General features: G+C 31.6%; 1 protein-coding gene across 1 annotated transcript; it reads left to right on the top strand.

Annotated features, from left to right (window-relative positions):
• Positions 1–14,451: 14,451 nt before the first annotated feature.
• LOC127732816 (uncharacterized) lies at positions 14,452–36,092 on the top strand. Its single transcript, XM_052241990.1, has 3 exons — positions 14,452–15,067; positions 25,759–25,923; positions 35,560–36,092. Exons 1-3 carry the CDS (start codon positions 14,493–14,495, stop codon positions 35,591–35,593), a joined length of 774 nt encoding a protein of 257 aa, XP_052097950.1. The 5' UTR covers positions 14,452–14,492; the 3' UTR covers positions 35,594–36,092.
• The last annotated feature ends 35,997 nt before the right edge of the window (positions 36,093–72,089 follow it).

Here is a 72,089-nt window from a genome sequence, read left to right as displayed (position 1 = left end):
GGTAGAATCAATATATATAAAATCACTATCATCTTAATATTTCTAAAATATATCAAACATAAGTCTCAAGACATGTGACAAAATTGTTCAGTCACAACTAGAGATTTAAAATTTTTAGCTGGAGTTCGGGCCTCATAACTGGATATTTTTTATTGACTTTTTTATCTGTATTTCCGGGATCCAGTGTAAATAATAAAACTGCTTATGTTCCATTTTTACAATAAATATATTAACTAATATTATACCTTACATATATATTATAAACAACTTTATTGGGTAACCTTGTTATCAAGTGACATGGAATAATTCAGTTAATTTTCATTCAAATGCAAGGAATGTCGAATAACCCTAAAAGTTCAAACCCAGCAGTGAATAACCCAGGTTTACCCTATTATTATTCTTTGGCGAATAACCTTTTGGGTTTCTTGATTGGTACACAAGTTATCTCCCATAGTAATAACGTTAATAAACAAAATGGCAACGTTCATGCTACAGGAAGGTAGTCCATCGAGTGACGAGGAAACAAGGCTTGGAAATTAGTCTAGTGCTGTGGGTACATGTATCTCTTATAAACGGCCCTTTTCAGGGCCATCAATATTTTACAAAAAGATTCTACCTTTGTTGTACATACGAGAAATTCTAAGACACACATTTATTTTCAAACGTTAGCTTGTGTTTGTTGCTGCAGTAAGGTAAGATCTTCTTGACTTCAATGGTTCAAATGGCGCATCCACTGTTCGCTCGGTATGATAAAACAATTGTGGCTCCTTAGAAGCGATGAACATCCAAAATTTTCAACCCTAAAAAATTATTTCACTTCGGGCTGTGTCCTCAGTGCAATAATCTTTTCGGGTTGACAATTTTGGATATTCACCTTTTCTACAGGTCATAATTGTATATTAATGTATATTCTTAACAAGATAATTAAAGAACTTAATTTTACTTTTTTCATGTTAAAATTACTTTTAATATAAGATAAGGAGATGTGGTATACAAGATTTTGAACCCTTTTTGTTTTAAAAGTATCAAGAAAATTGCGGTTTAAAACATCTATTCATGAATCATTATAAATCAGAAGTTTTAAAAATTGAGTAAATCAAAACAAAATATTTTATATGTATTTACTTCATCATAAGTCACATTTTAGTGAAGTACATTTGTATAATTAAATTAAGTTCTTGCATGGTCAGAGTTTTTTGTACATGGTTATATGGAAAAAAAAATCAATTTAAGCATTTGAGAGTTCAGTATAGATTTTCTATTCTTTATGCTCATTATCTAATGCATCTTGGGTAAAATTTTACTGACTAACACTTAGAATTTGAACTTTTGTGGTTCTCACAATTGAGCTTTTAGAAGTTTAGACCGATAAAGAAATGAGTATAGTAGTTTCAATCTGCCGGCAACAATTTGGATTTTCGCTAATTCTCTGGATTGAGTAGTTCAACTGATTCCCATAAAATATTGTTTGATCTTGTAATGAAGTCCAATTATATATTAGTCCCCTACTGACAAAGTCTTAGAGGACATTAGGTTTGCACTCTGTCTGTCTGTCTGTCTGTCTGGCAAATCAGTTCTCCACACTTTTTTCTTCATGTTCTTCGTGCTTAAAGATATCGATTTGATATTTGGTGTATTATTTAATCATGACAAGTTACAGATCAAATTTGAATTTTGTTCCAGTCTGACAATTTTCTGCAGAGTCATGGTCCTTGAACTTAGAAAATTCACTCAAATAATCAGTTTTCCGCACTTTTTTTTGTCATACTTGAAGATACTGATTTGATGATTGGTAAATAGTTTTATCATGACAAGTTACAGATCAAGTTTGAATTTTGTTCAGGTCTGATGATTTTGTGCAGAGTTATGGTCCTTGGACTTAGAAAATTCACTCAAAATCAAATAATCAATTTTAGAAAATTCACTCAAATAATCAAATTTCCCCATTATGCCCCCGCCGTAGTGGAGGGGGCATTAAGTTTTACCCTTGTCCGTCTGTACGTACGTACGTCCCAAAATTGGTTTCCGTTCTCTAACTTGAGTTTGTCTCAACCAAATGTTATGAAACTTATACACAATGCTAATTACCACAAAACACAGATCAAGTTTGAATTTTGGTGGCGTCACTTTAACCGTTCTAGAGTTATGCCCCTTTATAAATGGAAAAATGGCAAAATTTTTAGTTTCCGTTCTCTAACTTAAGTTTGCCTCAACCAAATGTTATGAAACTTTTACACAATGCTTATTACCACCAAATACAGATCAAGTTTGAATTTTGGTAGGGTCACTTTAACCATTCTAGAGTTATGCCCTTTATAAATGGAAAAAAAGGCAAAATTTTTAGTTTCCGTTCTCTAACTTAAGTTGCCTCAACCAAATGTTATGAAACTTATACACAATGCTTTTTACCACAAAACACAGATCAAGTTGAATTTTGGTAGCGTCTCTTTAATCATTATTGAGTTATACCCCTTTATAAATTGAAAAATTGCAAAATTTTTAGTTTCCATTCTGTAACTTAAGTTTGCCCCAACCAAACATTATGAAACCTATACACAATACTTATTACCTTAAAACTCAGATCAAGTACAAATTTGGGTAGCGTCACTTTTATCGTTCTTGAGTTATGTCCCTTTATAATGTTGTATGCTAGAGGGGGCATCATCTGTGTCCATGGGGACACATTCTCCATTAATTTTTTTTTGTCATGCTTGAAGATATTGATTTGAAATTTGTTATATAGTTTAGACCATGACAAGTTACAGAGCAAGTTAGCATTTTGTTCCAGTACAATGAATTTTTAACTGATAGGGGACTATTCATGCTATTTATCATGTTTATTGCCAGGCAATATTCACAGAATGCTTGTTTATATTGCATTAAATTGACAAAATCTTTTAAAAAAGTGCATTGTATTTTATAATTTGTTTCATTTAAAATTTTAATGCTCTCATTGAAGCTGAAGGCAATTTTTTATGCCAGCTCCGTAGACGACGGGGGAATTTAGTTTTACCCTTGACTGTCTGTCCTTCCACATGTTCCTTCTCTCTGTCTGTCCATCCGTCCCATTTTCATTTGTTTGAAGCTTGAGCGACATTCTTCTCTTTTTTTTTAGGAAATTGATACTTGAACATGTTGAATGTGAATTGAAATCAAAATTTAAGGTTTTTAAAACTAAACATTAAATTTATCACTTTCAAGAAGCTTATTATAAAAAATGGAAAAAAGATAAAACAGAGAATGTGTCCATATCATGGGGACACAGATGATGCCCTGTTTGCATATAACGTTATACAGGGACATAACTAGAGAACTAAAAGTGATGCCACCAAAATTCAAACTTGATCTGTGTTTTATAATAATTAGCATTGTGTATAAGTCATGTAAGTTTTATAACATTTGGTTGAGGCAAACATGGCAAACTAGAGAACGGAAAATAATTTTGGGACGTACGTACATACAGAAAAGAGTAACACTTGATGCCCCCTCCGCTATGGTGGTGGCTTAAAAATTAAATTATCATGATTATAGACAAAGTTAAACTTGAAAGAACATGAAGAATTAAAACATATTTCTATTTTAGTGCCAGCAATTGTATAAATGTATGGTTTTTTTTTGTTATTTCCAAAAAGGACAATTTAGATTCATAAGATTCTCATCTTTTACATTTATACTGTTTTGAGAAATGCTTTAAACTTTTCTACCGAAAATTATTACTAACACTAGTTCAAATGTTTGAAATAGTTAATCTATATATATATGTGTTATATATACATGTATATATCTACTATGAAAATGTTATTGTATGAATATATATTGCACTTGCAAGCTCATACAGTATAAAAATTTACTCAGATTTAGACAGAATATTCACCAAAATTTATGCAATAACCATACATGTATATATTATAAAATTGAGAATGGAAACGGAGAATGTGTCAAATAGACAACAACCCTACCTGCCTACCAAAGAGCAGAAATCAGCCCACATCTGTTTATAGCTTATAACTTACTCTGTTTATTGCTTATAACATGTATAATCCAAACTCTGCTTATTATAATCATGTTAATAGAGAGACGAAAGGGATATATTCAAACTCTGAATTGGAAAACAAACTGACATTCCATGCAATGGCAATAAAGGACGAAAAGAAAATAGCTATACACAAAACACAACACGGAAAACTAAAGACTGAGTAACATGAACCCCACCAGAAACCAGGGATGATCTCAGGTGCTCCATCAAGGGTCAGTAGATCCTGTTTCACTTGTTGAAAAATATTCTGTTTATGACTTATAATCTAAACTTTGATTATTACATGTACCTTATCAATGTTAATATCCTGAGAATTACTCATTCTAATATATCATATTTGCATGTCCATATTCATTGCATATACATACTGACTGTATTAAGACAATCTTTTTTAGAATTAAACCTAATTTCATACCTTAATACTAATAGAACTCACTCATGTACAAAATGTATATTTATTTACTTCGTTTATTGTGATTTGTCATCCTTGTTTAATACGAGAAGGTAACATCTCTCAATACGAAAGCTGATGTTAGAGAAGAGGATAAGGCATCTGCACAATACTAGGTGGTGTTGCAGTAGAAGTGAAAAGTGAAAAGTACAGATTCCAGCCCCGGTTGGGGAGGAAGCAAAGAATCAGATCTACTCTAACATTGTTCGGTTGATTTTCTAGGCACTGTATTTATTATATATATTTATATATACATGTATGCCTTAAAAGTGTACAATATACAATGATATAACTTGTGTTGTTTGAACACTTATTAGGCGTATATATATGATTTATGTACTGTGTATAATATCGTTACTCGTAATGATCCAGCACCCTTGTTAGATAGATCGTTGACTAATATCTAGGCGTTTTTTATATATATTACATGTATATATATTGTATAAAAATTAAATTCTTAGCAAAAGCTTAAATCAGTTCAATTCCCAGAAAATGTATTTGGGAACTGTATATTAAGGGAGTAAGACTTGCACAAATACACATATACATGTTTATCAATTGATTACAAATTTTGCCTGATATTTTTTTCTTTCAGAAAGACATGAGGATTGTCTATCAAGATACTTGCAGAAGGAGAGATCATTAACTGAAACAAAAGTGGCAGGTGTTTTGACTCAGCATTTGTTATCACAGTTGCTACCGCATCCAACAAATTTTATTTTGGATAAAAATTCAAAAGGAAAAAGTGCAGAGTGTCCTTGTGGATGTGGAGCACCCATGTTGTATGGTACAACTATAGTCGGTAAGAATAAATTACCAAAGGAATCTCCACTGATAAAAATTTAAAGACAAAGCCTTCTTTTTAAATCTACCAATAATATCTTCTTTAAATTTTTGATTTTCACTTAAGGCTAGGTAAAAGTTTTAAAGTTATCCCCCAAAAAAATAAGTATCGACCTAGTTTTTGATTTAGAATGCTACCTTTTCATGGAATTTGGAGATGAAATTAAAATGGATAAATATGTTTATTAGGTCAAGATCTACCTGCCATTGAATTTTTAAATGGATCTTTATTAGGTTTTTGTCTCGCCTTGACGGAGTCAAAAAGCGAGACATAGGTATGCTGTTTCCGGTGTCGTCGGCTGCGGCGGCGTCAACAATGTATTAGTTTGTGATTAGGTCTAGTTCATGGTGAACCACTAGTGGTAGGTCAATGATATTTGGTATGCAGTAGTAATAGCATTGGCACATCTCATTACCATGGAGATTATTTGGCCGAGTCCCCTCAGTCAAGGTCTATTGACTTTGAAACTTTTCATAGTTTACATGTATTAGTTTGTGATTAGGTCAATTTATGGGGAACCAATAGTGGTAGGTCAATGATATTTGGTATGCAGTTGTATAAGCATTGGCATATCTCATTTCCATGGAGATTATTTGGCTCCGCCCCCTTAGTCATGGTCTATAGACTTTGAAAATTTTGCTAAGTTAACATGTATTAGTTTGTGATTAGGTCAGTTCAAGGGGAACCATTAGTGGTAGGCCAATGTTAATTGGTGTTCAGTTGTATAAGCATTAGCACATCTCATTTCTATGGAGAATATTTGGCCCCGCCCCCTCAGTCATGGTCTATTTACTTTGAAACTTTTGCTTAGTTTACATGTATTAGTTTGTGATTAGATCAGTTTAAGATGAACTGCTAATGTTAAGTTAATGATATTTGGTATGCAAATTTATTGGCATTTGTAAGTATCGTTTCCATGGAGATTATATATAGCCCCACCCATGATCATGGTTCATTGACTGAAACTTTTACATAGTTTACAAGTTAATGTTTGTGTTTAGGTTTGTTTAAAGGGAAAGACTTATGATAAGTCAATGGTATTTGGTATGCAGTTGTATTACCATTGGCACATCTCATTCCATGGAGATTGTTTAGCCATGTACCTTCAGTCATAGTTCATCGACTTTGAATATTTGCATAACTTACATGTTAAAGTATTGCTATTTTAATTTCAACATTTGCATTATCAAAATTACAAAAAGGCAAGACATATCTCTGTGATAACAGTTTATTATTTATCATATTTAAAAATAAAATACAATTTGACAGATTAAGCTGACGATTCTGAAAGTTGAGTATAATTATGAGCTTTTCTCTAAAGAATTAAGATATATACTGCATGGTAGTGGTACTTAACTAAAGGTATACATGTATAGTATTTTCAGAGATAAAGAAGTACCTATAGCTGTGAAATAGACATAAACATAAGATATTAGTAGCTTACAATCTGTAATGAATAACAAACTTGAAACAGTTTAGAACCATGAAGAAATGTCAATTACATCTTAATGTCAAGCACAACTTTAACAATTAGAGATACAACCTTTTTTGATGTGTATAATGGGTACAGACGGAAGCCAAAGGGAGATGATCTATATAATACAGCTTTTTACAAGCAATTAAATTTTCGATAAATGTATTTTGACATTCTTTGTTTCAAGTATAATATTTTATATTCTTGGAAGTTTTAAATTGCACTTGCAAGTACACAAAGACGATGAAATATATTTATAGCACAAGCCAGGGATGGGCACGATTACTGACAAATGTTATCGATTAATAATTTATTACATGAAGGATTGTTGTTCAATCGATTAATAATCGATTACTCTGATTTTTGTACGTAATCAGGAACATATATATTGACGGGACTTGACACTACCTGATTGTAGTCGATTTTATCGTCGTGCCATAGTTAATAAAGATACGATACAGAAACGGACATGTGTTAAAAACGGACTCGCTATTATACTAATAATTTCTGATATTATCAATAAAATGTCATTCAAACTAGTTTTATAGTGATGCTAGTGTATCAAACTTGTATTCTGTCACTTCAAATTTGTTAAAATCGCAAGCATTTCATCACAGAATTGTGCAGAATGCAAACCAGGTAATAAAAAAATGGCGGCCATTGCCGCGATGATTTACAAATTCCCAAACTATTATAAAACACTTCACATCAAATAAATCAAACTTATTTTGGTAATTTTATATGACAAAATATATCTACTAAATGATAAAACTTGTATTTATTAACAATTAGAGTTATGTGGTTTATTTGTTGAGCAGTTCTGATAGTTTTTCAGTCAGACGCTACCAAAATCCGTAAATCTTGGGAAGTCTCGGGGAGTCCGAGATTTTATCAATTTTATACTGAAAAGCGTATCAGATTCATTTCCCGTTAGATATACTGTTCCCAGACGTAATCGATTGCAATCGATTACTTTATCAAAAGTAATTACTTTACTTTTTCGATTACTGTCAATTACATGCTACAAAATAACCAAAAAATATCAAAGTAAGTTAAACACAATTATGTTGCTCAACATTTGTATAGTGGAAATTTTTTACCAAAAACAGCATTTAAGACATTGTTTCAAAATTTTAAGTTGACAGATGTTTTTTAGATGGAATCTCTTACTGAGGATAAGAAATATTCAAAAGTTCTTGAAATTTTGGCTTTCAACATGAATGAGAGATGACATATTCGCATTGCATCAATCATTTATTTATATTGTAGTTTTGTTCAAAAATTTTGCTGTCAAACTGACTAAGGGTAGCTTTTTTGTTTTTACTCAATAAAAACAGGTATATTTTATCTAGCTAATTACAATTATGGAAGTTTCCTCTGAAAAAAATAAATAGAATAATTAATTAGTTCAGGTTATTTTTATAAAGATCAAAATATGACATGCATGAATTAATCCTTTTGTTTGGATAACCAGCCTTATTGCAGGTTAGAATATAGCAAAGTGCTCTCGACCAATGAAAGTGTAGAATTTGGTGTTCCTTAATTGTGAAGAATGAATGTAAATCATGTTCTTAGTAAGGGATTATCCTTTTGTTTAGGCCTATTTACAGTTCAAAACAAAGAATTTGTATAAATGAGTTACAACTGCCTGAAGCACATTTATTAGAATTATTGATTTAAAGTTGAATTTTGAAACAAACAAAAATGATCAAAATAAGTTTGAAGTTTACTTGTGCAGTACAATTGATACTGTTTGTGTTATCATGTGAATACTTAGAACTTTCAAATTACAAAAAAATAAGCAATATCAAGAAGAAAAAGAAAAAAACTTTTAAAATCAAATATAACCTTAATCTTTAGCTACATGTGTTACGCTTATCAAAAGTCAGATAACTGTATTCGCAGTTAGTAAGAATAGTCATTTCCAAAATACCGGTACATACAGGAAATTGAATTTACTTTTGAAATTCCTATAAAAAGCAATTCCTTTCAAAATTTAAAATTTAGTTAAGTAGTATTTAATGTAAAGAGCTGGAATAAAATTGGCCGTGGAATACACTTTAGTTGTAACTCTGATTTTGAATTATCTAATTGAACTGTAGATAAACAAAAAGATAATTCCTCACTAAAATATTACATAATTTACACTCATACTCACAATTAGGAAACTTATACAATTTCTACAATTTCTACAATTTCTACAATTTCATTGTAACGTTGTGTCATCTAATGTCTAAAACACAATTTATTAAAATTTCCCAAATTAAAAGTAAGTCCACACATCACTAAGACCAATACATAAATGAAATACCTAAAAAGGAAGTCTTCCATTAATTATAAACATTTCAAGGACAATGAAACAAATTCTTGAATAAAACCAATCAAGAGATCATTTGAGCCTTGAGCACTTACAATATTCAAAGTTTGTAAGAGAATGATAATCCCTTTCATCATGATAAGTACTCGCTAACGCTCGTACTTAATCATGAAGAAAGGGATTATCATTCTCTTACATATACATATAAAACTGTCAATGGAGTACAATTTATAACCTGGGGCAAAATAATGTAAATCTCCCTCGTAATTAGACATAATTGAAATGAAAGCAGTCTCCATCTTATTGATTAGAAGTCTTTGATCATCTGATTAGTAAAGACAAGAAGTTTTTTTTTATTCTCTAATCAAATTACAAACAATATATATTTACAGTGTCAAAATGGGATACATGCATCTATTTCTGAAAAAAAAGAATTTAAATTCATAGCCATTGAATCATTGTCAAAAGGATTTTGTGTACTTTCTTAATTTTAATAATGGCATAACATTATACATTGTTATAAGGAATCAACTGATTATCTATTCTAAGCTAAAATTCCAACTCTTATTGAAAATTAGGATTTAAGGAATTTTAATACAAATAAGCTTACCACTTTAACTTTAACTTAAGACTCATTTCTTATTCTAAATATATTTTCTTATTTCAAATCTATTTTCTTATTTTAATATAAAAGGTCTTGAATTATTGACAAGCACATAAATCCATTTGTTTCAAAACCTAGATATAAAGTAACATTTGGTAGGGGATCTGCTTGATGATAATGCAGCTAGAGACAATAAATAGAAATAAGGAAGTACACCACTAATTCATGGCCCCATTGCTTTCTATGTTAAATTCCTCAATTTCAAGCAGGCATAGCTCTTTTGTTTTAAGTTCAAATAAAGTGACAATCATTGCATGTCAAAGCAACACTTTATGGTGTCTTGTACTGAAAAAATCAACATACCTTTAGCATGTTTAGTGGCATATAAGAAAGAACTGGTTCCCGGAACTTTGGATGTACCAAAACAGGTACTTCAGATCTGACAAACAGGCAAAATGTACCCTCTTTTTAAAATTTGGTGCAGTTTTTTTAATATAGAAAAATTATAAGTCAAAAAGTGTTCTACAATGATCAAAAGTCATTCAGCTTTCATTTGATACCAAAAGTACCTTAATATTCTACATATTTTGAAAGTTACACTCATGCGTAGGAACTATTTTGTGTTAAATATGTACTACTTTCTGGTATGTGCTTTCTGGCCTGGCCCGAATTAGTGGTGTTACACCATAAGGGATTTGATAAACTCTGAAGTCTTATCAATACATTCTATTTTATCTGTACTATGAAGTGCTGAATACATACATATTTTCATTTGAAATAGTTTATATTTCATCAAACTATTTTACTAAAGTAATTGAAATGTAATCGAAAAGTAATCAATGATTACATCATAAATTTTGCTGTAATCGATTAAATTACGATTACATGTAATCGAAAAAATCTTTGATTACAGATTTCTGTCGATTACTGGAAAAAATGTAATCAATTACAATCGATAACGATTACAGATTACGATTACCCCATCCCTGACTCAAGCTATTAATAGCCTAATTGACCTGGTAGATCTTATGAACCTGTCAGTGATATTTACCTACTCATGTATTAAAGGCTAAGCCTACAAATACAAAATCCAAACAATTTGACAGTGGTAATAATGACACCTTCTTTACCTAAATAAATTTTTATTTGTCTGGATAATTTCATATTGAAGTTTGATTTTATGTACGTAATGTTCAACCTTTATTGTAGCATGTATCTTTTTTTTTTTTTTTTTTTTTTTGGTGCTATTTTGTAATTTCGTCCAACCAGAGTAAATATTTGTGACATGCATACCATTACCATAGTTTAGCGTCCTTAGGTCACAAACTGAAATTATAACTGACTACGTCAGAAAAAAAGTCTTACTTTTTTTCTTGAATTTCTCTTGACTAAAATTGACATCGTACATTTCTCTTATAGAGTGTTTATTTCTCTGTCATTAATAGTTGTGTTAACCATGTTAACTATTCATAAAAGTAGACAGGTTTTTCCCATTATCTGCATTTAAGTTTGTGACGCGACTCCTAGGCGTCGTCGTAGTAGCGGTCGCCATTACAACCGTGAAAAAAATATAAGCAAGATATACATCTATTTCCCAGACTGCATATAATTTATGTAAACACAATAAGGTGAAGGCATACTTGACCTCGGAAAAATTATGAATGCTATAAATAATAAAGTAATTAGATAAGGAATGGACATTAAAATTATAAGTGTATTGCAGGCCTGGTGTCTTGTCCTTAAAATATAACTGTATTTGATATGTTACACCCGGGACATATACATTGGACATGTACACCTTACAGTCCTTCCATACACCGAATAAACTAGACCTATTGCTTATAGTATCTGAGATATGGACTTGACCACGAAAACTTAACCTTGTTCACTGATCCATGAAATGAGGTAGAGGTCAAGTGAAAACTGTCTGACTGGCATGAGGACCTTGCAAGGTACGCACATACCAAATAGAGTTATCCTATTACTTATAATAAGAGAGAATTTAACATTACAAAAAATCTTAACTTTTTTTTCAAGTAGTCATTGAACCATGAAAATGAGGTCAAGGACATTGGACAATGAGGCATCCATATACAAAGTATGAAGCATCCAGATCTTCCACCTTCTAAAATATAAAGCTTTTAAGAAGTAAGCTTACGCTGCCGGATCACTATCCCTATGTCGAGCTTTCTGCGACAAAAGTCGCAGGCTCGACAAAAACAGTTCTTTTTTTAGCTCACCTGACCTGAAAAGTCAAGTGAGCTTTTCTCATCACTTTGGGTCCGTCGTCCGTCGTCCTGCGTCCGTCGTCCGTCGTCCGTAAACTTTTACAAAAATCTTCTCCTCTGAAACAACTGGGCCAAATTTGACCAAACTTGGCCACAATCATCATTGGGGTATCTAGTTTAAAAAATGTGTCCGATGACCCCGCCAACCAACCAAGATGGCCACCATGGCTAAAAATAGAACATAGGGGTAAAATGTAGCTTTTGGCTTATATCTCTGAAACCAAAGCATTTAGAGCAAATCTGACTGGGGTAAAATTGTTTATCAGGTCAAGATCTATCTGCCCTGAAATTTTCAGATGAATCGGACAACCCGTTGTTGGGTTGCTGCCCCTGAATTGGTAATTTTAAGGAAATTTTGCCGTTTTTGGTTATTATCTTGAATATTATTATAGATAGAGATAAACTGTAAACAGTAATAATGTTCAGCAAAGTATGATCTACAAATAAGTCAACTTGACCAAAATGGTCAGTTGACCCCTTAAGGAGTTATTGCCCTTTATAGTAAATTTTTAACCATTTTTCGTAAATTTTTGTAATCTTTTACAAAAATCTTCTCCTCTGAAACTACTAAGACAAATTTAACCAAAATTGTCCACAATCATCATTAGGGTATCTAGTTTAAAAAATGTGTCCATTGACCCTGCCCGCAAACCAAGATGGCAGACATGGCAAAAAAATAATACATAGGGTAAAATGCAGTTTTTGGCTCATATCTCTGAAACCAAAGCATTTAGAGCAAATCTGATGGTATAAAATTGTTCATTAGGTCAAGATCTATCTGCCCTGAAATTTTCAGACCAATCAGGCAACATGTTGTTGGGTTGCTGCCCCTGAATTGGTAATTTTAAGAAAATTTTGCAGCTTTTGGTTATTATCTTGAATATTATTATAGATAGAGATAAACTGTAAACAGCAATAATGTACAGCAAAGTTAGATCTACAAATAAGTCAACATGACCAAAATTGTCAATTGACCCCTTAAGGAGTTATTGCCCTTTATATTCAATTTTTTACAATTTTCATAAATTTTGTAAAATTTTGTAAATTTTTACAAAATATTTTCCACTGTAACTACTGGGCCAAGTTCATTATAGATAGAGATAATAGTAAGGAGCAAGAATGTTCAGTAAAGTAAGATCTACAAACACATCACCATCACCAAAACACAATTTTGTCATGAATCCATCTGTGTCCATTGTTTAATATGCACATAGACCAAGGTGAGCGACACAGGCTCTTTAGAGCCTCTAGTTTTACTAGATATTTAGTATTGTATATTTACAGGTTGCACTATAATAAACCATTCATTCATTCATTTAGTTGGGTAGATAGGGTAACTGGAACCACACATATATTTTTATTTGGCCCAAGAGGAAAAAAATAATACTGTTACTATAAATGAATATATAGAAAACATAAACTGAAACAACTGTTATCATGGTTATAGTTTAATTGTATTCTCAGGTATGAATTGAACAATATAAACATAAATATCATAAAGGAAATAGAGCATCCATCGCCGCATCACGACAAATGACATTGAAAAAAATACAGTTTATTTTTTTACGCCAAATGTGATGCTATCCAAAATTTCTGGGGAGAACACTGATGACTAAATATTGAAAATTTCAAAAATAGACATGATAGACAAAGGATATTTTGAGTGGGGCATGTTTTCAAGTGGATGCATATTATTGTTTACATATATAATTTATGTCAATGCAGAGATACATAAATCATCACAGAATAAATCATTTAAAAAGACAGGCAATTAATACTATCATACTGGCAATTAGCACTTTAAGAAAAAGTATATGCTCACATATTTTATGTTGTTGACAAAAGTGTGTCAGAGAGTCAGGACACTACAATTAAATGATACACTTGTCGACTTGATATATAATAATTGCTGATTATTAATTGAAACCATCATTACTACTGTCTTGTTTTTTCAATTGATTGCCCACAGCACTAATAGTGCTTTGATTGTTATAGAATGTGTATTAACCAGAACATTGCATTTTCTTGTTCTTGATGGATCGTTATGTATTCTATTTTCCAGGGATTATATCTGTCACGTTTCAAACATGTTTAAAAATTCAGCCCTGTTTAATTTTTTTCCAGAGTTATGCTTTTTGAAATGTTAATTATGTCCCTTTGAACTGGAAATTTGATGGAAAATAAAATTTTAATCAATCTTAAGTTTACATTTCATGTACATGATGTAGGGTATTTAAGGTAAAATGCAAAAGGAATCACCAAAAACATTGTTGGGTTATTGCCCTTGGACAGATCAATGTGAGATGGTTGGCCATGGGGACATTGGAATGCTGTTCTTTTATTTTATTTTTGAAAAATTATACTATTCAGCTCTTGAATCAGACAGTTCTTTAAATCATTGTAGGAAGCCCAAAACTTTTTTATGGGAATGCTGATCTAGTTCTTTTTCCATGTGATGAAGATTTATTCCGAGATGTCATGGATGTTATGGAAAGTTCCTCTGCAATTATAACAATACCTGAATATTTCTTTGAAAATGGGTATGAAGAAGATGATATTAATGGCCATGAATTTGCGAAAAAAGACATTCCAGAAGTTATGCCAGAAGAAGCCAAAAAATTTGATCAGGTCTTAAAGCAGGCTATTTCAGTCTCGCTCTGTAAGCACAGAAAAATAAAAAACAAAAATCTAACCAAAAACAATATTTCTGCAGTTCCTGTATGTCTCATAACGAAAGAAACTTACTTTGTGGCAGTGTATGATGCTAGTTATGACTATTTAATGAGAACAAATAAAACTTTAAAGCTTTTCGAAGGAAATAATCTTCGATTTGATGCAGTATTGGATTTGTGGCTCTTAATTCACCATAACTTATTTTGTACAACACCACATCAGAAGGTTTTGAGGCAATTCAAAGGGACATGTGATCTGATTCCACAGTTTGGAAGAGACAGATTTGAAAAAATCATTCAAAGTTCCAGATGGCTATATATGCCAGAGCGTATCCATCCATCCAGCTCTGATAATGTTTCAGCCCCTAAAGCTACAGATGTGTAAGTATTTCCATTGTATTACAGTGAGTTAATATATATGTACGAGGGAAAAAAAGATATGGAATGTCATGAAGATAGTAAAATTCAAAAAGAAATAGGTAGCTACTATGGGTATAGTTAGGTTAAATGCTTGTTTTTTTGGAAATATTGATTATATGGAAAATTACATTTTATGCACACTCATGTGTACAATTCTTGCCAGATATTTGTCGAGCCTGCGACTTTTGTCGCAGAAAGCTCGACATAGGGATAGTGATCCGGCGGCGGCGGCGGCGTTAGCTAACTTCTTAAAAGCTTTATATTTTAGAAGGTGGAAGACCTGAATGCTTCATACTTTGTATATGGATGCCTCATGTTACGAAGTTTCCGTCAGTCACATGTCCAATGTCCTTGACCTCATTTTCATGGTTCAATGACTACTTGAAAAAAAAGTTAAGATTTTTTGTAATGTTAAATTCTCTCTTATTATAAGTAATAGGATAACTATATTTGGTATGTGCGTACTTTGCAAGGTCTTCATGCCTGTCAGACAGTTTTCACTTGACCTCGACCTCATTTCATGGATCAGTGAACAAGGTTAAGTTTTGGTGGTCAAGTCCATATCTCAGATACTATAAGCAATAGGTCAAGTATATTTGGTGTATGGAAGGACTGTAAGGTGTACATGTCCAACTGGCAGGTGTCATCTGACCTTGACCTCATTTTCATGGTTCAGTGGTTATAGTTAAGTTTTTGTGTTTTGGTCTGTTTTTCTTATACTGTATGGCAATAGGTCTACTATATTTGGTGTATGGAATGATTGTAAGGTGTACATTTCTAGCTGGCAGGTGTCATCTGACCTTGACCTTATTTTCATGGTTCAGTGGTCAAAGTTAAGTTTTTGAGTTTTGGTCTTTTTTTCTAATACTATATGCAATAGGTCATCCATTTTTGGTGTATGGAAATATTTTATGATCTATATGCAGTCGCGCAGGTTTCATTTGACCTTGACCTCATTTTCACGGTTCATTGATCAGTGTTAAGTTCTTGTGTTTTGGTCTGTTTTTCTTATACTGTATGCAATAGGTCTACTTTATTTGGTGTATGGAATGATTGTAAGGTGTACATGTCTAGTTGGCAGGTGTCATCTGACCTTGACCTCATTTTCATGGTTTGGTGGTTTTACTTAAGTTTTTGTGTTTTAGTCTGTTTTTTTTGTGTGTCCACTCTTGTTTCTAATACTATATGCAATAGGTCAACTATATTTGGTGTATGGAAATATTTTATGATGTACATGTCAGTCTCACTGGTTTTATTTGACCTTGACCTCATTTTCACGGTTCATTTCTCAGTGTTAAGTTTTTGTGTTCTGGTCTGTTTTTCTTCAACTATAAGCAATAAATCAACTATATTTGTTGTATGGAATGATTGTAAGGTGTATGTGTCTGTCTGGCAGGTGTCATCTGACCTTGACCTCATTTTCATGGTTCATTGGTCAATGTTAAGTTTTCATGGTTAAATTTGTTTCTTAGATACTATAAGCAATAGGTCAACTATATTTAATGCCTAAATTGATTGTAAGGTGTACATGTCTGTCTGGCATGGTTCATCTGACCTTGACCTCATTTTCATGGTTCATTGGTCAATGTTAAGTTTTCTTGGTTAAGACTATTTCTTAGAAACTATAAGCAATAGGTCAACTATGTTTGGTTTATTGAATCATTGTAAGGTGTACATGTATTTCTCGTTTGGTTTATCTGACGTTGATCTCATTTTCTTGGATCATGTTAAGTTTATGTGTAACTTGTAGTAAAGCTTTATATTTAGGACTATCAACATAAAATCAATGCTTAGTAAAGAAGGCGAGACATTTCAGCGTGTGCACTCTTGTTATCAAATTGATGTAACATGTGTAAAAGGTCACATACTTTTTAATCCCTTTTGAATTTAATGCATACACCAACAGATTGCAAAACTTGTGTACCTTTTAGCTTTGCAGTCTGATCATGCATACAAAGGTCTTGTCCTCAATGCTCTTCAACTTTGTACTTTATTTGGCCTTTTTAACTTTTTTTGATTCCAGCGTCACTGATGAGTCTTTTGTAGACGAAACGCGCGTCTGGTGAAATACAAAATTTCAATCCTAGTGTCTATGATGAGTTTATTTAGCCCCCTACCGACAAAGTCCATCTGTCTGTCTGTCCATCCGTCAGTCTGGCAAATCAGTGTTCCACACTTTTTTCTTCGTGCTTGAAGATATTGATTTGATATTTGTTATATAGTAATAATATAGTTTTATTATGACCAGTTACACTTCAAGTTTGAATTTTGTTCTGGTCTTATGATTTTTTTTTAGAATAATGGTCCTTGGACTTAGAAACATCATGCAAATATACAGTTTTTTGCCCTTTTTAGCTCACCTGGCCCAAAGGGCCAAGAGAGCTTTTCTCATCATTTGGCGTCCGTCGTTCGTCGTCCTTTAACTTTTACAAAAATCTTCTCCTCTGAAACTACTGGGCCAAAGTTAACCAAACTTGGCCACAATCATCATTGGGGTATGTATTTTTAAAAATGTGTCCGACGACCCGGCCCGCCAACCAAGATGGCTGCCATGGCTAAAAATAGAACATACGGGTAAAATGTAGATTTTGGCTTGTATCTCTGAAACTAAAGCATTTAGAGCAAATCTGACATGGAGTAAAATTGTTCATCAGGTCAAGATCTATCTGCCCTGAAATTTTCAGACAAATCAGACAACCCGTTGTTGTATTGCTGCCCCTGAGTTGGTAATTTTAAGAAAATTTTGCAGTTTTTGGTGATTATCTTCAATATTATTATAGATATAGATAAACTGTAAACAGCAATAATGTACAGCAAAGTAAGATCCACAAATAAGTCAACATGACCAAAATGGTCAATTGACCCCTTAAGGAGTAATTGCCCTTATAGTAAATTTTTAACAATTTTTCATAATTTTTGTAATCTTTTACAAAAATCTTCCACTCTGAAACTACTGGGCCAAATAGAATCAAACTTGGCCACAATCATCATTAGGGTATTTAGTTTAAAAAATGTGTCTGATGATCCAACCCGCCGACCAAAATGGCCGACATGGCTAAAAGTAGAACATAGGGTAAAATGCAATTTATGACTTATATCTCTGAAACTAAAGCATTTAGAGCAAATCTGACAAATGGTAAAAATGTTCTTCAAGTGAAGTTCTATCTGCCCTGATATTTTCAGACGAATCAGACAACCTGTTGTTGGGTTGCAGCCCCTGAATTAGTTATTTTAAGGAAATATTGCAGTTTTTGGAAATTATCTTGAATATTATTATAGATAGAGATAAACTGTAAACAGCAATAATGGTCAGCAAAGTAAGATCTACAAATAAGTTAACATGACCAATATTGTCAATTGGCCCCTTAAGGAGTTATTGCCCTTTATAGTCAATTTTTTACAATTTTCGTAAATTTTTGTAATCTTTTACAAAAATCTTCTCCTCTGAAACTACTGGGCCAAATAGAATCAAACTTAGCCACAATCATCATTAGGGTATTCAGTTTAAAAAATGTGTCCGATGACCCTGTCTGCCAACAAAGATGGCCGACATGGCAAAAAATAGAACATATGGGCACTACAAACTGCTCAGAGTCTGAAAAGACCAGTTTTTGTGCTCGACCAGTAAAGTCGAGCACAGATTTTACCCGACTTGTCTGGACAGTACTTAACTGTACTCCACTTTGGTCTCGACTTTACTTAAATAATCTGAAATGGTCTCGACCAAGGCTCAACCTGTCTCGACCAAGACTCGACCTGTCTCGACCAGTCTCGACCTGCATCGACTAGTCTTGACCTTCAATTTTAGTCTCAACTGGTCTGAATCAGCCCATCTAACTAAATTAAATATTGATCTTACAAAATTCCAGGTTATTTGGTAGTTGGTTCATTGCTGGGAAATTAAAGAAGTAAATTAATAGGTAAAAAAAAAGCAAGAATTTTCAGTTTTGACTAAATTCAGATAGTCGTCTTTAATTATTTCTATAACTTTTTCAAATCAACTTGGATTTTCATAAAACTCTACAGCTATCTCAATTATACATTGATCTTACTGAATCCCAGGTCGTTATGTAGTTTGGTGTATTGCTGTCAAATTTAAGAATTTAATTAAGAGGTAAAAAAAGCTAGAATTTTCAGTGGGACTGAATTCAGCTGGTCAACTTTAAATTTGTTTATTATTTTTTCAAATTAACTTGGATTTTCATATAACTATACAGCTATCTCAGTTGTATATTGATCTTACTGAATCCCAGGTCATTATGTAGTTTGGTGTATTGCTGTCCAATTTAAGGATTTAATTAATCTAGGTCAATCAAGCTAGAATTTGCAGTGTCGAACTAAATTCAGATAGTCATCTTTACATTTTTTTATAACTATTTCAAATCAACTTGGATTTTCATCAAACTATACAAATATCTCAATTATATATTGATCTTATAGAATGCCAGGTTGTTTGCCGTACTTTGGTTTATTGCTGTCAAATTTAAGGATTTAATTGATAGGTAATAAAAAAGTTAGAATATTCAGTCGAGTGAATTCAGATAGTCAATTTTAAATTTGTTTATTTCTTTTTTAAATTAAATTGGATTTTCATAAAACTATTCACCTATCTCAGTTGTATATTGATCTTACTGAATTCCAGGTTGTTATGTTGTTTGGCAATTATTGCTGTCATATTTAAGGATTTAATTAATCAAGGTAAAAAAGCTAGAATTTTCAGTTTCAACTAAATTCAGATAGTTATCTTTAAATATTTTTATAACTATTTCAAAGCAACTTGGATTTTCATCAAAATCTACAACTATCTCCATTATATATCTATCTAACAAAATAGCAGGGTATTTGTTAATTTGGTTTATTGCTGTCAAATTAAAATATTTCAGCCTTTTTTTACCTTTTACCTAAGTCCTTAAATTTGACAGCAATACACCAACATACAAAACAACCTGGCATTTTGTAAGATAAATATATAATAAAGATAGCTGAAAAGTTTGATGAAAATCCAAGCTGATTTGAAAAAGTTATAAAAATAGTCAAAGATAATGTCTGAATTTAGTCCAAACTGAAAATTCTAGCTTTTTTACCTTGATTAATTAAATCCTTAAATATGACAGCAATATGCCAAACAACATAACAACCTGGAATTCAGTAAGATCAATATACAACTGAGATAGGTGTATAGTTTTATGAAAATCCAAGTTAATTTGAAAAAGTAATAAACAAATTTGAAATTGACTATCTGAATTCAGTCGACTGAAAATTCTAACTTTTTTTTACCTATCAATTTAATCCTTAAATTTGGCAGCAATAAACCAAAGTACTGCAAACAACCTGGCATTCTATAAAATCAATATATAATTGAGATAGCTGTATAGTTTGATGAAAATCCAAGTTGATTTGAAACAGTTAAAAAAAAATTTAAAGATGACTATCTGAATTTAGTTTGAAACTGCAAATTCTAACTTTACTGACCTAGATTAATCAAATCCTTAAATTGGACAGCAATACACCAAACTACATAATGACCTGGGATTCAGTAAGATCAATATACAACTGAAATAGCTGTATGGTTATATGAAAATCCAAGTTAATTTGAAAAAATAATAAACAAATTTAAAGTTGACCAGCTGAATTCAGTCCCACTCAAAATTCTAGCTTTTTTTTACCTATTAATTAAATTCTTAAATTTGACAGCAATACACCAAACTACATAACGACCTGGGATTCAGTAAGATCAATGTATAATTGAGATAGATGTAGAGTTTGATGAAAATCCAAGTTGATTTGAAAAAGTTATAGAAATAATTAAAGTTGACTATCTGAATTTAACCAAAATGAAAAATCTCTTTTTTTTTTACCTATTAATTTAATCCTTAAATTTGACAGCAATACACCAAGCTACATAATGACCTTGGATTCAGAAAGATCAATATACAACTGAGATAGCTGTATAGTTATATGAAAATCCAAGTTAATTTGAAAAAATAATAAACAAATTTAAAGTTGACTAGCTGAATTCAGTCCCACTGAAAATTCTAGCTTTTTTTTACCTCTTAATTAAATTCTTAAATTTGACAGCAATACACCAAACTACAAAATGACCAGGGATTCAGCAAGATCAATGTATAATTGAGATAGCTGTAGAGTTTTATGAAAATCCAAGTTGATTTGAAAAAGTTATAGAAATAGTAAAAGACGACTATCTGAATTTAGTCAAAACTGAAAATTCTTGCTTATTTTTTACCTATTAATTTACTTCTTTAATATCCCAGCAATGAACCAACTACCAAAATAACCTGGAATTTTGTAAGATCAATATTTAATTTAGTTAGATGGGCTGATTCAGACCAGTTGAGACTAAAATTGAAGGTGAAGACTAGTCGAGACAGGTCAAGACTGGTCGAGACTGGTCGAGACAGATCAAGACTGGTCAAGACTGGTCGAGACATGTCGAGCCTTGGTCGAGACCATTTCAGACTATTTAAGTAAAGTAGAGACCAAAGTCGAGTACAGTTAAGTACTGTCGAGACAAGTCGAGTAAAATCTGTGCTCGACTTTACTGGTCGATCACAAAAACTGGTCTTTTCAGACTCTGAGCAGTTTGTAGTGGGGGTAAAATGCAAGTTTTGTCTATTATTCTGATAACCGTTATAAAAAGAGGAAATCTGACGAGGGTTAAATTGTTCAGAATGTTGAGCTCTACCAATTATCTATATACGTCAAAACTGTAAGACAATTTCCTGTAGGAGTTATTGCCCTTAAATGACAAATTTTACCACTTTTTTTTCAATTTTTGCCTATTATCATATCTTGAAAACTATAAAAGATAGAGAGAAACTTTAAATTGCAAAAATGATCAGAAGGACAAGTTCTTCAAATAAGTCTTATGGTTGAAATCATCAGTTGACTCCTTATTAGAGTTATTTCCCTTTGATGCCGATTTGTACAATTTTTTTTGCGTTTTTGTCTTATATCTTTAAACTTATAATAGATAGAGAAAGAAACTTAAATATACAAAAATGATCAGCAAGACAAAATCTACAATTAAGACTAATGGTAGAAATTGTCTAACGACTCCTTATTGGAGTTATTGCCCTTTAATAATGATTTTTATACGGCCGAAAAAAAAATTTTGTGGTCGTATATTGGTATGACGGTGGTGTCGTCGTCGTCGTCGTCCGAAGACACATTAGTTTTCGCACTCTAACTTTAGTTTAAGTGAATGGATCTCAATGAAATTTAACCATAAGGTTCAATACCACAAAAGGAAGGTGGGGATTGATTTTGGGGGTTATGGTACCAACAGTTAAGGAATTAGGGGCCAAAAATAAGCATTTTTGTAACTTCCAGACATAACTTGTGTGAAAGTGTATGGATCTCTCTGAAATTGTACCACAAGGTTCCATATCACAAAGGGAATGCTGGGATTGATTTTGGGGGTAATTGCCTCCAAATTTTAGGAATTACGGGCCAAAAAGGGGCAAAAAACAAGCATTTATCTAGTTTCATGACAATAACTTGTGTGTTAGTGTATGGATCTCTCTGACATTGTATCACAAGGTTCCATATCACAAAGGGAATGCTGGGATTGATTTTGGGGGTAATTCCCTCCAAATTTTAGGAATTAGGGGCCAAAAAGGGGCAAAAAATAAGCATTTTTCTAGTTTCATGACAATAACTTGTGTGTAAGAGTATGGATCTCTCTGAAATTGTACTACAAGGTTCCATATCACAAAGAGAAGGCTGGGATTGAGTTTGGGGGTAATTCCCTCAAAATTTTAGGAATTTGGGGCCATAAAAGGGCAAAAAAACAAGCATTTTTCTAGTTTCAGGACAATAACTTGTGTGTAAGTGTATGGATCTTTATGAAATTGTACTGCAAGGTTCCATATCACAAAGGGAAAGCTGGGTTTGAGTTTGGGGGTAATTGTCCTAAACGTTTAGGAATTTGGGGCCAAAAAGGGGCCAAAAAACAAGCATTTTTCTAGTTTCCAGACAATAACTTGTGTTCATGTGTATGGATCTCTCTGAAATTGTACTGCAAGGTACCATACCACAAAGGGAGGCTGGGATTGAGTTTGGGGGTGATGAATCATAAGGGGGTTCAAAAAATTTGGGGGGGGATTTTTTTTTTTCCTTTTTTTTTCTTTAGAATTTTCCATTTTAAATTGGTTATTTCTGATTTATATATAAAAGCAAATAATAATGATATGGTTTGAATAGGTAAATTAAAATTTTTTAAGTTCTTAGACCACTTTCATTCTGTGTCAGAAACCTATGCTGTGTCAAATATTTAATTACAATCCAAATTCAGTGCTGTATCAAGCTTAAATGTTTTGTCCATACTTGCCCCAACTCTACAGGGTTCGACCTCTGCGGTCGTATTAAGCTGCGCCCCAGCGGAGCATTTTATTACCATTTTTTTGGCGTTTTTCCTTGTATGATATTAATCATAATAGATAGATAGAAACTTAAATAATCAAAAATGATAAGCAAGACGAGACCTACTAACAAGTCAAATTTTGCTGATATAATAAGTAGACTGTTACTCTTTATAGGAGTTTTTTTACCCTCTTTTGTGTTTAGAGCAAAAGCTAAATAAGATCATGAAGATAGAGAGAAACTAAACAGACTTCAATGATCAGCAATGTAAGATAAAAAAAAAACAGAGATTTTTGTCATTAATTCTATTCTCGTCTACAATGTTGGAGAGTGTCCCCTGTTGAATATGCATATAGACCAAGGTGAGCGACACAGGCTCTTGAGAGCCTCTAGTTTTGTTATGCTTGAAGATATTCATTTGATATGTGGTATATAGTTTAACCATGACAAGTTGCAGATAAAGATAGAATTTTGGTAGGTTCAGATGATTTTTATTGTCCTTGGACTTAATAAATTCACGCAAATAACCAGTTTTCCACACTTGTTTTGTTCATGCTTGAAGAAATTGATTTGATATTTGTTATATAGTTAACACCATGACAAATTATAGATCAATTTAACATTTTGTTCCAGTACAATGAATTTTTAACCAATAGTGGACTAGGTATTGCCATGTGATACTCTCAGAATGCTTGTTTATTATGGAAAAACATGTTGAAATGCAAGTTGTACATAACCAATGAGTAAGATAAATTTCAAGTTTTCTATTACATTGTAGCCTTCTTTTTAGCTTCACCTAGCTAGATATAAAATAAGGAGATGTGGTATGATTGCCAATGAGACAACTATCCACCAAAGTTCAAATAAAGTGGATGTAAGCAATTATAGGCAACTGTACGGCCTTCAACAGTGAGAAAAACCCATACTGTATAGTCTGCTATAAAAGGCCCAGACATAAAAATTATGAAACAATTCAATTGAGAAAACTAACGGCCTAATTTATAACAAAATAATTAACCAAAAACCAAATATGACAGATGTGAACCAATGACAACTACTGAACTTCAGGCTCCTGATTTGGGACAGGCACATAAAGAATGTGGTGGGCTTCAACATGTTTGTGAGTGCTCAACCCGCTCCCTAACCTTGGACAGTGGTGTAACAGCACAACATAAGAACAAACTATAAAAATCAGTTGAAAAAGGCTTAACTCATCAAATTAATTCAAGAAAAACATAGAACAAAATGACAGACAGGACATGGGAGGGTATATATCCATCCCTCATCCCTAACAACAAAAAAGACTTTAAGTACAAATCTGAGAGTACTTTCAGTTACTGACAGCTAGTTCAAAGCCAATAACAACTAATACAAAATATCATGTTTCTAACACTAAAATATTACACATCCAACATCCAATTGATTAAGTGTAAAGACATCATTAACAGTCAGAGAAAAACATGACCTTGTGCAATGCCAAAACAAAGGTATCGACAGATTGTAGTGCCGTGAAAGTACAAATGTGTAATATTTAGTATGGTAGTAATTTACTGATAAACATGATAAAAATCGATATTTATACCAATAAAAACAGTATTCAAAGATTTAATTGCAGTGTTGAACAGGTAACCTTTTAGAAATAGTTTATTTAAAGGATTGATAAGTTTACCCTGATCGTATCTAAATTTCTGGGCCCAGCTAACAACATCACTGTAAAATTTAGGATGTGCTATTCCGTTTGAAAAAGTTTTCTAAAATTACAGTCAAACTTGCAAACAAAATCTTTGTATCAATGGAAGAATTTAGTAAAGGTTTTAAGTAATTTGTGGTAACGAAATCCCTGACTTAATTATAAATTTACCAGACAGAAAAATTTACGACAAAAGTGATGGTACTCTAGCACCACCTTACGGTGTTTATTTATCCAACTCGTTCCTTATGCAAGTGTCTGAAGTGATGTTTTGGATTTGAATGCTATGGGTAATCTATAAATTACTTAGAGTTTCTGGTGTAAAACTGAAATGTCAAAACCTAGTAAGGACACTTTCGCTGTTAATATTTGATTTATTTAAGGTAATTAGTTCCTGTGGGTAACTTTCCCCAGTATATTTAGAGAATTCTTGATTATTTATAATTTAATGAAAAAAAATTTATCAAGGTAAAGCTTGTATATATATTACATGTAAAAAGTAATGCTATTCTGATTATTTTTGTTGCCACTCTTTAATTTATGAAATGTTTATATGCTCTGTATTGTTTTTGTTGGTCAGAGGAGAGTTAAACTGGTTAGATATAATAAAGAAGGACATTGATTCAATGGACCCATCAATTGAAAACTATGACTCCTGGTTTGATGATTGGATGGAAGAAGCAGTGGAAAATTCTGAGAAAAGCTCAACTGATGGATATCATCAGAAGAAAGATAAATGTGACAGGTATGGGTAGTATACATTTAATGATAGAGATATTCCATATACATTTACATTACTCTGCATAAACAACCTATAAAAATTATTTTGGACCTATTGCATTAAAGCAGGATAGAGGAGAGAATGGACTGCATGATATGATTGCTCAATTAATGATTCAATTATTATTTTGCTGTTTCTCTACCATCTCATCTTAAATAGGACATGGATTTAAAAATTCTAGAGAATCTTATTTATATAATGCCATTGTGCATGTCTTTTTATTTTTGAGCTCACCTGAGCTTTTCTCATCACTTGGCGTCTGTTAGTTTTTACAAAAATTTTCATCTCTGAAACCACTAGGCCAAATTTAATTAAACTAGGCCACAATCATCATTGGGGTATCAGGTTTAAAAAATGTGTCAGATGAACCTGCCTGCCAATCAAGATGGCCGTCATGGCTGAAAATAGAACTAAGGCATAAAATGCAAAATTTGTCTATTATTTGAAAAACCTTTATAAATAGAGAAAGTCTGACTTAGGCAGAAATTATCAGAATGTTGAGCTCTACATATTGTTCATGTATGTCAAAACTGTCAGGGGACTTTTTAAAGGAGTTAATGCCCTTAAATGACAAATTTTACCATTTTTGTCGAGCCTGCGACTTTTGTCGCAGAAAGCTCGACATAGGGATAGTGATCCGGCGGCGGCGGCGTTAGCTAACTTCTTAAAAGCTTTATATTTTAGAAGGTAGAAGGTCTGGATGCTTCATACTTTGTATATGGATGCCTCATGTTACGAAGTTTCCGTCAGTCACATGTCCAATGTCCTTGACCTCATTTTCATGGTTCAGTGACTACTTGAAAAAAAAGTTAAGATTTTTTGTAATGTTAGATTCTCTCTTATTATAAGTAATAGGATAACTATATTTGGTATGTGCGTACCTTGCAAGGTCCTCATGCCCGTCAGACAGTTTTCACTTGACCTCGACCTCATTTCATGGATCAGTGAACAAGGTTAAGTTTTGGTGGTCAAGTCCATATCTCAGATACTATAAGCAATAGGTCTAGTATATTCGGTGTATGGAAGGACTGTAAGGTGTACATGTCCAACTGGCAGGTGTCATCTGACCTTGACCTCATTTTCATGGTTCAGTGGTTATAGTTAAGTTTTTTGTGTTTTGGTCTGTTTTTCTTATACTGTATGCCATAGGTCTACTATATTTGGTGTATGGAATGATTGTAAGGTGTACATGTCTAGCTGGCAGGTGTCTTTTGACCTTGACCTCATTTTCATGGTTCAGTGGTCAAAGTTAAGTTTTTGAGTTTTGGTCTTTTTTTCTAATACTATATGCAATAGGTCATCTATATTTGGTGTATGGAAATATTTTATGATGTACCTGTCAGTCTTGCAGGTTTTATTTGACCTTGACCTCATTTTCACGGTTCATTGCTCAGTGTTAAGTTTTTGTGTTTTGGTCTGTTTTTCTAATACTATAAGCAATAGGTCAACTATATTTGTTGTATGGAAGGATTGCAAGCTGTAGTACATGTCTGCCTGGCATTGTTCATCTGACCTTGACCTCATTTTCTTGGTTCATTGGTCAATGTTTAGTTTTCTTGGTTAAGTCTGTATCTTAGAAACTATAAACAATAGGTCAACTATATTTAGTGTATTGAATGATTGTAAGGTGTACATGTATTTCTTGTTTGGTTTATATGACCTTGACCTCATTTTCTTGGATCATGTTAAGTGTATGTGATAGCTGTAGTAAAGCTTTATATTTAGGACTATCAACATAATATCAATGATTAGTAAAGAAGGCGAGACATTTCAGCGTGTGCATTCTTGTTTTCATTTTTGCCTATTATCTTGAAAACTGTAATAGATACAGAGAAACTTTAAAGAGCAAAAATGATCAGCAAGACAAGATCTACAAATAATTTAGACATGGGTCAATATCCCTAATGCGCCTCAACTTGAGGAACACAAAAGTTGTGCGTAAACAAAAAATCTGTGTAGTGATATTGGACATGTTTCTATTTTTAACAAGTGACTGAGCTTAACCATTTGTGTTAATTTGAAAAGTAGAGGACCATAGAATAAATGTGTAAAAACTATCAGATATTAAATGTATGTAAAGTATTAAATTTTCAAAGAACTTATTGTGTGTAAAAAGGGATTTTTTTACCACCAGGAGCCGCATCACGAAAGGATTTTCGGGGTGTGCTAATTTACGGGAAAATGAAGCACACTTCGGACCCCGAAAATTTAACCACATATGTGAAAATGTCTCAGCTTCGAAAAGAGCCATCATGCATATCCAAGTTTACGATATGGACTGTGCTACAGAGGAAAACGTTACCATTACCGCCTATGTAAAATCAATTACGCATATTGCCCTACATGGTTGAAATCGTCAGTTGACTCCTTATTAAAGTTATTGCCCTTTGATGATGATTTTTACCAATTATTATATAGATAGAAACTTAAATAAGCAAAATGATCAGCAAGACAAGATCTGCAATTAAGACAATATGCAGTAAATTGTGCGAAGAATTCTTTTGTAGTTATTGCCCCTTAATGACAATTTTTACCAATTTATATTGCGTTTTGCTTTATATATATGATAAAAATTATCATAGATAAATAGAAACTTTAAATAACAAAAATGATCAGCAAGGCAAGATCTAAAAACAAGTCAGATTTTGCTGATAAGGTTAGTAGACTGTCAATTTTTATAGGAGTGGATGCCCTTAAATGAGTTTTTTTTTACCCTTATTTGTGTTTTAAGCAAAAAGTAAGGAAGATAGAGAGAAACTAAACCGTCAAAACGATCAGCAATACAAGATCAACAAAAAAGAGATTTATGTCATGAATTCTATACTCGCCTACAGTGTCATGAATGTTGGAGGGTGTCATTTGTTCAGTATACACATAGACCTAGGTGAGCAACACAGGCTCTTTAGAGCCTATAGTTATTTAAGTGATTTCTAAGGTTTCCTTTTTCAAAACATGGACTCTGCCATGCCATAAATGATATAAATATGGAGGTATCAATTTACAACTGATTAAAGAGCTACACAAAAAAATGTTATTAGTGTTTATGAAAATATTTGTATTTTTACGTGTTTGTTAACTTGCTAGGTACTTATGTCAGTCCGGGATAAATCTCAGGGACCGCGCTGGGCGTCGCCAATGTCGCAATTTGCGATTTTTTATTTCATCTGGCGACAAAATACAGCTGCTGGCAATATTTCTGGCGCCAACATTTTCCTATGTCAAAATTTTCATTTCTTGACTGTAACGGTAACATATTGATCTTCATTTAAATTGGTAAATGTAAAAAAATAAATTATACGAAATTTTACCTGGCGACAAGTTTATGACTTTGTTTATGACCCCAAGCTAATCAACGGTTACAACAGGTGTCATAATCTGTTGTTACAGGTAATCCGTTTATCGGATGGATCATTAATGATCATCAACATTCATTCAGGCCACACTTAAAAATATTTTGGTTTGCCCAAACCCTACCCAAAGGTAGAGTCAGTGGGTAGGTAGGTAGGCATTTTCTTTTTTTTTTTCGACAAAGAGAAATTGAAGTGTCAGATGTTTTTAAGTCTTCATGCCTATCTGATTAAAAAAAAAACTTTTCACATCAGGACAATAAAAGATTTTGAGTAGGCAGCTATTTTCTGGGTAGGTAGGGTTAGGGCAAACAAACATATTCTTTTTTATGGCCTCATTCAAATAGAATCAGTCAGTCGGCATTTGTCATTTCATTTGAAGAAATTTTCATACGAAAGCACAATTTTCAACGTTTACTGTATTTTCAAGAAGAAAACATAATTGACAGAAAGACGAAAACCATAATCAACATCGTTTTACTTGCATTCCGTAAAAAATAGTAAATTCAGATGTAATATGTCTTTGCCTGACCTCAATTTTGAGACAAAAATAACAAAACTGGCCACCATTGTTGATCGCATTTACTTCTACTGCGTACTGTGTATAATCCTCCGTAGAAGGAGCACACCTGAATAAAGAAAGATAACTCAATTTTATTTTTTCATATATATATATATATAGTATTGAGATACCTACTCAAGATATGTCTACATACTTCTGACTTAAGAATTTATAAAGGAGGTCTTTTGAGTTATGGACATAGTTAAGAGGGTCTTGGTAGCAGGATTGGTAGGGTGCTTTGGTCATCATTTTCTGTATTCTTTATTTTTTATATAAATTTTCACTATTCTGTATATGTAAACACCCATTATTCTCTTTTCTTCATTTAATTTCCCATTTTTGCCATTCTTTATTTTTTTAATTTAAAAACCTTTTCTCTGTTCTGCAGCCTATACAGACCATAAGCTAATTGTAAGGACAGGAACATTGATCATAAATAGTCATTATATAAGTCACATTAGTCACTGTTTGGAGAAATAAACATTCAAATAAATACATACAATATGCTGTTTTGTGGAAAAACAGATGCTTTGTTTTAATCTTTATTGTTATATTTTTATTAGTAGACGTAAGAAATACTGACAAAGAAAATAAAAGTACACATGTTTTTTCATGTATATAAATCCTATGCAATAACTAATTTAGTGTAACATGTTAAATGATGTACAGTGCAGGCTGTGTGCATAAGAAATTTAAATTGAACATGGTTTCAATTTTGGTGGAGGAAATTAAGATTCTAGCTGGCTCTAAAGTTGGCTCCAAGTTTTTAAAACTGGCGACAAAATAAAGCAGCTGGCGATTTTTCTGGCTCCAACTTTTTTAAAGCCAGCCCAAGAGAAAATAAATCTGGAATCCCACCTCATTCCACCAGGATAAAATTTCGGGATTCCCGCAAAAGAAGCGGGATCCTGATGTAAATCCCATTGCAAATATACTGGGATCCCACTGGGATATTGTGGGATTTTGATTGGAATATACTGGGATTCCCGGAAAAAATTGGGATCCTGAAATAAATCCCAGTGTAAATATACTGGGATATTGTGGGATTTTGATTGGGATATACTGGGATTCCTGGGAAAAAAGGGGGATCCCGAAATAAATCCCAGCAGGATATACTGTATTTATCATGTTAAAAACATTAAATGTCCAACCATGATTCCTACCATATTCAACCATGCATGTTTCCTACAATCTTCAATTATCTTGAACAGATTGTCTACTTGTTAAGAAGCCTTGTATACTTCTCTTTCTATCTGTATCAGGACTACCAACAAATGCTCAATTACATCCATAAAATTAAAAAGCAGTTTCCACCTGCAAGAACATAAAATTTTCCACAAAGAATCAATAGCTCCTGATATTTTGTAAATAAAACAGATTTTAAGGATCAATAAATTTTATTTTCATTAATCAATGTTGTTTATATTCTATTTTGCAAATTTACGATAAAAAACAACATTATGAACACATTTTTTTGGTCAAATAATTGTAAGTTGTAACCCTACCCCTCTTTTACCTTTCAAACAAAAGAAGAATGATTGATGTATAATTAATTATTTTAACATGGGAATTAAAAACATTCACACTTTTCATCTTGTATAATTTTATCAGTTATACCTGGAATTCAAAACAATATTCATTTATCACAGTTTTTTTATGCTGACATCGAAAAGCTGACAGACAAAGACCACTTTCTGATGTGAGCAATTAATGAAAGCCATATCAAATACCGTAATAATTTTCATATCTTATAAACAAAATATCAAACAGATTTCCAGTAACTATACTTATCTGATAACAAATCTGCTTTACATGACAATCCTGGACATCAATCTCTTCACTTGAACTTTTTTAAAAGCGCGAAATAACATTGGTCACGTCACGTGGCTTTTGTTCCAAGTCATTGAAATGTTTCACTTTGAGTGAATCCTAGTTACCTTAACGGTTGGTGATAATAATTGACCATGACATCGCATGTGTTCCGGTGACAGAACAACAACACGATCATTATCTAAATCTGAAATGTTTTCAAGTTCTTAAAATATGCCGTATAATGATAAAGAAAGGCAGATTTATGTACTTGGAGAGAGAGTCAGAAATTACGTCTTTGGAAGAAATGAATAATAGTTTGACAGTGTACCACTGATAAAAAACAAGTAGAAATAGAAATTGAAAACTGAAAGTAAGTTCCAACTTCCAGTTTGTAAAAGTCCGAAATTTCACCCGACTGTCACTATCTTTCTCTGCTACTGTAGCTTAACTGCTCAGTTTATATTTATTTTCTAATGACAAGAGAATATATTTTTTATTGAACATAAACATGAAAGGTCAGAGAGCCAGAATTTACATCTTTGGAAGAAAGAAATTAAAAATTGATAAGTTGATAAGAGCATGTTTAGTGAAAGAAGATGACGTTTGTAATAATTATTTACTATGATGTTTTGATGTTTGAAATATGTTAATTGTCATTCAAAAGAGGATAAATTATTACTACACAGAATTTAAAAAAAGGACATGAAATAAACAAATAGGTTTCATCTGACCTTAACCTTAACCTTGTGATTAGGTCTAGTTCATGGTGAACCACTAGTGGTAGGTCAATGATGTTTGGTATGCAGTTGTATTAGCATTGGCACATCTCATTACCATGGCAATTATTTGGCCCAGCCCCCTCAGTCAAGGTCTATTGACTTTGGAACTTTTCATAGTTTACATGTATTAGTTTGTGATTAGGTCAATTTATGGGGAACCACTAGTGGTAGGTCAATGATATTTGGTATGCAGTTGTATAAGCATTGGCATATCTCATTTCCATGGAGATTATGTGGCTCCGCCCCCTTAGTCATGGTCTATAGACTGATAATTTTGCTAAGTTAACATGTATTAGTTTGTGATTAGGTCAGTTCAAGGGGAACCATTAGTGGTAGGCCAATGTTAATTGGTGTTCAGTTGTTGTATAAGCATTAGCACATCTCATTTCCATGGAGAATATTTGGCCCCTTCCCCTCAGTCATGGTCTATTGACTTTGAAACTTTTTCTTAGTTCACATGTATTAGTTTGTGATTAGATTAGATTAGGATGAACTGCTAATGTTAAGTCAATGATATTTGGTATTTGCAAGTATCGTTTCCATGGAGATTATATAGCCCCACCCCTGATCATGGTTCATTGACTTTGAAACTTTTACATAGTTTACAAGTTAATGTTTGTGTTTACAGGGGTTAACAAATTTTGTTACAGCTCACTAGCCCAGGACTTATTGGTAGCAGGATTTTACAAGCCCTGTTGGAAGAACTGCTAGCCCATCAAAACTGACCTGCTAGCCCGAGTATGTCTTACAAATTCAGAGTTTGCTGCATAATACAACGAGTTCTTTAAACTTGTTCATTTCTATCCGTTGTACTATGGGTTGTTAAATATTTTACAGGATCTCGGGGATTTAAATGGATTGAAGAGTTAATGCGATAATACATGTGTAATTAAATTTCCAGTCACTGACCGCTGTATTGATTTATGACATTCTTTTTGCACGAGTGTTTTCCCAAGATTATCTCTGATCACCATGATAAACTACAGAAAACATGTTCATTGGTCTTGTCATGTGAAACCAGTGGTTCAAATCATATATTTGTTCCAACATACAAAGCAGACTTTTTATTAGCGTGATAGGGAAAATAACGGCAATATACACAAAACATTGTCTCTGGTTTATCATCAGCAACAGCCGACCTTGCCCTGGGAATCTTTTTGTCCATGACACTATAAATGTTCTTTTCAGCTTTTCCCGGTTGTATTTGTCTTTTTTGGGATGAATTTTCAGCCCCTACATCTACCGTTTTTTGTTTTGAAACTGACCATTAGTTCCTGGGGTGTCCGTACTCAAATATTTCAAATATTTTGTTGCATGGTTTAGTGCTTAACAGCTGTCCGACATGAAAGGTCAATATCGATCAATGCATCATATACCCCCACTGGCCCAAAACCGTCACCGGTAATTGAAAATCTCGGCATAAGCAATGTACAATACCCCCTGTACTGAGAAATCGATATTGAAAGTACGGGAATTGCGATCAATACATGATACCGGTCCACCCAGAGTTATTTGTTCTATTTAAAAACATGTACAAAATCAGTTCAAATTCTTGAAATCCCGGATGACGTAATTGAATCTTATTGGCTAAGATAGAATAGTGATGAGGGGATTTTCCACTTTCTATTTTGGAAACGCCAAGAATTTTTTGTTACTAGTCCGTCGGGTATATTGGGTTACAAGTTTTGATTGCCCGAAGCATAAATGCTGTAGCCCCGGGTGTCGGGCTATTGGATTTTTTAACCCCTGTGTTTAGGTTTGTTTAAAGGGAACGACTTATAATAAGCCAATGGTATTTGGTATGCAGTTGTATTAGCATTGGCACATCTCATTCAATGGAGATTGCTTAGCCATGTACCTTCAGTCATGGTTCATCAACTTTGAATATTTGCATAACTTACATGTTAAAGTATTGCTATTTTAATTTCAATATTTGCATTATCAAAATTACAAAAAGGCGAGACATATCTCTGTGATAACAGTTTATTATAGTTGGTCAATGTTAAGTTTTTGTGTTTTGGTGTGTTTTTTAGATACTGTAAGCAATAAGTCAACTTTATTGGGTGTAAGGAATGATTGTAAGGTGAACATGTCTGTCTTGCAGGTATCATCTGACCTTGACCTCATTTTGATGGTTCATTGGTCAATGTTTAAAAGTTTTAGTGTTTTGGTCTGTTTTTTTTCAAATTTTAATAGCAAACAGTCAGCTATATTTGGAGTACAAGTAATAATTGTAAGGTGTACATGTCTATCTGGCAGGTATCATCTGACCATAACCTCATGGTTCATTGGTCAATGTTAAGTTTTTGTGTTCTGCTCTGTTTTCAATTATATCTGTCTGATAGGATTTATCTGACCCTAACCTCATTGTCATGGATCTTAAAAAGTGTTGAGGTTATGTGATACTTGAAGTAAAATCTGTATCTTTCAAGCTTTCAACAAAAAATCAATGGTTATTAAAGCAGGCCAGACATTTCAGCATGTGCACTTTGTCTTTTCATAGTATGACTAATCTCAACCTGATCTTCTCCAAAATTTACTTATACAAGTATTTTTTTTAAACTCTTTTGGGAGGTCAAACTATGGCTGAACATTTTTTTTCTGCTTTGCTAATATTTTTTTAATTAGAGTTCAACCTTTTATCTCAAATTATTTAAGAAAAAATCTTCTTAGCAATGATGTTAAGTAACTGCGGAAGGCCTTAAAAAATTGCTACTGATAGAGGATTGAAATGAACAGTATTTTGAAGATAACAGACAAATGAGAATTTCTTTGTCCATGGAACTATACTTTTAGGAATAGTAAATACAACTTTGAAGACTGACAATTAAATACTGAATTAGAGCAATTGTAGTCCAGAAAAGTTCAAGAAAAGAAGAAAATATGAATTTTTTTTACTTATATAAGTAAAAAAAAATGAATGTCTAAGGGATACAACTCTATCTCCATAATAATTTACTGGTACCAGTTAATAATAAAAAAAACAACTTGTATTAGTATTACCCCAGACTATGTGAAAAGGTATCCTTTTCATAATTATGAGGAAAACATCTCAACATACATTGACATATGCAGTGAATAATTTTTTTTTCTTTCACAGGCAGAAAAAGAATGAAGAAAACAGGCCAGACTGAGAAAAGTTCAATATCTAGGACAGTTGCAATTTTTTGGAGGGAAGGTTTGGCGCCAACAAACTTGTTAAACCCAGTCACATTCTGTATATGCCTGTCCCAAGTCAGGAATCAGTGTAATACAGTGGTTGTTGTTTGTTGCTGTATATCATATTTGTTTTTCGTTCATTGTTTTGTATAGTCTAGCACTTAAGCACCTTGTGTACTTGTTTTTATGCCCCAACTACGATAGTAGAGAGGCATTATGTTTTCTGGTCTGTGCGTCCGTTCATTCGTCTGTTCATTTGTTCGTCCGTCTGTCCCGCTGCAGGTTTAAGTTTTTAGTCAAAGTAGTTTTTGATGAATTTGAAGTCCAATCAACTTGAAACTTAGTACACATGTTCCCTATGATATGATCTTTCTAATCTTAATGCCAAATTAGAGTTTTGACCCCAATTTCATGGTCCACTGAACATAGAAAATGATAGTGCGAGTAGGGCATCCGTGTACTATGGACACATTCTTGTTTTTTAAAAATATATATTATGTTTTTCTTAATTTTATTATATGTGTTGGAATCATGTATGTAAAATTTGAAATGAATTTGTATCATTGTTATAAATATTTTAAATCAAATAAAGGGTTGATTTTAATTGATTTATTTTTTAAGTATGTTTTCCAGCAAATGAGCTTTATATTATTGGTACTATTATAGATATATTCTTGTGCTTTTACATAATTAACATTACCTTTACAGTGTTGAATTAGGAAATATAGGAATGTTTGATTTTCACTTTTGTTGTTGATATCATTTAGATGTTAAACCTGACAATTTTAAAAGAATGATATAATGTTTAATTACTTTTTATAAATGACACTTTTTATCTTTGTTAACGATGTTTAAAGGTAAGAGTTTATTATCATGTTTATACTGGTTAAACATGTTCAATAAAAAAAACAAAAATAAAATTTGTCTTTTGTTCAACAACTTTTGAGAAGTTTTAAACTTATGTACTAAGGAGAGACATAGGAGATAAGAGCAGGTGTATCGTGAGTTGGTGGGGGATATTAGTAAATGGCTTTAAGTACAGTTAATTTTAAAAATCAGAAATGTTATCACACTTGGAATGTAATATGAACACAAATAAGAAATGTAACATTTTTTTTAATATCTGACTGGTATTAGGAGATATAAAAATAAAGATAATCTATATAGAATTTAGATAAAAAATATCACGTATGGATGCTTTAAAAAATTGTGATGTTTACTTTTTGTATTTGAAAACAGTGAAAAATATCATTTCCATTAAATCACTCCATTTTGTGTAATATTTGTGTTGTCAATTTATAATTACCCTGTTCTACATCTGAGATAAGAAGGGATTAAAGAATTCTCTCCATTTTAATTTTTGTATTTATTATTAATTCTGACTATCTTACTCAGCCATAAAAACCAATTTTACCTAGGATGTTCAAATAGATGGAGAAATAAACATATGGTAGTAAGATAGTACTATGATGTTTAATTGTCTATCTATTGAAACATGATTGTTATTATTGGTTTTAATGGTTTGTAAGGTGTAGTAAGATAATAATATGATGTTAGATGGTCTATCTATAGAAACATGCTTGGTGTAGGAAGATAAAACTATGATGTAAGATGGTGTATCTATAGAAACTTGCTTGACATCAGACTCGGACTTCTCTTGAACTGAATTTTAATGTGCGTATTGTTATGCGTTTACTTTTCTACATTGGCTAGAGGTATAGGGGGAGGGTTGAGATCTCATAAACATGTTTAACCCCGCCGCATTTTTGCGCCTGTCCCAAGTCAGGAGCCTCTAGCCTTTGTTAGTCTTGTATTATTTTTAATTTTAGTTTCTTGTGTACAATTTGGAGTTTAGTATGGCATTCATTATCACTGAACTAGTATATATATTTGTTTAGGGGCCAGCTGAAGGACGCCTCCGTTCGGGGGAATTTCTCGTTGCATTGAAGACCTGTTGGTGACCTTCTGCTGTTGTCTGTTCTATGGTCGGGTTGTTGTCTCTTTGAGACATTCCCCATTTCCATTCTCAATTTTATTGGTATAATTGGTTTTGATGGTGTAGTAAGATAGTACTATGTTGTTTAATTGTCTATCTATTGAAACATGCTTATTATATTTGGTTTTTATACGCCCGTCAAATTTTTGACGGGACGTATTATGTTATACAAATGTCCGGCGTCCATCCGTCTGTCTGTCTGTTTGTCCGTCCGTCTGTCCGTCTGTCTGTCCGTCTGTCTGTCCGGCGTAAACATGTCGCACCGTAACTTGAGAATGACTTATCCAAATTTCATGAAACTTAACATACTGTGGATTCATTTATTTTCGTGGGTATCAATTTTCGTGGATTGAGGAAAACTTGCATTTTCGTGGATATTTGATTTCGTGGTTTTTCAAAAATCTGCATATAATCATACAGCAAATTTGTAATTCGTTGAACATTTAAATTCGTGGTTTCCCTGTAACCACGAAATCCACGAAAATTGGTATCCAACGAATAATAATGATTCCACAGTAGTTGTTTCTTATGATGGTCAAACGATCTGTATACTTTTTGGTGAAAATAAGATTAAAACTTTTTGAGTTACGGGACTAAGTAACTAAAACAGGTGTGTGTTTTTTTCACATGTTGCGCCGTATCTCAAAAACAATTTATGATTATTGCTTAAAACTTTACACACTTCTTAGTTATATTAATCTTAAGATCTGTATACTTTTTGGTGATGATTCAAAATTTTATTTTTGAGTTATTGAGTATTTTGTTAAAAAAGGGGAGAGGTTTTTCACATGTCGCGCCGTATCTCAAAAACAGTTTGTGATTATTGCTTAAAACTTTACACACTTCTTAGTTATATTAACCTTAAGATCTGTATACTTTTTGGTGATGATTCAAAATTTTATTTTTGAGTTATTGAGTATTTTGTAAAAAAAGGGGGAGGGTTTTTCACATGTCGCACCATATCTCAAAAATGATTTATGATTATTGCTTAAAATTTTACACACTTCTTAGTTATATGAATCTAAAGATCTGTATACTTTTTGGTTTTGATTCAAAATTTTTTTTTTTGAGATATTGATTTTTTTTTTTAAAGGGGTGTTTTCACATGTCGCGCCGTATCTCAAAAACGATTTATGATTATTGCTTAAAATTTTACACACTTCTTAGTTATATTAATCTAAAGATCTGTATACTTTTTGGTTTTGATTCAAAATTGTATTTTAGAGATATTGAGTTTTTTGTAAAAAAAAAAGGGGGTTTTCGCATGTCACGCCGTATGTCAGAAACTATTTATGCTTATTGCATAAAAATTCACACACAAGATGACGGGCGTATCATGCGCTCATGGCGCAGCTGTTTATTATGGTTTGTAAGGTGTAGTAAGATAATAATATGATGTTAGATGGTCTATCTATAGAAACATGCTTGGTGTAGTAAGATAAAACTATGATGTAAGATGGTGTATCTATAGAAACTTGCTTGGTATAATTGGTTTTGATGGTGTAGTAAGATAGTAATATGATGTTAAATGGTCTATCTATTGAAACATGCTTGGTTTTAATAAATATACCCCCGCTTTAAAAAAGTGGGGGTATACTGTTTTACCCCTGTCTGTCCGTCCATTCATCCATCCGTCAGTCTGTCAGTCTGTCAGTCCGTCCATCCGTCCCATGAATATTTTTCGTTGCATCTTTCTCAGGAACTACATTACAAGGATTTCTGAAATTTGGTTTCAGGGTTTATATAAGTCAGCTATACCGTGTGATGTGTTTTCAGATTCATCACTCAACAACTTCCTGTTTACCGAACACTTACATCATTTTACACATGACATCCAAGTTGAGAATTTTCGTCACATTTTTCTCAGGAACTACATTACAAGGATTTCTGAAATTTGGTGTCAGGGTTTATATAAGTCAGCTACACCATGTGATGCATTTTCATTCATCACTCAACAACTTCCTGTTTACCGTCAAGTATTTGGGCTGGGGGTATCATCAGTGAGCAGTATCTCGCAGTTTCACTTGTTTTTTTTGGTGTAGCAAGATAAAACTATGATGTTAGATGGTGTATCTATAGAAACATGCTTGGTGTAATTGGTTTGTATGGTGTAATAAGATAGTACTATGATGCGAGATGGTCTATCTATTGAAACATGCTTGGTGTAATTGTTTTTTATGGTGTAGTAAGATAAAACTATGATGTGAGATGGTCTATCTATTGATATATGCTTGTTATAATTTGTTTTTATGGTGTAGTAAGATAGTACTATGTTGTTAGATGGTCTATCTATAGAAACATGCTTGGTATAATTGGTTTTTATGGTGTAGTAAGATAGTACTATTATGTTAAATTGTCTATCTATTGAAACATGCTCGATATAATTGGTTTCCATGGTGTAGTAAGATAGTACTATGATGTTAAATGGTCTATCTATAGAAACATGCTTGGTATAATTGGTTTTTATGGTGTAGTAAGATGGTACTATTATGTTAAATGGTGTATCTATAGAAACATGCTTGGTATAATTGGTTTTTATGGTGTAGTAAGATAGTACTATGATATTATATTGTCTATCTATTGAAACATGCTTGGTATGATTGATTTTTATGGTGTAGTAAGGTAGTACTATCATGTGAGATGGTCTATGTATTGAAACATGCTTGGTATAATTGGTTTTTATGGTGTAGTAAGATAGTACTATGATGTTAGATGGTCTATCTAAAGAAAGAAGTTTGGTATAATTGGTTTTTATGGTGTATTTAGATGGTACTATGATGCGAGATGGTCTATCTATTGAAACATGCTTGGTATAATTGCTTTTTCTGGTGGAATAAGATAGTACTTTGATGTTAAATGGTCTTTTTATTGAAACATCCTTAGTATGATTGGTTTGTAAGGTATAGTAAGATAATAGTGTGATGTTAGATGGTCTATCTATAGAAACATGCTTGTTATAATTGGTTTTTATGGTGTAGTAAGAAAGTACTATGTTGTTTAATTGTCTATCTATTGAAATATGCTTGGTATGATTAGTTTTTATGGTGTAGTAAGATAGTACTATGTTGTTTAATTGTCTATCTATTGAAACATGCTTGGTGTAATTGTTTTTTATGGTGTAGTAAGATAGTACTATGATGTTTAATGGTCTTTCTATTGAAACATGCTTGGTATAATTGGTTTTTATGGTGTAGTAAGATAGTACTATGATGTTTAATGGTGTATCTATTGAAACATGCTTGGTATAATTGGTTTTTATGGTGTAGTAAGATAGTACTATTTTGTTTTATTGTCTATCTATTGAATCATGCTTAGTATAATTGGTTTTTATGGTGTAGGAAGATAGTACTATGATGTTAGATTGTCTATTTATTGAAACATCATGGGTATAATTGGTTTTTATTGTGTAATTAGATAAAACTATGATGTTAGATGCCGTATCTAAAGAAACATGTTTGGTATAATTGGTTTTTATGGTTTAGTAAGATTAAACTATGATGTTAGATGCCGTATATAATGAGACATGCTTGGTATAATTGGTTTTAATGGTTTAGTAAGATAGTACTATGCTGTTAGATGGTCTATCTATTGAAACATGGTTGGTGTAATTGTTTTTTATGGCGTAGTAAGATAGAACTATAATGTTAGATGGTCTATCTATTGAAACATGCTTGGTACAATTGCTTTTTCTGGTGGAATAAGATAGTACTATGATGATAAATGGTCTATCTACTGAAATATGCTTCGTATTATTGGTTTTTATGGTGTAGTAAGATAGTCCTATGTTGTTTAATGGTCTCTCTATTGAAATATGCTTGGTATAATTGGTTTTTATGGTGTAGTAAGATAGTACTATGATGTTAGATGGTCTATCTATTGAAAAATGCTTTGTATAATTGGTTTTAATGGTGTATTAAGATCGTACTATGTTGTTTAATTGTCTATCTATTGAAATATGCTTGGTATAATTGGGTTTTATGGTGTAGTAAGATAAAACTATGATGTTAGATGGTGTATCTATAGAAACATGCTTGGTATAATTGGTTTTTATGGTGTAGTAAGATAGTACTATGATGTTAAATGATCTATCTGTTGAAACATCCTTGGTATAATTAGTTTTTCTGGTGGATAAGATAGTACTATGATGTTAGATGGTGTATCTATTGAAACATGCTTGGTATAATTGGTTTTTATGGTGGAGTTATATAGTACTATGATGATAAATGGTCTTTCTATGGAAACATGTTTGGTATAATTGGTTTGTATGGTGTAATAAGATAGTACTATGAAATAAGATGGTCTATGTATTGAAACATGTTTGGTATACTGTGGATTCATTAATTTTCGTTGGATACCAATTTTCGTGGATTTCGTTGATACATGTGAACCATGAAATTAAATGTTCAACGAATGACAAATTTTCTATAGGCTTGTATACTGACCTTAGCGAAACCACGAAATTAGATATCCACGAACATGCAAGTTTTCCCTGATCCACGAAAATTTGTACCCACGAAAATAAATGAATCCACAGTAATTGGTTTTTATGGTGTAGTAAGATCATACTATGATGTTAGATTGTCTATGTATTGAAACATCATGGGTATAATTTCTTTATATGGTTTAGTAAGATAAAACTGTGATGTTAGATGCTGTATCTAATGAAACGTGCTTGGTATAATTGCTTTTAATGGTGTAGTAAGATAGTACTTTGATGTTAAATGGTCTATCTATTGAAACATCCTTCGTATAATTGGTTTTTTATGGTGTAGTAAGATGAACCTATGATGTTAAATGGTGTATCTATAGAAACATGTTTGGTATAATTGGTTTTTGTGGTGTAGTAAGATAGCACTATGTTGTTTAATTGTCTATCTATTGAAACATGCTTGTTGTATTGGTTTCGATGGTGTAGTAAGATAGTACTAAGTTGTTTAGTTGTCTATCTATTGAATCATGCTTGGTATAATTGGTGTTTATGATGTATTTAGATGGAACTATGATGTAAGATAGTCTTTCTATTGAAACATGTTTGGTATAATTGGTTTTTATGGTGTAGTAAGATCATACTATGATGTTTGATCGTCTATTGAATCATGCCTAGTATAATTGGTTTTTATGGTGTAGTAAGATAGTACTATGATTTTAGATTGTCTATATACTGAAACATCATGGATATAATTGGTTTTTATGGTGTAGTAAGATAGTAATCTGATGTTAGATGGTTTATCTATAGAAACGTTTTTGATATAATTGGTGTTTATGGTGTATTTAGATGGAACTATTATGTAAGATGGTCTCTCTATTGAAACATGCTTTGTATAATTTGTTTTTATGGTGCAGTAAGTTAGTACTATGATGTAAGATTGTCTTTTTATTGAAACATCCTTGGTAAAATTGGTTTGTAAGGTGTAGTAAGATAATAATATGACGTCAGATGGTCTATCTATAGAAACACAGTTGTTATTACTGGTTTTTATGATATATTAAGATAGTACTATGTTGTTTAATGGTCTCTCTATTGAAATATGCCTTGTATAATTGGTTTTAATGGTGTAGTAAGATAGTACTGTGTTGTTTAATGGTCTATCTATTGAAATATGCTTGGTATAATTGGTTTTTATGGTGTAGTAAGACAGAACTATGATGTGAGATGATCTATCTATAGAAAGATGTTTGGTATAATTGGTTTTTATGGTTTATGTAGATGGTATTATGATGTAAAATGATCAATTTATTGAAACATGCTTGGTATAATTGGTTTTTATGGTGTAGTAAGATAGTACTATGATGTTAAATGGTCTTTGTATTGAAACATGTTTGGTATAATTGGTTTTTATGGTATAGTAAGACAGAACTATGATGTTAAATGGTGTATCTATAGAAAAATGTTTGGTAGAATTGATTTTTATGGTGTATGTGGATGGTACTATGATGTAAAATGGTCAATTTATTGAAACATCCTTGGTATAATTGGTTTTTCTGGTGTAGTAAGATAGTACCATGATGTGAGATGGTCTGTCTATTGAAACATGCTTGGTGTATTGCTTTTTCTGGTGGAATAAGACAGTACTATGATGTAAGATGGTCTTTTTATTGAAACATGCTTAGTATAATTGGTTTTTATGGTGTAGTAAGATAGAACAATGATGTTAGATAGCCTATCTATCGAAACATGCTTGGTATAATTGGTTTTTATGGTGTAGTAAGATAGTACTATGATGTTAGATGGTCTATCTATTGAAACTTGCTTGGTATAATTGGTTTTTATGGTGTAGTAAGATCATACTATGATGTTTGATCGTCTATCTATTGAATCATGCCTAGTATAATTGGTTTTTATGAAGTAGTAAGATAGTACTATGATGTTAGATTGTCTATGTATTGAAACATCATGGATATAATTGGTTTTTATGGTGTAGTAAGATAGTTATCTGATGTAAGATGGTTTATCCATAGAAACATGTTTGATATAATTGGTGTTTATGGTGTATTTAGATGGAACTATTATGTAAGATGGTCTCTCTATTGAAACATGCTTTGTGTAATTGGTTTTTATGGTGTAGTAAGTTAGTACTATGATGTTAGATTGTCTTTTTATTGATATATCCTTGGTATAATTGGTTTGTAAGGTGTAGTAAGATAATAATATGACGTCAGATCGTCTATCTATAGGAACACGCTTGTTATAATTGGTTTTTATGATATATTAAGATAGTACTATGTTGTTTAATGGTCTCTCTATTGAAATATGCTTGGTATAATTGGTTTTAATGGTGTAGTAAGATAGTACTGTGTAGTTTAATGGTCTATCTATTGAAATATGCTTGGTATAATTGGTTTTTATGGTGTAGTAAGATAAAACTATGATGTTAGATGGTGTATCTATAGAAACATGCTTGGTATAATTGGTTTTTATGATGTAGTAAGATAGTACTATGATGTTAAATGGTCTTTCTATTGAAACATGTTTGGTATAATTTTTTTTATGGTATAGTAAGACAGAACTATGATGTTAGATTTTGTATCTATAGAAAGATGTTTGGTATTATTGGTTTTTATGGTGTATGTAGATGGTACTATGATGTAAAATGATCAATTTATTGAAACATGCTTGGTATAATTGGTTTTTATGGTGTAGTAAGAAAGTACTATGATGTCAATGGTCTATCTTTTGAAATATGCTTGATATAATTGGTTGTTATGGTGTAGTAAGATAGTACTATAATGTTAGTTTGTCTTTTTATTGAAACATCCTTGGTATAATTGGTTTGTAAGGTGTAGTAAGATAATAGTATGGTGTTAGATGGTCTATCTATTGAAACATGCTTGTTATAATTGGTTTTTATGGTGTAGTAAGATAGTACTATGTTGTTTAATTGTATCTCTATTGAAATATGCTTGGTATAATTGCTTTTTATGGTGTAGTAAGATAGTACTATGATGTTAGATGGTCTATCTATCGAAAAATGCTTGGTATAATTGGTTTTTTTATGATGTAGTAAGATAGTACTATGATGTTAAATGGTCTTTGTATTGAAACATGTTTGGTATAATTGGTTTTTATGGTATAGTAAGACAGAACTATGATGTTAAATTGTGTATCTATAGAAAGATGTTTGGTAGAATTGATTTTTATGGTGTATGTAGCTGGTACTATGATGTAAAATGGTCAATTTATTGAAACATCCTTGGTATAATTGGTTTTTATGGTGTAGTAAGATAGTACCATGATGTGAGATGGTCTGTCTATTGAAACATGCTTGGTATAATTGCTTTTTCTGGTGGAATAAGACAGTACTATGATGTTAGATTGTCTATCTATTGAAACATGCTCAGTATAATATGTTTTTATGGTGTAGTACGATAAAACTATGATGTAAGATGTAGTATATCCAGAAATATGCTTGATGTAATTGGTTTTTGTGGTGTAGCAAGATAGTACTATGATGTTAGATGTAGTATCTCCAGAAACATGCTTGGTGTAATTGGTTTTAAGGTGTAGTAAGATAGTACTATGATGTTTAATGGTCTTTCTATTGAAACATGCTTGGTATAATTGGTTTTTATGGTGTAGTAAGATAGTACTATGATGTTTAATGGTGTATCTATTGAAACATGCTTGGTATAATTGGTTTTTATGGTGTAGTAAGATAGTACTATTTTGTTTTATTGTCTATCTATTGAATCATGCTTAGTATAATTGGTTTTTATGGTGTAGGAAGATAGTACTATGATGTTAGATTGTCTATTTATTGAAACATCATGGGTATAATTGGTTTTTATTGTGTAATTAGATAAAACTATGATGTTAGATGCCGTATCTAAAGAAACATGTTTGGTATAATTGGTTTTTATGGTTTAGTAAGATTAAACTATGATGTTAGATGCCGTATATAATGAGACATGCTTGGTATAATTGGTTTTAATGGTTTAGTAAGATAGTACTATGCTGTTAGATGGTCTATCTATTGAAACATGGTTGGTGTAATTGTTTTTTATGGCGTAGTAAGATAGAACTATAATGTTAGATGGTCTATCTATTGAAACATGCTTGGTACAATTGCTTTTTCTGGTGGAATAAGATAGTACTATGATGATAAATGGTCTATCTACTGAAATATGCTTCGTATTATTGGTTTTTATTGTGTAGTAAGATAGTCCTATGTTGTTTAATGGTCTCTCTATTGAAATATGCTTGGTATAATTGGTTTTTATGGTGTAGTAAGATAGTACTATGATGTTAGATGGTCTATCTATTGAAAAATGCTTTGTATAATTGGTTTTAATGGTGTATTAAGATCGTACTATGTTGTTTAATTGTCTATCTATTGAAATATGCTTGGTATAATTGGGTTTTATGGTGTAGTAAGATAAAACTATGATGTCAGATGGTGTATCTATAGAAACATGCTTGGTATAATTGGTTTTTATGGTGTAGTAAGATAGTACTATGATGTTAAATGATCTATCTGTTGAAACATCCTTGGTATAATTAGTTTTTCTGGTGGATAAGATAGTACTATGATGTTAGATGGTGTATCTATTGAAACATGCTTGGTATAATTGGTTTTTATGGTGGAGTTATATAGTACTATGATGATAAATGGTCTTTCTATGGAAACATGTTTGGTATAATTGGTTTGTATGGTGTAATAAGATAGTACTATGAAATAAGATGGTCTATGTATTGAAACATGTTTGGTATACTGTGGATTCATTAATTTTCGTTGGATACCAATTTTCGTGGATTTCGTTGATACATGTGAACCATGAAATTAAATGTTCAACGAATGACAAATTTTCTATAGGCTTGTATACTGACCTTAGCGAAACCACGAAATTAGATATCCACGAACATGCAAGTTTTCCCTGATCCACGAAAATTTGTACCCACGAAAATAAATGAATCCACAGTAATTGGTTTTTATGGTGTAGTAAGATCATACTATGATGTTAGATTGTCTATGTATTGAAACATCATGGGTATAATTTCTTTATATGGTTTAGTAAGATAAAACTGTGATGTTAGATGCTGTATCTAATGAAACGTGCTTGGTATAATTGCTTTTAATGGTGTAGTAAGATAGTACTTTGATGTTAAATGGTCTATCTATTGAAACATCCTTCGTATAATTGGTTTTTTATGGTGTAGTAAGATGAACCTATGATGTTAAATGGTGTATCTATAGAAACATGTTTGGTATAATTGGTTTTTGTGGTGTAGTAAGATAGCACTATGTTGTTTAATTGTCTATCTATTGAAACATGCTTGTTGTATTGGTTTCGATGGTGTAGTAAGATAGTACTAAGTTGTTTAGTTGTCTATCTATTGAATCATGCTTGGTATAATTGGTGTTTATGATGTATTTAGATGGAACTATGATGTAAGATAGTCTTTCTATTGAAACATGTTTGGTATAATTGGTTTTTATGGTGTAGTAAGATCATACTATGATGTTTGATCGTCTATTGAATCATGCCTAGTATAATTGGTTTTTATGGTGTAGTAAGATAGTACTATGATTTTAGATTGTCTATATACTGAAACATCATGGATATAATTGGTTTTTATGGTGTAGTAAGATAGTAATCTGATGTTAGATGGTTTATCTATAGAAACGTTTTTGATATAATTGGTGTTTATGGTGTATTTAGATGGAACTATTATGTAAGATGGTCTCTCTATTGAAACATGCTTTGTATAATTTGTTTTTATGGTGCAGTAAGTTAGTACTATGATGTAAGATTGTCTTTTTATTGAAACATCCTTGGTAAAATTGGTTTGTAAGGTGTAGTAAGATAATAATATGACGTCAGATGGTCTATCTATAGAAACACAGTTGTTATTACTGGTTTTTATGATATATTAAGATAGTACTATGTTGTTTAATGGTCTCTCTATTGAAATATGCCTTGTATAATTGGTTTTAATGGTGTAGTAAGATAGTACTGTGTTGTTTAATGGTCTATCTATTGAAATATGCTTGGTATAATTGGTTTTTATGGTGTAGTAAGACAGAACTATGATGTGAGATGATCTATCTATAGAAAGATGTTTGGTATAATTGGTTTTTATGGTTTATGTAGATGGTATTATGATGTAAAATGATCAATTTATTGAAACATGCTTGGTATAATTGGTTTTTATGGTGTAGTAAGATAGTACTATGATGTTAAATGGTCTTTGTATTGAAACATGTTTGGTATAATTGGTTTTTATGGTATAGTAAGACAGAACTATGATGTTAAATGGTGTATCTATAGAAAAATGTTTGGTAGAATTGATTTTTATGGTGTATGTGGATGGTACTATGATGTAAAATGGTCAATTTATTGAAACATCCTTGGTATAATTGGTTTTTCTGGTGTAGTAAGATAGTACCATGATGTGAGATGGTCTGTCTATTGAAACATGCTTGGTGTATTGCTTTTTCTGGTGGAATAAGACAGTACTATGATGTAAGATGGTCTTTTTATTGAAACATGCTTAGTATAATTGGTTTTTATGGTGTAGTAAGATAGAACAATGATGTTAGATAGCCTATCTATCGAAACATGCTTGGTATAATTGGTTTTTATGGTGTAGTAAGATAGTACTATGATGTTAGATGGTCTATCTATTGAAACTTGCTTGGTATAATTGGTTTTTATGGTGTAGTAAGATCATACTATGATGTTTGATCGTCTATCTATTGAATCATGCCTAGTATAATTGGTTTTTATGAAGTAGTAAGATAGTACTATGATGTTAGATTGTCTATGTATTGAAACATCATGGATATAATTGGTTTTTATGGTGTAGTAAGATAGTTATCTGATGTAAGATGGTTTATCCATAGAAACATGTTTGATATAATTGGTGTTTATGGTGTATTTAGATGGAACTATTATGTAAGATGGTCTCTCTATTGAAACATGCTTTGTGTAATTGGTTTTTATGGTGTAGTAAGTTAGTACTATGATGTTAGATTGTCTTTTTATTGATATATCCTTGGTATAATTGGTTTGTAAGGTGTAGTAAGATAATAATATGACGTCAGATCGTCTATCTATAGGAACACGCTTGTTATAATTGGTTTTTATGATATATTAAGATAGTACTATGTTGTTTAATGGTCTCTCTATTGAAATATGCTTGGTATAATTGGTTTTAATGGTGTAGTAAGATAGTACTGTGTAGTTTAATGGTCTATCTATTGAAATATGCTTGGTATAATTGGTTTTTATGGTGTAGTAAGATAAAACTATGATGTTAGATGGTGTATCTATAGAAACATGCTTGGTATAATTGGTTTTTATGATGTAGTAAGATAGTACTATGATGTTAAATGGTCTTTCTATTGAAACATGTTTGGTATAATTTTTTTTATGGTATAGTAAGACAGAACTATGATGTTAGATTTTGTATCTATAGAAAGATGTTTGGTATTATTGGTTTTTATGGTGTATGTAGATGGTACTATGATGTAAAATGATCAATCTATTGAAACATGCTTGGTATAATTGGTTTTTATGGTGTAGTAAGAAAGTACTATGATGTCAATGGTCTATCTTTTGAAATATGCTTGATATAATTGGTTGTTATGGTGTAGTAAGATAGTACTATAATGTTAGTTTGTCTTTTTATTGAAACATCCTTGGTATAATTGGTTTGTAAGGTGTAGTAAGATAATAGTATGGTGTTAGATGGTCTATCTATTGAAACATGCTTGTTATAATTGGTTTTTATGGTGTAGTAAGATAGTACTATGTTGTTTAATTGTATCTCTATTGAAATATGCTTGGTATAATTGCTTTTTATGGTGTAGTAAGATAGTACTATGATGTTAGATGGTCTATCTATCGAAAAATGCTTGGTATAATTGGTTTTTTTATGATGTAGTAAGATAGTACTATGATGTTAAATGGTCTTTGTATTGAAACATGTTTGGTATAATTGGTTTTTATGGTATAGTAAGACAGAACTATGATGTTAAATTGTGTATCTATAGAAAGATGTTTGGTAGAATTGATTTTTATGGTGTATGTAGCTGGTACTATGATGTAAAATGGTCAATTTATTGAAACATCCTTGGTATAATTGGTTTTTATGGTGTAGTAAGATAGTACCATGATGTGAGATGGTCTGTCTATTGAAACATGCTTGGTATAATTGCTTTTTCTGGTGGAATAAGACAGTACTATGATGTTAGATTGTCTATCTATTGAAACATGCTCAGTATAATATGTTTTTATGGTGTAGTAAGATAAAACTATGATGTAAGATGTAGTATATCCAGAAATATGCTTGATGTAATTGGTTTTTGTGGTGTAGCAAGATAGTACTATGATGTTAGATGTAGTATCTCCAGAAACATGCTTGGTGTAATTGGTTTTAAGGTGTAGTAAGATAGTACTATGATGTTTGATGTAGTATCTCCGGAAACATGCTTGGTGTAATTGGGTTTATGGTGTAGTAAGATAGTACTATGATGTTAGATGGTCTATCTATTGAAACATGCTTAGTGTAATTGTTTTTTATGGCGTAGTAAGATAATAGCATGGTGTTAGATGGTCTATCTATTGAAACATGCTTGTTATAATTGGTTTTTATGGTGTAGTAAGATAGTACTATGTTGTTTAATTGTATCTCTATTGAAAGATGCTTGGTATAATTGCTTTTTATGGTGTAGTAAGATAGTACTACGATGTTAGATGGTCTATCTATCGAAACATGCTTGGTATAATTGGTTTTTATGATGCAGTAAGATAGTACTATGATGTTAAATGATCTTTGTATTGAAACATGTTTGGTATTATTGGTTTTTGTCTCGACTTGACGGAGTCAAAAAGCGAGACATAGGTATGCTGTTTCCGGCGTCGGCGACGGTGGCGTCAACAATGTATCAGTTTGTGATTAGGTCTAGTTCATGGTGAACCACTAGTGGTAGGTCAATGATATTTGGTATGCAGTTATATTAGCATTGGCACATCTCATTACCATGGAGATTATTTGGCCTTGCCCCCTCAGTCAAGGTCTATTGACTTTGAAACTTTTCATAGTTTACATGTATTAGTTTGTGATTAGGTCAATTTATGGGGAACCACTAGTGGTAGGTCAATGATATTTGGTATGCAGTTGTATATGCATTGGGATATCTCATTTCCATGGAGATTATTTGGCTCCGCCCCCTTAGTCATGGTCTATAGACTTTGAAACGTTTGCTTAGTTTACATGTATTAGTTTGTGATTAGATCAGTTTAAGATGAACTGCTAATGTTAAGTCAATGCTATTTGGTATTCAAATGTATTGGCATTTGCAAGTATCGTTTCCATGGAGATTATATAGCCCCACCCCTGATCTTGGTTCATTGACTTTGAAACTTTTACATAGTTTACAAGTTAATGTTTGTGTTTAGGTTTGTTTAATAGGAACGACTTATAATAAGTCAATGGTATTTGGTATGCAGTTGTATTAGCATTGGCACATCTCATTCCATGGAGATTGTTTAGCCATGTACCTTCAGTCTTGGTTCATCGACTTTGAATATTTGCATAACTTACATGTTAAAGTATTGCTATTTTTATTTCAACATTTGCATTATCAAAATTACAAAAAGGCGAGACTAATCTCTGTGATAACAGTTTATTATGGTATAGTAAGACAGAACTATTATGTTAAATGGTGTATCTATAGAAAGATGTTTGGTAGAATTGATTTTTATGGTGTATGTAGATGGTACTATGATGTAAAATGGTCAATTCATTGAAACATCCTTGGTATAATTGGTTTTTATGGTGTAGTAAGATAGTACCATGATGTGAGATGGTCTGTCTATCGAAACATGCTTGGTATAATTGCTTTTTCTGGTGGAATAAGACAGTACTATGATGTTAGATGGTCTTTCTATTGAAACATGCTTAGTATAATTGGTTTTTATGGTGTAGTAAGATAAATCTATGATGTAAGATGTAGTATATCCAGAAACATGCTTGATGTAATTGGTTTTTGTGGTGTAGTAAGATAGTACTATGATGTTAGATGTAGTATCTCCAGAAACATGCTTGGTGTAATTGGTTTAAATTTGTAGAAAGATAGTACTATGATGTTTGATGTAGTATCTCCGGAAACATGCTTGGTGTAATTGGGTTTTATGGTGTAGTAAGATAGTACTATGATGTTAGATGGTCTATCTATTGAAACATGCTTTGTGTAATTTTTTTTTATGACGTAGTAAGATATTACTATGATGTTAGATGGTCCTTCTATTGAAACATGCTTGGTATAATTGGTTTTTATGGTGTAGTAAGATAGTAATATAATGTTAGTTTGTCTTTTTATTGAAACATCCTTGGTATAATTGGTTTGTAAGGTGTAGTAAGCTAATAGTATGGTGCTAGATGGTCTATCTATTGAAACATGCTTGTTATAATTTATTTTTAATGGTGTAGTAAGATAGTACTATGTTGTTTAATTTTCTATCTATTGAAATATGCTTGGTATAATTGGTTTTTATGGTGTAGTAAGATAGTACTATGATGTTAGATGATCTATCTATTGAAACATGCTTGGTATAATTGGTTTTTATGGTGTAGTAAGATGATACTATGATGTTTGATCGTCTATCTATTGAATCATGCATAGTATAATTGGTTTTTATGATGTAGTAAGATAGTACTATGATGTAAGATTGTCTATGTATTGAAACATCATGGATATAATTTGATTTTATGGTGTAGTAAGATAAAACTATGATGTTAGATGGTGTATCTATAGAAACATGCTTGGTATAATTGGTTTTTGTAGCAGAAAGCTCGACATAGGGATAGTGATCCTCATTTTCATGGTTCAGTGGTTATAGTTAAGTTTTTGTGTTTTCGTCTGTTTTTCTTGTACGGTATGCAATAGGTCTACTATATTTGGTGTATGGAATGATTGTAAGGTGTACATGTCTAGCTGGCAGGTGTCATCTGACCTTTACCTCATTTTCATGGTTCAGTGGTCAAAGTTAAGTTTTTGAGTTTTGGTCTTTGTTTCTAATACTATATGCAATAGTTCAACTATATTTGGTGTATGGAAATATTTTATGATCTATATGTCAGTCACGCAGGTTTTATTTGACCGTGACCTCATTTTCAAGGTTCATTGCTCAGTGTTAAGTTTTTGTGTTTTGGTCTGTTTTTCTTAAACTATAAGCAATAGGTCAACTATATTTGTTGTATGGAAGCATTGTTAGCTGTACATGCCTGCCTAGCATGGTTCATCTGACCTTGACCTCATTTTCATGGTTCATTGGTCAATGTTTAGTTTACTTGGTTAATGTTAAGTTTATGTGACAGTTGTAATAAAGCTTTTTATTTAGGACTATCAACATAATATCAATGATTAGTAAAGAAGGCGAGACATTTCAGCTTGTGTACTCTTGTTATGATGTAGTAAGATAGTACTATGATGTTAAATAATCTTTCTATTGAAACATGTTTGGTATAATTTGTTTTCATGGTATAGTAAGACAGAACTATGATGTTAGATGGTGTATCTATAGAAAGAAGTTTGGAATAATTGGTTTTTATGGTGTATGTAGATGGTACTATGATGTAAAATGATCAATTTATTGAAACATGCTTGGTATAATTGTTTTTTATGGCGTAGTAAGATAGTACTATGATGTTAGATGGTCTTTCTATTAAAACATGCTTGGTATAATTGGTTTTTATGGTGAAGTAAGATAGTACTATGATGTTAAATGGTCTATCTATTGAAATATCCTTGATATAATTGGTTTTTATGGTGTAGTAAGATAGTACTATAATGTTAGTTTGTCTTTTTATTGAAACATCCTTGGTATAATTGGTTTGTAAGGTGTAGTTAGATAATAGTATGGTGTTAGATGGTCTATCTATTGAAACATGCTTGTTATAATTGGTTTTTATGGTGTAGTAAGATAGTACTATATTGTTTAATTGTATTTCTATTGAAATATGCTTGGTATAATTGGTTTTTATGGTGTAGTAAGATAGTACTATGATGTTAGATGGTCTATCTATCGAAACATGCTTGGTATAATTGGTTTTTATGGTGTATGTAGATGGTACTATGATGTAAAATGGTCAATTTATTGAAACATCCTTGGTATAATTGGTTTTTATGGTGTAGTAAGATAGTACTATGATGTGAGATGGTCTGTCTATTGAAACATGCTTGGTATAATTGCTTTTTCTGGTGTAATAAGACAGTACTATGATGTTTGATGGTCTTTCTATTGAAACATGCTTAGTATAATTGGTTTTTATGGTGTAGTAAGATAAAACTATGATGTAAGATGTAGTATACCCAGAAACATACTTGATGTAATTGGTTTTTGTGGTGTAGTAAGATAGTACTATGATGTTAGATGTAGTATCTCCAGAAACATGCTTGGTATAATTGGTTTTAAGGTGTTGTAAGACAGTACTATGATGTTTGATGTAGTATCTCCGGAAACATGCTTGGTGTAATTGGGTTTTATGGTGTAGTAAGATAGTACTATGATGTTAGATGGTCTATCTATTGAAACATGCTTTAGGTTATTGTTTTTTATGGCGTAGTAAGATAGTACTATGATGTTAGATGGTCTTTCTATTGAAACATGCTTGGTATAATTGGTTTTTATGGTGTAGTAAGATAGTACTATGATGTTAAATGGTCTATCTATTGAAATGTGCTTGATATAATTGGTTTTTATTGTCTCGCCTTGACGGAGTCAAAAAGCGAGACATAGGTATGCTGTTTCCGGCATCGGCGAAGGCGGCGGCGGTGTGAACAATGTATTAGTTTGTGATTAGGTCTAGTTCATGGTGAACCACTAGTGGTAGGTCAATGATATTTGGTATTTAGTTGTATTAGCATTGGCACATCTCATTACCATGGATACTATTTGGCCCCACCCCCTCAGTCAAGGTCTATTGACTTTGAAACTTTTCATAGTTTACATGTATTAGTTTGTGATTAGGTTAATTTATGGGTAACCACTAGTGGTAGGTCAATGATATTTGGTATGCAGTTGTATAAGCATTGGCATATCTCATTTCCATGGAGATTATTTGGCTCTACCCCCTTAGTCATGGTCTATAGACTTTGAAAATTTGGCTAAGTTAACATGTATTAGTTTGTGATTAGGTCAGTTCAAGGGGAACTATTAGTGGTAGGCCAATGTTAATTGGTGTTCAGTTGTATAAGCATTAGCACATCTCATTTCCATGGAGAATATTTGGCCGCGCCTCCTCAGTCATGGTCTATTTACTTTGAAACATTTGCTCACTTTACATGTATTAGTTTGTGATTAGATCAGTTTAAGATGAACTGCTAATGTTAAGTCAATGATATTTGGTATGCAAATTTATTGGCATTTGCAAGTATTGTTTCCATGGAGATTATATAGCCCCACCCCTGATCATGGTTCATTGACTTTGAAACTTGGCCATCTAGTGGTTTAGTCAGGTATTTTTCGCCATCCAACTTCAAATTAAAGTTTCCTACAACTTGGATTATTATTGACAGCACAGAATATCCCGTGATAAAACCTAAAGCTCCTAGAGCTCAGGCAACCTTTTCATCATATAAACGATCATATGAAAACAGAAACACTGAAAATACTTGTATGTTCGACACCTGGTGGTTTAGTCAACTATGTCTCTAATGCATATGTTGGTTGTACTAGTGACTGTGAAATAGTTGAAAGATGTAGAATAGTTCAATTATGTGATCCAGGTGACAGTGTGATGGCAGACAAAGGTTTAAATGTGCAAGATTTGTTTGCTAACGTTTTTCAAAAAAAGAAACAGAATTAGTTCCAAAACTCTTATACGGGATAGAAAAGTCTCCAATTAACACGTGCACATAGAGCGAATTATTGGACTTGGCAAAACATACAAAATTCTAATAAATCCTATGAATGGAACTGAAACAAAACTTTCATCTGAAATAACATTTAGTTGTTTTATGTTGTGTAGTTTTAGAACTTGTATTGTGCCAAAGGATGCATAAATAAAAGTGACGCAATGAATTTTGTTCTGATATATATATATTTACAATTACATGCACATGTAAATTGTAATGCATATAAAAATAAGGAGATGTGGTATGATATTCAGTGAGTTTATCGAACCAAAGTGCATAAGAAATGGGTTTAAGCAGTTACAGGTGTTACTGTCGCCGTACAATCTCCAACAATGAGAAAAACTTGTACCATGTAAAAAATTTCAGAGATCTTACAACTAAGTTTTGTTGTCTCACCTTGACTTTGGTGAATTGTTTATATCTGTTGATGTAAATATAAAAAAGAAGATGTGGTATAATTGTCAATGAGACAACTCTCCACAAGAGACCAAATGACACAGAAATTAACAGCTATAGGTCACAGTACGGCCTTCAACAATGAGCAAAGCCCATACCGTACAGTCAGCTATAAAAGGCCCCAAAAATGACAATGTAAAACAATTCAAACAAGAAAACTATCGGCCTAATTTGTGTACAAAAAATGAACAAATAACAAATATGCAATACATAAACAAACGACAACCACTGAATTACAGGCTCCTGACTTGGGACAGGCACATACATGTACATACAGAATGTGGCGGGGTTAAACATGTTAGCGGGATCCCAACCCTCCCCCTAACCTGAGACAGTGGTGTAACAGTACAATATAAGAACAAACTATAAAAATCAGTTGAAAAAGGCTTTACTCATCAGATGGATAAATACAAATACAAGTGGACGTGGCCGGGTAGTTGTACATTCAAACAACAAAAAAGACACTAAGTACAGATCTGAGAGTACTCGCAGTTACTGACAGCTAGTTCAAAGCCACTAACAACTGATAAAAAAATCTTGCATCTAAGACTAAATTATCAATACGTAAGCTCCCTTTAGAATTTTATAAATTTTAGATTTTACATTTCTGAGTTATGGGGTTTTATTCATTAAAAAAAGGGGGGATTTTCCAGTTTTTGGACAACAACTCAAAAATGCTTTAAGCAGTTCGCATGAAACTTTGGTGAATTATTTATAGCTATTGATGTAATCTCCCTATTGATTTTCATAAATTTCAAATATGACATTGAGAAGAAATTGAACTTTATTTGTTTACAGTCTGGCAACAGATTTATGAAGTATTGCGCAACAGCACAGTGTATTGCACAACAACAAGAAATCTTTAATTGAATATAAATTCAATTCATATAACCGATTTCAAGTTCTTGACTACATTTATTCAGAAACTATAATATGTCAAATATTTAATTACAATCCAAATTCAGACCTGTATCAAGCTTGAATATTGTGTCCATTTTTGCCAGAACTGTTCAGGGTTGGACCTCTGCGGGTGTATCCAGCTGCGCTCAGCGAATCAGTTTATTTCTTAATTAAGAACTCCTTTTTTCATTCATAAATTACTTTTATACTTGGAAATATAATTTTGCTTAGAGTTATAGTTTCTAAAAAAAGTATTGTCATTGAAAGAGTTGACATGTTGCAATGTACATTTATTCTACATAGTTCTATGGTACCAAATCAAAAGTTTATATAAAAGAAAGAAGTCAAAGGTTTCCCATCATAGTTTAGTTACATACATTTTTTTTGTACCTTAGGTCGTTGAATATAGATCATTATATAGATAAGGAGATGTGTTATGATTGCAATGAAACAACTATCATCCATACTTACCAGTAACAAACCACATTTGCAAAGTTGAATAAAATACAGTTGATAACATTTACTTATTACTAAACAGAAAATGCCTTACTATTTTAAACAGTATTTGACTATAAACATAGATAAAAAAGGTACAAACTGGACATAATGCACTAGTTCATAAACAAGTGAGAACAATCGCCTTCATATAGTGCTCAGAATATGACATTCATAAAACTTGTTCATATCATTAGAGAACTCTAAATCTTAAATAATGAAAGCCACCTCTGATAAGTACACTGTACTATGCAAGATAATGATATAACTGGACTAAAAATACACACAACCTGTAATTAACTGCCTTCACAGCGCTTTCGCGCTTTGATTATGGTGTAGTAAGATAAAACTATGATGTTAGATGCTGTATCTAATGAAACATGCTTGGTAGAATTGGTTTTAATGGTGTAGTAAGATAGTACTATGATGTTAAATGGTCTATCTATTGAAACATCCTTGGTATAATTGGTTTTTATGGTGTAGTAAGATGAACCTATGATGTTAAATGGTGTATCTATAGAAACATGTTTGGTATATTATTGAAACATCCTTGATATTATTGGTTTTTATGGTGGAATAAGACAGTACTATGATGTTAGATGGTCTTTCTATTGAAACATACTTGTTGTAATTGTTTTTTATGGCGTAGTTAGACAGAAATATGATGTTAGATGGTCTATCTGTTGAAACATGCTTGGTATAATTGCTTTTTCTGGTGGAATAAGATAGTATCATGATATTAAATGGTCTATCTTCTGAAATATGCTTGGTATTATTGGTTTTTCATGGTGTAGTAAGATAGTACTATGATGTAAGATGGTCTGTCTATTGAAACATGCTTGGTTTAATTGTTTATTATGGTGTAGTAAGATAGAACTATGATGTTAAATGGTGTATCTATAGAAACATGTTTGGTATAATTGGTTTTTATGGTGTAGTAAGATGAACCTATGATGTTAGATTGTGTATCTATAGAAACATGTTTGGTATGATTGGTTTTTGTGATGTAGTAAGATAGTAATATGTTGTTTAGTTGTCTATCTATTGAAACATGCTTGTTATGATTGGTTTTTATGGTGTAGTAAGATAGTACTCTGTTGTGTAATTGTCTATCTATAGAAAAATGCTTGGTATAATTGGTTTTTATGGTGTAGTTAGATAGTACTATTATGTTTAATTGTCTCTCTATTGAAATATGCTTGGTATAATTGGTTTTTATGGTGTAGTAAGATGAACCTATGATGTTAGATTGTGTATCTATAGAAACATGTTTGGTATGATTGGTTTTTGTGATGTAGTAAGATAGTAATATGTTGTTTAGTTGTCTATCTATTGAAACATGCTTGTTATGATTGGTTTTTATGGTGTAGTAAGATAGTACTCTGTTGTTTAATTGTCTATCTATAGAAACATGCTTGGTATAATTTGTTTTTATGGTGTAGTAAGATAGTACTATGATGTTAGATGGTGTATCTACAGAAACATGCTTGGTGTAATTGGTTTTTATAGTATTGTAAGATAGTACTATGATGTTAGATGGTTATTCTATTGAAACATGCTTGGTATAATTGGTTTTTATGGTGTAGTTTAATTGTCTCTCTATTGAAATATGCTTGGTATATTTGGTTTTTATTGTGTAGTTAGATAAAAATATGATGTTAGATGGTGTATCTATGGAAACATGCTTGGTATAATTGATGTTTATGGTGTAGTAAGATAGTCTTATAATGTTAGATGGTCTATCTATAGAAAGATGTTTGGTATAATTGGTTTTTATGGTGTATTAAGATGGTACTTTGATGTAAAATGGTCAATTTATTGAAACATCCTTGATATAATTGGTTTTTATGGTGTAGTAAGATAGTACTATGATGTGAGATGGTCTGTCTATTGAAACATGCTTGGTATAATTGCTTTTTTCTGGTGGAATAAGACAGTACTATGAAGTTAGATGGTCTTTCTATTGAAACATTCTTGTTGTAATTGTTTTTTATGGCGTGGTTAGACAGAAATAAGATGTTAGATGGTCTATCTGTTGAAACATGCTTGGTATAATTGCTTTTTCTGGTGGAATAAGATAGTATTATGGTATTAAATGGTCTATTCTGAAATATACTTGGTATTATTGGTTTTTATGGTGTAGTAAGATAGTACTATGAAGTTAGATAGTCATTCTATTGAAACATGCTTGGTATAATTGGTTTTTATGGTGTAGTTGAATTGTCTCTCTATTGAAATATACTTGGTATGATTGGTTTTTATTGTGTAGTTAGATAAAAATATGATGTTAGATGGTGTATCTATGGAAACATGCTTGGTATAATTGATGTTTACGGTGTATTAAGATAGTACTATAATGTTAGATGGTCTATCTATAGAAAGTTGTTTGGTATAATTGGTTTTTATGGTGTATTTAGATGGTACTATGACATGTATGATGTAAAATGGTCAATGTATTGAAACATCCTTGGTATAATTGGTTTTTATGGTGTAGTAAGATAGAACTATGATGTGAGATGGTCTGTCTATTGAAACATGCTTGGTATAATTGCTTTTTTGGTGGAATAAGACAGTACTATGATGTTAGATGGTCTTTCTATTGAAACATGCTTGGTATAATTGGTTTTTATGGTAGAATTATATAGTACTATGATGTTAAATGGTCTTTCTATTGAAGCATGCTTGGTATAATTGGTTTGTATGGTGTAATAAGATAGTACTATGAAATAAGATGGTCTATCTATTGAAACATTTTTGGTATAATTGGTTTTTAAGGTGTAGTAAGATGAACCTATGATGTTAAATGGTGTATCTATAGAAAGATATTTGGTATAATTATTTGTAATGGTGTAGTAAGATAGTACTATGATGTTAGATGGTCTATCTGTTGAAACATGCTTGGTGTAATTGTTTTTTATGGCGCAGTAAGATAGAACTATGATGTTAGATGGTCTATCTATTGAAACATGCTTGGTATAATTGCTTTTCTGGTGGAATAAGATAGTACTACGATGTTAAATGGTCTATCTATTGAAATATGCTTGGTATTATTGGTTTTTATGGTGTAGTAAGATAGTGCTATGATGTTAAATGGTCTATCTATAAAAACATGCTTGGTATAATTAGTTTTTAAGGTGTAGTAAGATAAAATTATGATGTAAGATGTAGTATCTCCAGAAACATGCTAGGTTAAATTGGTTTTTATGATGTAGTAAGATAGTACTATGATGTTAGATGTAGTATCTCCAGAAACATGATTGGTGTAATTGGTTTTTATGGTGTAGTAAGATATTGCAATGATGTTTGATGTAGTATTTCCAGAAACATGCTTGGTGTAATTGGTTTTTATGGTGTAGTAAGATAGTACTATGATGATAGATGGTCTATCTATTGAAACATGCTTTGTGTAATTGTTTTTTGTGGCGTAGTAAGATAGTACTATGATATTAGATGGTCTTTCTATTGAAACATGCCTGGTATAATTGTTTTTTATGGTGTAGTAAGATCATACTATGATGTTTGATCGTTTATATATTGAAACATGCTTGGTATAATTGCTTTTTCTGGTGAAATAAGATAGTACTATGATGTTAAATGGTCTATCTATTGAAATATGCTTGGTGTAATTGTTTTTTATGGCGCAGTAAGATAGAACTATGATGTTAAATGGTCTATCTATTGAAACATGTTTGGTATAATTGCTTTTCTGGTTGAATAAGATAGTACTACGATGTTAAATGGTCTATCTATTGAAATATGCTTTGTATTATTGGTTTTTATGGTGTAGTAAGATAGTGCTATGATGTTAAATGGTCTATCTATAGAAACATGCTTGGTATAATTGGTTTTTAAGGTGTAGTAAGATAAGACTATGATGTAAGATGTAGTATCTCCAGAAACATGCTTGGTTGAATTGGTTTTTATGATGTAGTAAGATAGTACTATGATGTTAGATGTAGTATCTCCAGAAACATGCTTGGTGTAATTGGTTTTTATGGTGTAGTAAGATAGTGCTATGATGTTAAATGGTCTATCTATAGAAACATGCTTGGTTTAATTGTTTATTAAGGTGTAGTAAGATAGAACTATGATGTTAAATGGTGTTTCTATAGAAACATGTTTGGTATAATTGGTTTTTATGGTGTACTAAGATAGTACTATGATGTAAGATGGTCTGTCTGTTGAAACATGCTTGGTATAATTGCTTTTTCAGGAGGAATAAATTAATACTATGATGTTTAATGGTCTATCTACTGAAATATGCTTGGTATTATTGGTTTTTATGGTGAAGTAAGATAGTACTATGATGTTAAATGGTCTATCTATAGAAACATACTTGGTATAATTGGTTTTAATGGTGTAGTAATATAGTACTATAATGTTATATTGTCTATCTATTGAAACATCCTTGGTATAATTGGTTTGTATGGTGTAGTAAGATGAACCTATGATGTTAGATTGTGTATCTATAGAAACATGTTTGGTATGATTGGTTTTTGTGATGTAGTAAGATAGTAATATGTTGTTTAGTTGTCTATCTATTGAAACATGCTTGTTATGATTGGTTTTTATGGTGTAGTAAGATAGTACTCTGTTGTTTAATTGTCTATCTATAGAAACATGCTTGGTATAATTTGTTTTTATGGTGTAGTAAGATAGTACTATGATGTTAGATGGTGTATCTACAGAAACATACTTGGTGTAATTGGTTTTTATAGTATTGTAAGATAGTACTATGATGTTAGATGGTTATTCTATTGAAACATGCTTGGTATAATTGGTTTTGATGGTGTAGTTTAATTGTCTCTCTATTGAAATATGCTTGGTATATTTGGTTTTTATTGTGTAGTTAGATAACAATATGATGTTAGATGGTGTATCTATGGAAACATGCTTGGTATAATTGATGTTTATGGTGTAGTAAGATAGTCTTATAATGTTAGATGGTCTATCTATAGAAAGATGTTTGGTATAATTGGTTTTTATGGTGTATTAAGATGGTACTTTGATGTAAAATGGTCACTTTATTGAAACATCCTTGATATAATTGGTTTTTATGGTGTAGTAAGATAGTACTATGATGTGAGATGGTCTGTCTATTGAAACATGCTTGGTATAATTGCTTTTTTCTGGTGGAATAAGACAGTACTATGAAGTTAGATGGTCTTTCTATTGAAACATTCTTGTTGTAATTGCTTTTTATGGCGTGGTTAGATAGAAATAAGATGTTAGATGGTCTATCTGTTGAAACATACTTGGTATAATTGCTTTTTCTTGTGGAATAAGATAGTATTGTGGTATTAAATGGTCTATTCTGAAATATACTTGGTATTATTGGTTTTTATGGTGTAGTAAGATAGTACTATGAAGTTAGATAGTCATTCTATTGAAACATGCTTGGTATAATTGGTTTTTATGGTGTAGTTTAATTGTCTCTCTATTGAAATATACTTGGTATGATTGGTTTTTATTGTGTAGTTAGATAAAAAATATGATGTTAGATGGTGTATCTATGGAAACATGCTTGCTATAATTGATGTTTACGGTGTATTAAGATAGTACTATAATGTTAGATGGTCTATCTATAGAAAGTTGTTTGGTATAATTGGTTTTTATGGTGTATTTAGATGGTACTATGACATGTATGATGTAAAATGGTCAATGTATTGAAACATCCTTGGTATAATTGGTTTTTATGGTGTAGTAAGATAGAACTATGATGTGAGATGGTCTGTCTATTGAAACATGCTTGGTATAATTGCTTTTTCTGGTGGAATAAGACAGTACTATGATGTTAGATGGTCTTTCTATTGAAACATGCTTGGTATAATTGGTTTTTATGGTAGAGTTATATAGTACTATGATGTTAAATGGTCTTTCTATTGAAGCATGCTTGGTATAATTGGTTTGTATGGTGTAATAAGATAGTACTATGAAATAAGATGGTCTATCTATTGAAACATTTTTGGTATAATTGGTTTTTAAGGTGTAGTAAGATGAACCTATGATGTTAAATGGTGTATCTATAGAAAGATATTTGGTATAATTATTTGTAATGGTGTAGTAAGATAGTACTATGATGTTAGATGGTCTATCTGTTGAAACATGCTTGGTGTAATTGTTTTTTTATGGCGCAGTAAGATAGAACTATGATGTTAGATGGTCTATCTATTGAAACATGCTTGGTATAATTGCTTTTCTGGTGGAATAAGATAGTACTACGATGTTAAATGGTCTATCCATTGAAATATGCTTGGTATTATTGGTTTTTATGGTGTAGTAAGATAGTGCTATGATGTTAATTGGTCTATCTATAGAAACATGCTTGGTATAATTGGTTTTTAAGGTGTGGTAAGATAAAACTATGATGTAAGATGTAGTAACTCTAGAAACATGCTTGGTGAAATTGGTTTTTATGATGTAGTAAGATAGTACTATGATGTTAGATGTAGTATCTCCAGAAACATGCTTGGTGTAATTTGTTTTTATGGTGTAGTAAGATATTACAATGATGTTTGATGTAGTATCTCCAGAAACATGCTTGGTGTAATTGGTTTTTATGGTGTAGTAAGATAGTACTATGATGTTAGATCGTCTATCTATTGAATCATGCTTAGTATAATTTGTTTTTATGGTGTAGTAAGGTAGTACTATGATGGTAGATTGTCTGTGTATTGAAACATCATGGATATAATTGGTTTTAATGGTGTAGTAAGATAAAACTATGATGTTAGATGCTGTATATAATGAAACATGCTTGGTGTAATTGGTTTTTATGGTGTAGTAAGATAGTGCTATGATGTTAAATGGTCTATCTATAGAAAAATGCTTGGTATAATTGGTTTTTATGGCGTAGTAAGATAGTACTGTGATGTTAGATGTAGTATCTCCAGAAACATGCTTGGTATAATTGGTTTTTTATAGTGTAGTAAGATAGTACTATGATGTTAAATGGTCTATCTATAGAAAAATGCTTGGTATAATTGGTTTTTATGGCGTAGTAAGATAGTACTGTGATGTTAGATGTAGTATCTCCAGAAACATGCTTGGTGTAAATGGTTTTTTATAGTGTAGTAAGATAGTACTATGATGTTTGATGTAGTAAATCCAGAAACATGCTTGGTGTAATTGTTTTTTTATGGCGCATAAGATAGAACTATGATGTTAGATGGTCTATCTATTGAACATGCTTGGTATAATTGCTTTTTCTGCTGGAATAAGATAGTACTATGATGTCAAATGGTCTGTCTATTGAAATATGCTTGTTATTATTGGGTTTTTAATCGTGTAGTAAGATAGTACTATGATGTTGAATGGTCTATCTATTGAAATATGCGTGTTATTATTGGTTTTTATGGTGTAGTAAGATAGTACTATGATGTTGGATGGTCTTTCTATTGAAATATGCTTGGTATAAATGGGTTTTTATGGCGCAGTAAGATAGTACTATGATGTTAAATGGTCTTTCTATTGAAACATGCTTTGTGTAATTGTTTTTTGTGGCGTAGTAAGATAGTACTATGATGTTAGATGGTCTTTCTATTGAAACATGCTTGGTATAATTGGTTTTATGGTGTAGTAAGATAGTACTATGTATTAAATTGTCTATCTGTTGAAATATGCTTGATATAATTGTTTTTTATGGTGTAGTAAGATAGTACTATGATGTTAGTTTGTCTTTTTATTGAAACATCCCTGGTATAATTGGTGTGTAAGATGTAATAAGATAACAGTATGGTGTTAGATGGTCTATCTATAGAAACATGCTTGTTATAATTGGTTTTTATGTTGTAGTAAGATAGTACTATGTTGTTTAATTGTCTCTCTTTTGAAATATGCTTGGTATAATTGGTTTTTATGGTGTAGTAAAATAATACTATGTTGTTTAATTGTCTCTCTATTGAAATATGCTTGGTATAATTGGTTTTTATGGTGTAGTAAGATAAAACTATGATGTAAGATGTAGTATCTCCAGAAACATGCTTGGTGTAATTGGTTTTTATGGCGTAGTAAGATAGTACTGTGATGTTAGATGTAGTATCTCCAGAAACATGCTTGGTGTAAATGGTTTTTTATAGTGTAGTAAGATAGTACTATGATGTTTGATGTAGTATTTCCAGAAACATGCTTGGTGTAATTGTTTTTTTTATGGCGTAGTAAGATAGAACTATGATGTTAGATGGTCTATCTATTGAAACATACTTGGTATAATTGCTTTTTCTGCTGGAATAAGATAGTACTATGATGTCAAATGGTCTATCTATTGAAATATGCTTGTTATTATTGGGTTTTTAATCGTGTAGTAAGATAGTACTATGATGTTGAATGGTCTATATATTGAAATATGCGTGTTATTATTGGTTTGTATGGTGTAGTAAGATAGTACTATGATGTTGGGTGGTCTTTCTATTGATATGTGCTTGGTATAAATGGGTTTTTATTTCGCAGTAAGATAGTACTATGATGTTAAATGGTCTTTCTATTGAAACTTGCTTTGTGTAATTGTTTTTTGTGGCGTAGTAAGATAGTACTATGATGTTAGATGGTCTTTCTATTGAAACATGCTTAGTATAATTGGTTTTATGGTGTAGTAAGATAGTACTATGTATTAAATGGTCTATCTATTGAAATATGCTTGATATAATTGGTTTTTATGGTGTAGTAAGATAGTACTATGATGTTAGGTTGTCTTTTTATTGAAACATTCCTGGTATAATTGGTTTGTAAGATGTAGTAAGATAACAGTATGGTGTTAGATGGTCTATCTATAGAAACATGCTTGTTGTAATTGGTTTTTATGTTGTAGTAAGATAGTACTATGTTGTTTAATTGTCTCTCTATTGAAATATGTTTGGTATAATTGGTTTTTATGGTGTAGTAAGATAATACTATGTTTTCTAATTGTCTATCTATAGAAACATGCTTGGTATAATTGGTTTTTATGGTGTAGTAAGATAAATATATGATGTTAGATGGTGTATCTATGGAAACATGCTTGGTATAAATGATGTTTATGGTGTAGTAATTTAGTACTATAATGTTAGATGGTCTATCTTTAGAATTATGTTTGGTATAATTGGTTTTTATGGTGTATTTAGATGGTACTATGATGTAAAGTGGTGAATTTATTGAAACATCCTTGGTCTAATTCGTTTTTATGGTGTAGTAAGATAGTACTATGATGTGAGACGCCCATGGTCTGTCTATTGAAACATTCTTGGTATAATTGCTTTTTCTGGTGGAATAAGACAGTACTATGATGCTAGATGGTCTTTCTATTGAAACATTCTTGGTTTAATTGGTTTGTATGGTGTAATAAAATAGTACTATGAAATATGATGGTCTATCTATTGAAACGTGTTTGGTATAATTGGTTTTTATGGTGTAGTAAGATCATACTATGATATTTGATCGTCTATCTATTGAATAATGCTTAGTATAATTGGTTTTTATTGAGTAGTAAGATAGTACTATGATGTTAGAGTGTCTATTTATTGAAACATCAAGGATATAATTGGTTTTTATGGTGTAGTTAGATAAAACTATGATGTTAGATGCTGTATCTAATGAAACATGCTTGGTAGAATTGGTTTTTATGGTGTAGTAAGATATTAGTATGATGTTAAATGGTTTATTTATCGAAACAGCCTTGGTATAATGGGTTTTTATGGTGAAGTTAGATGAACCTATGATGTTAAACGGTGTAAATAGGTGATGTCGTGTTTTTCTTTATTAGCAAACCATGCATGTCTCTCATTACTGATTGGATATGCCATTTTATTTAAATATTACATTTTTGTGTGAATAGTTTTAGAAAAAATTATGCTTTAATTTGAGAATCGTCTCTGAAAAACTGAAAAAGTACCCTTATTTTGATATTTGTTTTTTTTCTGTTTTCTAGTGCGTTCATAACCGATCAATTATCTATATACTACACTGTTATTTTCGTAAAATGCTTATCATTTATGACAAAATTATGTTTTATAATAAAGAAGATTAAAGTTCATACAACTAAAATTAGTAAACATAAGTTGGTCTTTCTCGTAAAGTTTGATAATTTTTTTATAAATTATACCGACCTTTGGGTGAATAAAATAAGTAAATATGGGACCTCTGGGCGAATTCAAAAATAAAAATAGTAAATTCATCGGAGTTATCTCTTTCCATTATTCTGTTTATATATTTGTATTGTATCAATAAATGACACGATATTTGTTCTTCATTATACGCTTGTTATTAAAGGTAACTTGGTGTCTTTATTTTTCTAACACCAACTTCATATCAACTTTCTTCTTAAAAGAGTAAGGCGTATGGCAAATTTCTTAATTCATTGTTCCGCTTTAAAGATGATGCGTTTTGTTTTGGTGTTTCCGAAATCTCAACATTAGTATTTTTCTCAAGTTTTGAAATATTGAGAGATATGATCGAAAACCTTAACTTATAACTGTTCTCTCTTAGACAGGTGACGTCGTGTTTTCCTTTATTAGCAAACCATGCATGTCTCTCATTACTGATTGGATATGCCAATTTATTAGAATATTACATTGTTGTGTGAATAGGTTTAGAAAAAATTATGCTTCAATCTGAGAATCGTCTCTGAAAAACTTGAAAGTACCCTAATTTTGATATTTGTTTTTTTTCTGTTTTCTAGTGCGTTCATAACCGATCAATTAACTATATACTACACTGTTATTTTCGTAAAATGCTTATCATTTATGACAAAATTATGTTTTATAATAAAGAAGATTAAAGTTCATGCAACTAAAATTAGTAAACATAAGTTGGTCTTTCTCTTAATTTTTGATAATTTTTTGATAAATTATACGGACCTTTAGGTGAATAAAATAAGTAAACATGGGACCTTTGGGCGAATTCAAAAATAAAAATAGTTAATTCATCGGAGTTATCTCTTTCCATTATTCTATTTATATATTTGTATTGTATCAATAAATGACACGATATTTGTTCTTCATTATACGCTTGTTATTTAAAGTAACTTTGTGTCTTCATTTTACTAACACCAACTTTATATCAACTTTCTTCTTAAAAGAGAACGGCGTATGGCAAATTTCTTAATTCATTTTTTCGCTTTTAAGATGATGCGTTTTGTTTTGGTGTTCCCGAAATCGCAACATTAGTAATTTTCTCAAGTTTTGAAATATTGAGAGATATGATCGAAAACCTTAACTTATAACTGTTCTCTCTTAGACAGGTGACGTCGTGTTTTCCTTTATTAGCAAACCATGCATGTCTCTCATTACTGATCGTATATGTCATTTTATTTAAATATAACATTTTTGTGTGAATAGTTTTAGAAAAAAATATGCTTCATTCTGAGAATCGTGTCTGAAAACTAGAAAGTTCCTTAATTTTGATATTTGTTTTTTTCTGTTTTCTAGTGCGTTCATAACCGATCAATTATATATATACTACACTGTTATTTTCGTAAAATGCTTATCATTTATGACAAAATTATGTTATATAATAAAGAAGGTTAAAGTTCATGCAACTAAAATTAGTAAACATAAGTTGGTCTTTCTCGTAATGTGTGATAATTTTTGATAAATTATACGGACCTTTGGGTGAATAAAATAAGTAAGTATGGGACCTTTGGGCGAATTCAAAAATAAAATAGTTAATTCATCGGACTTATTTCTTTCCATTATTCTATTTATATATTTGTATTGTATCAACAAATGACACGATATTTGTTCTTCATTATACGCTTGGTATTAAAGGTAATTTTGTGTCTTTATTTTTCTAACACCAACTTTATATCAACCTTCTTCTTAAAAGAGTAAGGCGTATGGCAAATTTATTTATTTTTTGTTCCGCTTTTAAGATGATGCGTTTTGTTTTGGTGTTCCCGAAATCTCAACATTAGTATTTTTCTCAAGTTTTAAAATATTGAGAGAAATGATCGAAAACCTTAACTTATAACTGTTCTCTCTTAGACAGGTGACGTCGTGTTTTCCTTTATTAGCAAACCATGCATGTCTCTCATTACTGTTCGCGGATATGCCATTTTATTAGAATATTACATTTTTGTGTGAATAGTTTTAGAAAAAATTATGCTTCAATCTGAGAATCGTCTCTGAACAACTGGAAAGTACCCTAATTTTGATATTTGTTTTTTTCTGTTTTCTAGTGCGTTCATAAACGATCAATTATCTATATACTACACTGTTATTTTCGTAAAATGCTTACATTTATGACAAAATTATGTTATATAATAAAGAAGGTTAAAGTTCATGCAAGTAAAATTAGTAAACATAAGTTGGTCTTTCTCTTAATGTTTGATAATTTTTTGATAAATTATACGGACATTTGGGTGAATTAAATAAGGAAAAATGGGACCTTTGAGCGAATTCAAAAATAAAAATAGTTAATTCATCGGAGTTATTTCTTTCCATTATTCTATTTATATATTTGTATTGTATCAATAAATGACACGATATTTGTTCTTCATTATACGCTTGTTATTAAAGGTAACTTTGTGTCTTTATTTTACTAACACCAACTTTATATCAACTTTCTTCTTAAAAGAGTAAGGCGTATGGCAAATTTCTTAATTCATTGTTCCGCTTTTAAGATGATGCGTTTTGTTTTGGTGTTCCCGAAATCTCAACATTAGTATTTTTCTCAAGTTTTGAAATATTGAGATATATGATCGAAAACCTTAACTGATAACTGTTCTCTCTTAGACAGGTGACGTCGTATTTTCCTTTATTAGCAAACCATGCATGTCTCTCATTACTGATCGGATATGCCATTTTATTTAAATATTACATTTTGTGTGAATAGGTTTAGAAAAAAATATGCTTCATTCTGAGGATCGTCTCTGAAAAACTGGAAAGTACCCTAATTTTGATATTTGTTTTTTTCTGTTTTCTAGTGCGTTCATAACCGATCAATTATCTATATACTACACTGTTATTTTATTGAAATGCTTATCATTAATGATAAAATTATGTTTTATTTTACTAAAAGGTTAAAGTTCATGCAACTAAAATCAGTAAACATAAGTTGGTCTTTCTCTTAAGGTTTGTTATTTTTTTGATAAATTAAGCGGACCTTTAGGTGAATAAAATAAGTAAATATGGGACCTAATTTTTCAATGCTAACACACATTAGTATTCAGTAGGGTTAGTTGTATTGAGATTCAATCGGTCTGTACTTGAGGTTCAATTGATGTGTATCTCAAGTACACAAATACTTCGGAATGTTTTAATGCTAACACACATTAGTATTCATCAGGGTTAGTTGTATGTAGATTCAATCGGTCTGTACTTGAGGTGCAGTTGATGTGTACCTCAAGTAGACAAAGCCTTTCAAAAATTTTAATGGTAACGCACATTAGTATTCATCCGGGTTGGTTGTATGTAGATTCAATTGGTCTGTACTTGAGGTACAGTTGATGTGTACGTCAAGCTGAAAGAACAAGAATATCATTGTAAGATGACCAGGGTCAAGCCTAGTCAATCTCTGTGAAAGGTAATCAGAGGTAACCAAAGTCAATATATGCGTTAGGTGCCTTGAGGTAACCAAAGTCAAAACTTGTGTATTGTGATCAGAGGTAAAAAAATCGATATCTGAGATAGGTGATATTGTGAAAGAAAGGCTAAGATCTGTGTAAGTATGGTGACCAGAGATAACCACAGTCATATCTGTATAAAAAGAGCCTGATTATCATTGTAAGATAACCAGCGGGAAGCATAGCCAATATCTGTGCAAGGTGATTTGAGGTACAGTTGATGTGTACGTCGAGTAGACAATGCCTGTAGAAATTTGTGATTGTAATACACATCAATATTCATCAGAGTGGGGTGTATGCAGATTGAATTGGTCTGTACTTGAGGGACAGTTGATGTGTATCTCAAGTAGACAAAGCCTTTCGAAAGTTTTAATGGTAACACACATTAGTATTCATCAAGGTTTTTTTGTACGAAGATACAATTTGTCTGTACTTGAGGTATAATTGCTGTGTACGTCGAGTAGACAAAGCCTGTCGAACGATTTGATTGTAATACACATTAATGTTCCTTAGGTTTTGGTTTATGTTTAAATAATTGGCCTGAACTTGAGATTCAGTTGATTTGTACGTCAAGTAGAAAAACCCTGTCGAAATTGTTGTTGATAAAAGACATTCCTGTTCATTAGGTTCGAGTGAATGAAAATTGAATTGGTATGTACTTGAGGTAAAAATAATGTGTACTGCATGTAGACAAAGCCTGTCCAAAGTTTTGATAGTAATATACATTA

The sequence above is a fragment of the Mytilus californianus genome, unplaced genomic scaffold (genome assembly GCF_021869535.1).
Source record: "Mytilus californianus isolate M0D057914Y unplaced genomic scaffold, xbMytCali1.0.p SCAF_28, whole genome shotgun sequence".
Classification (NCBI taxonomy): Eukaryota; Metazoa; Mollusca; class Bivalvia; order Mytilida; family Mytilidae; genus Mytilus; species Mytilus californianus.
This window is presented reverse-complemented; position numbering and strand designations above follow the sequence as displayed.

What these genes read in the sequence shown, in the direction of transcription:
- LOC127732816 (XM_052241990.1), top strand. Translation starts at nt 14,493, where the DNA reads ATGGATGTTATGGAAAGTTCCTCTGCAATTATAACAATACCTGAATAT. An exon ending in GCCCCTAAAGCTACAGATGT is followed by an intron (nt 15,068 to 25,758) that starts GTAAGTATTTCC and finishes TTTGTTGGTCAG; the next exon opens with AGGAGAGTTAAACTGGTTAG. An exon ending in AAGAAAGATAAATGTGACAG is followed by an intron (nt 25,924 to 35,559) that starts GTATGGGTAGTA and finishes TTTCTTTCACAG; the next exon opens with GCAGAAAAAGAATGAAGAAA.